The sequence below is a fragment of the Camelus bactrianus genome, chromosome 7, assembly GCF_048773025.1.
Source record: "Camelus bactrianus isolate YW-2024 breed Bactrian camel chromosome 7, ASM4877302v1, whole genome shotgun sequence".
Classification (NCBI taxonomy): domain Eukaryota; kingdom Metazoa; phylum Chordata; class Mammalia; order Artiodactyla; family Camelidae; genus Camelus; species Camelus bactrianus.
Window position 1 is genome coordinate 34862802 of NC_133545.1, and position 72089 is coordinate 34934890.

The 72089-nt window shown below is 34.9% G+C and overlaps 1 pseudogene; it reads left to right on the top strand.

Moving 5' to 3' along the window:
- Window positions 1-2022: 2022 nt before the first annotated feature.
- On the top strand, window positions 2023-31315 carry LOC105063231 (nucleolar complex protein 2 homolog pseudogene; annotated as a pseudogene).
- Window positions 31316-72089: the final 40774 nt, after the last annotated feature.

Sequence of the window (72089 nt, forward strand, 5' to 3'; positions counted from 1 at the left end):
AGAAAGCAGAAAAATACATAATCCTCATTTAGCATGTTTTTCTTTTCATATTATATTTCACCTTTTTTTCAAATAACTTATGGATAGTATTAATTGACCTTTTGAATCTCAGTATTTTTGTTTTTTACTAAATATCTGAAGGAAGAATAATTCTTTCCTGTTAATATCTTGGTTAAATCAGGGAGTAGGGAGAAAAAAAAGAGAGAGAGATGAATTTTGTTTGTTTCCAGTATAAAACTGAAGTAAGCAGTTACTGTCATAATACAGTATTTTCTCAAAGGTTTCCTTGTATACAATATCTTTTTTTAAAGGACCCACGTGAATTATTCTACTAGAGTTATTCCTTTAGAATAAGTAATTATTTTCAAGAGACTCTTGTGTATGCAAATGGCTTACCTCTTTAGCTTGTAAGTTGTCATGAATAATTTTGTGTCAGTTAATAGAGAATTTTGGGAAAAAAAAAAGCCAGAAGGGAACATAGAATATGACATATGTTTAGAGGAGAGGCCAGGAAAAGCAGATTCTTGCTCTGATGTCCTTCTTGGAGAGAAGCCTGTAGAGTTAGGCAGTTAACTGGTGAAGCCAAGACCGCCAGAAGCAGTGTGGTCTGGGAAACAAAGCAGTGCAGCTGTTCTAAAACCTAACGGCTTTTCTTCAGAATTCTGATTTTATCACTTGCTATGTGAACTTGGACAAGTAACTTAACCTTCCTGTGCCTAATCCATGAAACAGATACAATAATGGTATCTACCTCTCAGGACTATTAGAAGAATGAAAGGAAATTGGGATATAGAGTATTTTAAAAAAATCTCAGTAAATGATGACTGTTGTATTAGAGAAGCTGAAAAAAAGTTCAAAACAAAATGGAAACATATTGAAAAAATCACAATATAAGTTAAATTAAAATATTGAGAGATTATAAAGTGAGTGATTGAAAACATAAGTCAGAGAGACTAACAAATAATACATATCAAGGAATAGAACTTCCAGTGCCCCCTTATACACACTAAGCGACTAGTGCTAACAGGTGAGGGGTTAAAAGGGTAACATTTTTATGCCTGATATACTTTAAAAGTAATGTAGTAAAATAAAGACATAAAAAATTAAAAAGAAACATAATCAGTAAATCAGGAAAAAAGACAGATTTTTTTAAAAAAATTACATTTACTGTTTTATGAGACCCATTGACAAAGAAAACTACATGCATCTACTCTTAAACTACCAACTAGGTGAGATGATATTATCATTGAAATACTTAAGAGCTGTGGCAGTCTCTAGGAGTGTGACACAGCACCTTTTAAAGCTATCTTTGCATATAATTTAATCATATCTAGTAATACTTCTGAGGTTTCTCACATGGCATTGCCAGTGTTGGTCATCTGTGTTTAAAATGTGAATTTAGACGTTAGTGCTGTCTCCATAATGATCTGTTCTTCAGTAAAAGAGCTGGGAAAACTTCAAAAAAGGTTGTCAAGTTCTTCATATTAACTTATACCAAAAAAAGCAAGTATTTTAATGTCAGCAAACCAAAAACCGAATACAGTTTCAATCCTTGACTTTCAGTACAAATGGCATTCTGTCTAAACCAATTTTAGTTAAGGAGGGCTGTTAAGGACATCCTGAGTTTTACCTATGTGCACATGTTTGTATTTAAATTTATTACTACTCTGTAGTATGATATAAAAAAATCTGAAATTAGAATACATTTGAAATCCTCTTTGAGACAAATCACTCCCACAGACCTTGAGGCAGTTATTCATGAACTGCAATAAACTGATGATTCTGCCCCACCATCGCTAACGTAAGATGACATAAGCCAGATTATGTTTAATTTGATTTTGTAGTCTTCATACAACCTTCTAATTAACAATCAAAAAGTCAAGATTCAGGTCTCCTCAGGCAAAGCTACAAAATCTTTAAAGGAAGAGGAAGTTGTTAGCTGTCACTGAATTTTGCTTCTGGTTTTTTTTTCCCCCAGTGCTCTGTCAAATGTCAGAGTGATAAATCAGGAATTTGAAAAGCATGTCGAAGAAGGGCAAGCACATGTTACGGCAGGCTCGTGCCGTCACCACATCAAGATTCACACCAGCACAAAGCCTCCTCGACCGAGGTGCTGTGCAACCTTCCATTGAGATGCAAGGTACTGACTTGCTCTTTCTGTCATTTCTAGTCACTCATTCAGGTTCAGCAGGGACCCATCAGATATAAAGATCAAATGACAAAATAAGCGTCCAATCATGAGTGGCTACAGCACAGGCACATCAGTATGTCCACTGTATGTCATTTTGACAGGTCTTGTCACACAAGGGTAAAGACTGATATTAACAGACATTTCAATGAGTGACTTTTTAAAAAATGGTTCTTCACTCTCTCCTTTCATGGGAGAGTATCAAGGACAAGCAAAGGTAAATCTTTTAAACTGATACTAGGTGGGGGAAAAGATTGCGTTGAAAACAAAAGTATTTTGTTAAAAATACCTGTGAAAGTGATATCCACCCTCTCACTCCAGTCCTTGAAAACTCCTCATCGGTAAAAGCAAATGCAACGTTTTAGGTGTATTTTGTTGGCAGGGCCCTCCCTGAACTGAAGTCGCACAGGCTTGTTTGTATCTCTGTCTTGTGTGTCGTCTGTCACTTAACTGTGTGTTCTGTGTTGTTTCCTTTTCCCATCCTGGGTGTCTGTTAAGCTTCAAAGGGATAAAGGAAAACAAAACTGAATATCAAGTTGAGTGTCAGCTCCTCTTCAAGCAGTGTAAGAGGCATAGCAATCCGAGCTAAGGGAGGAAACGGCTGGATCTACATGGGATTTGACTCTCCTGCGAACGAGTCTTCCTGAAAACTCCTTGAAAAGTAGCACATTGCCATTGGCCCGTCTCAGCACTGTCTCACACTTACCACCATTTATATCTGCAAGACCATGATGGAGCCTCAGCGGGTTCTGATCAGCCAGAACTTTTTTGGAACATGCTGTCATGCTGTAAGTCCTGTAATACATGACAGAACAGCAAAAAATAATCACAGTCAAGAATAGAAAAAATTCAGTCACTAAAAATGACTTAAGCTTCAATAACATGACTCTCTAAAACAGCAGATATGATCATTTTAATGTAATTCCTGTTGCTACAGAAAAAAAAAAATCCTGTAAGTAAAAAAAGTATTATAAACTTAAAGCAGTGCGACTAACTACACAATGATAAAAAGGTAAAACCACACAAAATTTAGGTTGTACTATATGAAATTGCTAATATCCAACTAGTTTTTGCCTAAAAAGATGCCAATTTCATATGGTTTGATCTAGTGTTAAAATTTTATCTGTATGAATAATATCTTTAAAGATCATGTATGCATCCATCGTTTATGCTGCAAATAAATTATTTTCATCATGAAGCATCTAGATAATCATCATATTTCAAAATTCTTCCAAAGTAGGCACCATTATAAAATTATTTATAAAGCTACCTCACTTTGTTTTATTTGTTTTGCTCTTCTTTTTCACCTGTGTGTCTGCAGAAAAGCTTGATGGCATTTAGAAATTCATATAGTATGTCATTTGTAGAAAAGAAAAATCTATTTTGTACAACTTGAGAAATATACCTCAGTTTGGTTGGGAATTCAGACATTGTTAGTGGAGGTTTATTGACCAGACAGCAGGTAAACTTTCCTCAGAAGTTAAATCTTGAGCCAATTATGCTGAAGACACAACCCTCTGACCAGAGCAGATACTGTGGGGAGATAATTAGGACTCTGGTCTCTGACATCCAGCTCACTAGTTAGAAGCAGGACCTTGCAAAGATGCCCTTCTAACACCCAAATCCTTTATTGCTTAATGAATAAATGTTAGCCCCCTGACAAGAGTGCCAGGTGGGTGATATCTTCTATTTAATGTGGTCACTGATAACTAACAGGAATAAAATGTCCCCTTGTTTCATGTCACACTAATTCAATTAGCATGTTACCACACACACAAAAATGTGAAATTACACAATGGATGTGTGAAATACAGTTCACAAACAATTTGATACTCCAGTCTCATGATATAACAAGCAATGTGAAGAATAAGTTACATGTGTATGCTTCTTTATAGACAAATGTCGTATTATCAGAAGTGTTTAGGTACTTGTAAGATAGAAATTAGTTAAAGATATGCCCCTTGTTCTTGATATATTTTCAATTTCTTATGAAATTGCATCTGACTTTGGTAACTTTTTACAATATAGACTTGTGAATTACCCATCTACATATTTATTGTTAAGAATAATATCCTTAAGTTTTTAATTTTCATATTTATGAGATAATAACATGGACTTCTACTCAGCAAGGCTCATCAATCTATAGCTACCACCAAATGTTCCATCTACCAAAGCAAAGATAAACACTGAGTCTCCAATATGGCACCCTTACTGGGATGATCAACCAGCTACCTGGCGTCAGATTGATTACATTGGACCACTTCCATCATAGGAAGTGTTTTGTTCTTACTGGAATAGGCATTTACTCTGGATAGGGATTTGCTTTCTCTGCATGCAGTGCATCTGGTAAAACTACCATCTGTATCGACCATCGTGATAATCAGTTATGTGTCATAATTTCTGCTTCCTTATATGTGTGATAATTTTTTACAGGATGCTGAACACTGTTTTATGTCTTGATTTCATTATCTTTCTTTAAAGGATGTTGAACGTTTGTTTGCTTGCTTGCTTTTCCTTGTAGATATTAAATTGTTTTGGTTTACAGTTTGATTTTTCAATTATTTTACTTCTGTGTCATCTTGATGATGATGATGATGATGATAATGATGATGATTAGATGATGATGATGATGATGATGATGATGATGAGATGATGATAATGACAACTTTACCCTAAAGTAGCTTTTCTCCAGGAAGAGTTTAATCCTCCTCTTAAAGAAAAGGAGGGCCTTTTGAGATTCTCTACTAAATGTCTCAAATGTTTAACTAGGTCTCTCTCCTCTGTTTTGTCAGGTCTCTAACACCTCTCAATCCTGTGCAAGCTATAGGAAATGTTCCACTTATAAATTATTGGTCATTGTTTTTCCCCTGGTCATTTTTCTTTTTATGGCCACGTAAAGTCTTGCCTTGAGATACCCACATCAGGATTCTGCAGCAATTCAAAGGAATACCTATGCAGATTTGGTGGGTACTTCTCTGTGCATCTTCTGCTTGATAAATGGTTTGCTCTGCATTCCAGATGCTTTAGTTCGCTTGAACTCTGTCTGTTCAGCTTAACAAGACCACTGTGTTCTGCGTGAGTTCCCCTTCCTGTCTGTGCTTTGGTAAAACCCTCTCATCAAAAAGTTAGACAGTTCAGGGCTTACTTCACTTGTTCTCTACTCTGAGGGTTCATAGTCTTATGTTACCTTTGTCCAATGCTGGAAAACAGGATTTATTTTTCACTTACTTTGTTCAGTTTTATGGTTGTTGATGGGAAAGGGTTAGTTCAGTTCCTGTAGTTAATCTTTGTGGCCAAAAGAGGAAGTCCCAGAGAATAATTTTTTAAGTGACAGATTTGATCTAGATAGAGCTTTATGAAGAAGTATGATTTAAAAGAAATTTTAGGGAGCAAAAATAAGAGAGAAAGTGTGCTGGATGGAATTTGAAAAATATAAATGACTGGCAATGAGATTAAAAGTGACAGAAGACATTCATTAATTCTTTATTTGGCTTGACTAATTTAACACACCTTAAGTGTTTGGTTCTTTCCTTTTTCTATGTGCTAGCTCTGATTTATTCTTTCTTAAAAGTATTAAGAGATAATTTAATGAAGCAATTAGATAGTATAGCTAGTTTACTCAGCATTAATAGCAGCAGAGATATTGCCCACTATGTGATTGGTGTTTTGCTCCTGAAAACAAGTGGCAAATTAAGAACCATTAATAATAATCCTTCAAGTATTAGCAATTGCATTAATAATGATATGATTAGGAAAATAAGTTTTACTCCTCAAAGATTTTATATATGATATTTTAATAGTTTTCTTGGGCTGCCACAACAAAAAATACCACAGACTGGGTGGCTTAAACAAAAGAAACTTACTTTCTCACAGTTCTGAGAAAGTTCAAGGTCATGGCGCTAGCAGAGTTGATTGGTGAGACTGCTCTTCCTGGCTTGTAGATTCCCACGTTTCAGGTGTTCTCACATAACCTTTCCTCTGTGCACATATGAAAAGAAAGAGCTCTCTCTGGTGCTCTTCCTATTCTTATGAGGACATCAGTCCTATCAGATTAGGGCCAAACCTTTACCCTCATTTATCCTTAATTACTTTCTTAAACACCCTATCTCCAGATACTGTCACACCAGGGGCGGGAGCTTCAACACATGAATTTTGAGGGGACACAATTGTCCATACTAACACCTTATTTAAGGATCACACTTTATTTCTTTAAGTTATGGGTCTATATTTTGTATAGTTGCATAAGTTTTGTTACCAAGCAAATATAAATAATCCATTTTCAGAAATGTTACATTGATTGCACAGCTATTTCTTATTTTCAAACTTTTTAATAATGAAATATACAGAAAAAGTGTATGAAGACTGTATGTATTGTTTAAAGAAAATTGCTAATGTGAACACTGCTGTTACCCTGCTGATCAAGGAACAGAACTTTCATGTTCCTTTGATACCACATCATCCAAATTCAAGCCGCTATATTCTCCCTCCACCCTATCACATCTCCTTCCTTCCTAAAGAAAACGTCTTTCCTAAATTTTATGATAATTTCCTTGCTTTCTATAGATTTGCTACATAAATATATAGATATAAACAATATAGTATTTAATGTTGCTTATACCTAATTTCTGTAAATGGAATAATACTGTGTGTCTTTTTCTGAGGCTTTCCTTTTTGGTCAATGTATTTTTGAAATTCGTTCTTTCTATCTGATGTAGCTGTAGTCAGTTCCAATACTACATAACATTCTATTGCTTGTGTTCATCATCATTTATTATGTATAATACTGATGAAGATTTGGGATGTTTTTGCTACTGCTTTTTGAATAAGTATGTTCCTGTAAGTACCTTGATGCATTTGAAAAAATTCCTCTATGATCATTTCATACCTAGAAGTTGGATTGCTGAAAACAAGTGATACACATGTGTAAACATATAGTGAAATCTCAAATTGTTTCCATTGTGGTTACCAATATGCACATTCACCAACAGCATGTGAAATCCAATATATGAAATTAAGTTTTTCTGAAACTCCAATCACATCTATGTTGAAACTTCTCTTTTTATGTTGATGAGGACTTTCATGTGTTCCAAGACTGGCTTCAGAATGGATCAGTTATTCATATCTATCTATGAATAAATTTATACTTTCTTTTCTTGAGCTTAATATGCTGAGTAAATCTATCCATTGAATTTCTGTTACAAATTATATCCATATACAAATATATTCACTCTTGAAGTTCTATTAGATTTACTTGGTTCTGTTTGAAATCTGCCTCCTCTTTCACTTTTCACTACCACTGTACTTCAGTTTCATTATCAAGGGCCTTCTCCTGACTCTTACGTTCCTTAATTGGCTCTTGTTTTGCTCTAAATTGATTCTCAATTTCAAATAATTTGCCTCTTTTTCTCATTTTTGTCTTTTTAGTTTTTAATATGATCACATAAAAGTAATTTTGCACTTTTTTCCTATGCTAATTGTCTTCCTTAATTGCCTCAAAATATTTTGTCAAGTGCCTCTGTTCCTACATTTTCTCATTAGAATTTCCTATTTTTATTACTTAGTATTCTATAAAATATTGTTCATTACATTGCTCTGAAATTAAAAAAAAAACTTAAAAGTCTTCATTCCCTTTCAGCTATCACCTTCATTTTTGTTAGTAGAAAAATAATCAGGTATCTGTCTATCTATTGATATATGTAATTTTTAAATTTAGAATGGTAACCATTTTCTTCTTTCCTAATGTGGTTTATAGGCATTTTTGTGAAAAAAAAAATTGTCTTCCAAAATGTGTCATTTCCTTTCACATGGTTCGTCTAGAAACGATGCTACACTTTCCTAACAGTGTCCAAAATTGGTAAAGATTTGAAAGATTTGTCATATAACATTAAATAAATCTGACTATTGTTAGGCAGCCATATGCCCTGAATATAACATTATTCTAAGTAACCAAATATGATGTGATGTGATACTCAGTTATGTATGCTCCTTTTCTGACATAAGAAAAATACTGCCAATGAAGGTAACTATAATGTGTATGTTTCATCTGTGCTGTATATTTAATAGAAGACTAAACATCAGTAGATTGGAGAGGAAAATTAGACACTCAAAATGACAGATTTCTAGGGTTAATAACATAGTCATCTGTTTTTGTTCCTTGGAAATAGTGAAACCTAATGTATCACTTCACCTTACATTGTTTTTCATTCAATATAGTTCACAATTTTGAAACCTAAATATTATTATGATAGGTTAATCAATACAAGTTGCATTAAAATGAACTTCAAAATGCATAACTCAGCAGCTAATGTGTCAGCATGTTGTTAATGCCAAAATTTACTGATTTGAGAAAAACTTTCATATGAAATTGGACAACAGGCATTAGTTATGTAAAGTAATACCATTTTTGGTGAGGATGATTTGAATCTATGCTTAGTAGGAATCACTGTGTCCAAGGGTGATTATAGTAGACATCAAAGCTGTAAAAGTAACCAGAAGTTCAAAATGTTGTAATTTCATCAAGTTGTAAACTTATCTGTTTGGTAGTTTGTTTCTGTATCCATTCATTCATTATGTTTCCCTTCTATAAAGTAGCGTACCTCGATTAGGCAGAATCCTGGCATATATATATATTCCAGCCTTCGTAGGATCCTATGCTATTGAGTCTGTTTGTTAAAGACTCTTATAGGGTATTTTTCCTTCCATACTTTCACTACATTTTCTTTGATTGATGGGATCATTTACTATGACAAGTAATTTATAATATCAGTTACGCTCAATACATAACTTAGTATCTTCCTGCACATATTATAGTTGAATATAGTGAGGTGAAAATGACATACTTTTTTCTTAAACTAAAAACTTTATTGTGAGGGGAGGGCATAGCTCAGTGGTAGAGCATATGCTTAGTATGCATGAGGTCCTGAGTTCAATCCCCAGTACCTCCATATAAATAAATACGTACATAAAATCTAATTACCTTCGCAGAGATTTTTTTTAAATTTAAATTTAAAAAAATAAAATAAAAATAAAACTTTATTAAAATTGTACACAATTATATTACTTTCTCTAAGCAAAGGCAGTAAGAAGCAGTCACTCTTCTCTGGCATGATACGTCAGATTACTACTGAAGTTGTTCTACTATACAGTGAGGCAAGCAAGTTATCAAAATACATAAAATTACTCTTTGTGATTCTCAAATGCACATTCATTGCAAACATTAATATTTCTGTCAGGAAAGTTACCATGTTTTGCCCTTTGACCAAATTACTTCTGACAATATAAGGGAGTTACTCATTAAAGCTCAAAGCTTTTCAATAAAAATTCGTAAAATTGAATTTAGATAACATACATTCTAAGATGATCATAAAATACTATTTAAGTAAATATCTTACACATGGTAACCAGCTGGTTTAATAAAATTCTGAGAACTAAAATTATTATGAGGATGTTATATTTACATATTTAAACAAAATATTGGGCTCTTTTTATGGAAAAAATCTATATTAGTAAATATATTTAGAGTTTGTATTTGCACATGTAGATTCATATTTTAGAATTGTCCGTTATGTGTGGATGAGTTAGTGTGAGATTGAACTGCCAATCCCCATTGAGACGTCAGGGGCTGAAATAGGAGACATTTTGTACGTCAGTATCATGACCATGGACATGTTTGTATATTGCCAGCCCATGCTATCTATTCTTGGCACCATTGAATACAATAAATCTTCACCTCAGAGACTCTAAAATGCGTTATATAGCTTCTCTTTAAAAAATACTACCATAGCTTCCTATAAAATAGGCCTGCTTGTAAAACCTAAATGTTGCAGCAACAATAGACTTCCTGCCAAATAACGTGTGACCAAGAAAAGAGTAATTGACTTTACTGGCAATGCAATGAGCTTTAGATGAACTGTATTTGTATAAAAACATGAACATCTTCTTAAAAACACATTTTATCAGGTAAAATTTGTTGAAGAAATGCTTTCATTCTGATAACTTGGAAAGGACTATTTAGATTTTCAGATAGAGTTATACAATATTTAGAAAGTGAATTTTACTCTATTCTGAACTTCTAAAAATGCCTCCATTTTGGCACCCTCTGACTGCATGACTGTGTAAAGGTGTGACTGGGTCTCTTATGCAGTCCTGCTCCTCTAAGGCTTAGAAATGTCATGAGTATTACTCTGATTAATAAGTAGAGAAAAACCCTACTCCAGAAAAACTTATTCTGGAGAATACTTTTCTCCCCACTCAGTTATGTAATCCATGTATGTCACCAGGTTCACTAAGAAAGGGCAAGCTTTTATCTATGTGTTCTTTTCTTTAGTTCTTACTCTTTTTTTTTTTTTTTGAATAAATATGTGCTATCATTATTATTGTCCAAACCCTTTAGGGATAACATGTAACTGGCTTAATAACAAATGTATAACTTAAAAAAAATTCTTTGGCATCTACAGCCAGTACAATGTTTTGTATTTAAAAGAGGAACGAAATGAAAAATGCAGCCTTCAAAATCCTAAGCTTCCATCACTAATCATCTGTGATATTAAATGTAGATAATGTATCATTTACATTTGAGCCTCGTTATGATGCTGTTCTTCAGGTTTGAGTGAAGGTTGCTTATCACAGATAAAATTATTTAGTATTGGGGAAATTAAAAGATGTTTTAAAAATACTATTCTTTGACAAATGGATACATGGCAAATTTGAAAAAAAGCCTACCTTTCTGATATGGCAAGATAGAATAAATTTTCTTGAGACATTTTCTGATTATATGGCATCATGTGCCATATATGTAAATATTGGAAATAGATGGAAGTGAATTGAAGAACTGTTTCCCCCCTTAAGGGCTGAACTATAACCGTCTTGTGACTTGAAGACATTTTAGGTACTCAGAAGGGACATAGATTTGAGGTATTGCAACTAATGTGTTAGATTACATTATATCAGTGAGTTCATATAATGTAACAGAGTAGGTTATATTTCTTTCCCCCCAAAATGCTAGGTGAATAGTTGATAATACCCTTTTAATAGATATTTGGGGGCAAAATGTTGGCTGATGGCTGACACTTGCAACACTCAAGATTTTCTTTTCAAGTCAGAATGATTGACAAAGTTTTTGGTTCCAAATGTTGATTTAAGCTTTGCGACTGCCAAGTTATTAAGATGAAGAATGAGTCTAACACCTTTTAGTAGAGGGAAATGGGAGAGCAGGACAGTTGCAATGTAACAAATATTCTTGGCAGCCCAGACACTCATTTTCTACTGTTACTCATTTTCTACTATTACAGCCAACTGCAATATTTTAGTCAAATAAAAAATATTTTATCACTTTCTCAGTTGAACTAATTTAGAGTTCTTTTTTTTTTATAAAGGTGATTATAAGTGTTAATCTCCCTGATGAATTCAGAGATAATTTGCTACTAAGAATAGTCAGTCACAAGTGATAATTTAACTTCATTGGATTTGATGACATTGAATCCACTGGTGCTTCACTAATAGTATTTTAACAAAAGATGGAAGAGTGACCTAAAGTAATTACAGAAGAAGAACTGTTCAAGATGGAAATGTATTAGTGTTCTAGGAAGGAAACATATGATATTACAATATAGTAATTGTTAAAGAATCATAAACCGGTACAATTTTGATGAGACCCAAACATAGAGATCTTCTACAAAGTTCTTCAGACCCAGTATGACATAGATGCACATCTGTAGATGAACAAAATGTAGATGTATGAAATGCAGCTGTATAGATGAACAGAAAGAAACTTGTACATCACTGTCATGGCCAATCACTTTTTATGCTTAGGTAGAAGTAGGTGGAAAGAACAAACATAGGAATCATTGGATCAGATTTTTGTCTTGGCTTTCACATTATTTTCACTTTGAGCAAGTGACTTACCTATGTTATCCCAGTGGCTGGTTTTCTCATGTGTAAATAACAGATAATAATGCCTACTTTCATTATTATGTGAACATTTCAATTCAATATATTTCAGACATGTTTTTTAAACTACTTTATTATCATTATTTTAATCATTACTATTATTATAAGAGTTGTCAATTTTGTACTTTATTCAATAATGGAACACAGGTGTGCACATAATATTGTTACTCCAAAGTGAATAACTAAAAACCATTCTACTCCTCAAAAATTTTAAAGTGACATCTAAATGCTTCATCTTAAGTACAGGTTGTTGAAATTATGATATTATTTAAGTATTGACACCAATGGGACATAAATACCATAATAAATTGATATCATCATGATTCATTTAAAAATACACAAAAAGTTATTATTTAATAGTAAGGAATTTTATACCATTAATTTTGTCTCCTTAACTTTATTCCCACTCTAATTTTGCAACACTAATTTATCCTAATATAATATAATTTTAAACTTGAAGTTCTTCTGTTGAACATCTTATCATACTTCTCTACAGATATTTATTTTTAAAATTTAATTTCCTATAGCCATAAGGCTGTATGTATTTTTAGACTGACTTTTCATTATAGTTATTATTTGTACCTAATTTATTTAAAACAGTATAATATATTATGAATTTTAATAAATACTATTTTTAAAGTAAAATTCATTTTAAAAAATTTATGAGATGATTGTGGATGACTCATTTGAAGCAATTGTGGAAATACTCCCTTATTTGCCATTCTGGAGATTTTTTCACATCAAACCAAGCACTGACCTGAGTTTTGAGATTGCCATGTGCCTTTTTTTTTTTTTTTCAAGGATCATTGTTAAAGGGGACATGGAAAGGAGAACCTGCAGGGCAAACAACGTTTCAGCCTGATCAATTTTATAATAGACAGCAAATAAAATTTAAAAATATAATCTCTGTCTTCTTTAAAACTATTAATGCTTTAATAGCCCCTTTGGTAAAACTTCGGGAACTGTCAAGGGTATGAATTAGAAAACCATTTTCCTAACATTCGATTGCTCCCTCAGAATATAAAACCTCTCACGCTCTTTATTGATTCTGAATAGTCAATCATCTTTCCAGTCTGTTTTCATCAGTGACTGAAACTGTCTCAGCTGTAATTGAAATGGAATAAAATAACTCAAAAGAGGTCAAGTGGACCTAAATTAGTCTAACCTAAGTAGAACCTAGTCAGATCAATCATGGAGAGAATATTTGTGTGTTTCCAAGCCTTGGCCATTCTCTCCAATTCTGTAATTCAGAAGATTTAAAGGCTCTGAAATACAGGGATACAAAGAGCCACTGTTATAATTAACAGAAAATAGTAATTATTGAACGACTTACACCATAGGTGGCTTGGCAAGAGGCTCTAAATACCCTCAAGTTTTAAATCAATATAGAGTGGTAAAGAACTAGGTTTACGGCATTGAACTCAAAGAGCAGCCCGAGGCAAAGAAATCTCCAACAACATTGTCGTGGGGGCCTTAGCAATAAGTTTATAATGTGATAATGAAGAAACTGAATTTAGAATCACATACCCATTAAAGAATAGTTTAGTTCTGTTTGTTCACTTGTTTGCTTGTCTGTATAACTCAAGCAGAGACATTTGAGCTCAAGTTTAGTCACCTTTGCAGAGGAGGCAAGGGTGAAGGGCAGAGCTCCTATGTAATTTAAAAAGTGTTTTCAGAGCTCTGTCTTCTGTAAGACCTTTGAATCACCCTAATTAAAAGGGATTGTATGCTATTTTGTGGTTCTTGATTTATATTCATAGATTTGGGGGTTAAACATAAGGAAATGAGCAATCACCTAGGCCAGCACTCTCATTTGAAAAAGAAAAAACAGTGATGCCATTTCCAGGAGCACACAGATAAAGCAGAATTAAGTTTAAAACATGATCTCAGTTCAGTGTTTTTCCCCTCTGTCTTAGTTCTCAAAGTGTGGTCTCTGGACCAGCAACATCAAAATCAACTGGGAACTTGTTAGAAATGCACATTTTCTAGCCCCACCTCTGACTTGTTGGATCCCAAACTCTGAGTCCGGGACCCAGCAATCTTTGTTTTAAAAAGCCTTCTAAGTGATTCTCATACAACAGAACATTTGAGGACCACTGTTTAGAAAACAGAGATCAAGATTTTAAAACAATTCTAACAGTGATGTCTTACATGGCCTTGGTTTTGGTACACTGAGGTGACATCTATGTTGCCTCTGGAAGGCCACTGGGCACCATCTTGTCACAAAATAGAAGTTGTACTGTAAAGTGTTAAAATTTTGACCTATAAATATCAGTTTCTAAGTCCACCTCTCATTCATTTCAATTTCTATATTATCTTGGTAAAAAAAGATTACAGACTGTAATTTTAACAATGCTTTTTATATTTATTAAAATTCTAAATGGGGAGGAAATAATGGGAACAAACAACAGCCAGAAGGCAAGAAACATTTACCTCAACTCTTAACACATAGATATAACAGATTATTTTTCATATGTGATGGAACCAGAGATCACCTCTACTGTCAACCTTATGCTCACAGTGAGCTATCTGAAGGGAAAAATCTGATAATGTATATTTTCAAATAGGTCAAATTTACATTTTTTAGAAGTTTAATTATTTTGAAAAGAAGACAGTTATAGTAACTCTTCAAAAGGAAAAAAAAGTGTGAATAATTTTGAAGTTCTACAGAGGGATCCTGACTTTAGAATTAAATTTTTATTTTTTTAGAAAATTTGACAAGAGTAAGTTTGATTATGGAAAGGCTGATTTCCTCATCAAATCCAAGGAATAGATATGTACACTATTGAGAGAACAGAATGAAATATTTTAAGGTATGGACAGCTGTGTATATAAAGTGCAATAATCTCTGATAATCAACTACTATAACTATAATCATGTTTATAATCAAATAGAAAATTTAAATTCTTGTTTTCAAATCTTTAATTTATTAAATTGCTCCTGTCACTCAAGATACTTTAGTATACCATCATTTTATAAAATAAACATAAAATTAGTATACAATACAGATTATCATACATTAGAAATGATATTTTAAAAATGTTAACATATGACATTTTAATGTTTTCTTTATAGCCAAAAATTTTTAATCATGAAATGGGTTGTAATAGAATGAGTAAATTACCTAAAAATGCCTTTAAGAATTATAATTTTTATCCTGAAGAATGAACACTTCCATACACCTTTCTCATTCATATTTACTTTTATTATTCAATAAATTTAGAGACACATAAAGAAAAAGAGAATACAGGCTCTTTAGACATCTTTCCCATATGCTTCCAATATACAATTTGGAAGGCAGAAGGGTGGTTGGTTGCTAAATTACTGAATATATTTCCTTGGAGTAAAAAGAAAAGTGCCTTTGTAGAAGTGCTGTGGAATTTTCCTTTTAAACATGGTGGAATAATTTCTTACCATCTGTAGCATTCATTTTAAAAATGTAAACAGTGGTATATTTGCCATCTGCTTGAGAGACTTTTTATCATAGTTTTGAATCTGCCATTCAATGATATCACCAATTTCATCATCTAAGGATGATGCTTAAAACTATGATCAATGACATTTTTGGTAGCTAAGCTTGCATGCTGTGGAAGTGAAGCAGCAAAGGGCTATAAAGATGGCTAGTAACAGCCGTAATAGTTCTGTTAACACCAATAAAACAGTATAGAATAGCTACTTAAAAGCATTTAACATCTTGCTGAAGGTGAAGAGAAGAGTATCTGCAGAGTGAGTGCTGCATATCAGCTCATTCCAGGTAGCTGTTAAACAGGTAAATCACACCCCAAGCCCTTCCCACACCCTTGGAAACATGTTGAAAACTGATACTGTGCACAGAAATTTTCATCAGTTTTTCTACACAGCCTAATGTTTCAAGATAATTAGTGAGTTTCTCTACATATTTGAAGAAGCTAAATATAGACTAACTAAAAATTTACTGAGTAGATAAAATCAAAGTATATAAATAAAGACATTTATCTTCAAGAAAATGCCAATGGACCCATTAGGATTTCCTGTTGTAAGGTGGCATAAACACTCAGATATCCGTAGACTAAATTTTCAAGGATAAGTTAATAGTTCTCATGGAATTCAGAGACCTACAAGGTTATGAAATTGGCATATTTAGACAAGAGCAAAACAAAATCACTCTCATGATAACACATTATTTACAAAGAAAAAAATTATTTTAAGATGTATTTCCTTCAAGTTACAAAAAAATCAAGTCATTCTTGGGTAATGCTTCACTACTTACTATTTTTGTCCTGGCACAGAGTAGTGAGGCAAACCTGGAATAAAGTCAGTAGAATAAGAACAGAACAGAGAGGAGAGAAGGTCATATCCTTAGTGAACCTCACTGAATGGTAAATGGACGTTCAGCCTATACTGATAGATCTTCAAGTTAATACTGTGGCTGAGTATTGTCAACTGAAAGAAAAATGCACAACATAAGAGCTGTGAGTTGAGTTTTGTTCAGGTCTTACTGAGGACTATAGCCCGGGGAACAGCCTCTCAGTGAAGTAACTCAGAACTGCTCCCGAGAGGTAGGGGGAGGAGTCAGTATATATACATTACAATATAGATACAGTATGATTTTGGCTAGGGAACACATGCAGTCAAGCATAAATGTCTGCAAAAGGTTACTGCTAGTCACGAGGAACAGCTATCTCAGTTAATGATTTTAATGCTTTTTCTGTGTATGGGAAGATTCAAGAATCCGGGTTCATTAAAATTCTTCCTGAGATATATCTAACTATCCAAGGGACCTGTTTTCAAAAGCACAGAGTGCCTCATGCTGTTTTTCCTCCTGAATTCCTTTCAGGGTGTACTGTAAGTCAGCAACTGCAGTGACTCATGACTTAATCCTTGTAGAACCAAATGATGAGAAACAGTCTTTGTTTTACAGTATTATTTGTATTAGTAAAAGTACATATTTAAATAACCATTTACATCCCTTCTTATGGACATGGGTTTTGTAGTAGTTGTAATTTTCCGAAACCCAGACAGAGAGCACATTTTCCAGTAAAGTGTCACTAATGTAAATTTGTCATCCCAGAGGAGAATGTGGTTAGGAAAGTTTATCTATCATAATTTGCTGATAAATTTATTTGAATATAGTAGTTTATTTGGGAAAAGACACATGGGGGATTTTCAGACAATATCATTTTGTTCCTAAAATATCAAGAAAACTATTATATAATATTTGTAGCACAAAAGGCTACAGTAAAATAGCTTGGCATGAGATAAATGCACAAAAATCAATGACTTCCCTATATAACAGACAGCAGAAATTATAAGAAAAATGTGAATCTATTCAAAATGACAACAAAGTATATATAATAACTAGGAATAGGAGTGACAGGAAAAGATGAAAACTTTACCAAGAAACAAAAAGACTGAATAAAAGGCAAGACACATCATAGGCTTGAATGAGTGATAACATATAATAGGTTAAGCATGTTTTAAAGCCTCTTTGGGAAAAACAAGAAAGATGATTCTAAAACCATTTGGAAGAACACTCAGAATATCATAGTTCAGGCTTATTGAATACAATAAGTACAGTACTGTGAGTTATAAGAAATATATACATTCAAGTGGCCAAAATATGTATTTCATCTTCATCCAGAGTTCCCAGCTCACAGCTCCTAAAACCTTCGCAATTTTCTAAGTGATGAGAGTGACAAATATCTCTTGTTATGTTAATTAAGTGACTTTTAGACCCACCAAAGGGTGGGGGTTGTTGCCAGGAGAACCAACCATGTGATTAGTGGGTTGGAACTTTCAATTCTACCCCTTGATCTCCAGTGAGGAAAAGGGGCTGAAGGTTAAATCAACTGCCAGTGGCCAATGATTAATCAATCATGACTATGTAATGAAGCCTACATAAAAACCCAAAAGGATGGGATTTGGAGAACCTCTGTAAGTGCATAGAGTTTGGGGAGAGTGGTGCTCCTGGAGAGGGCATGGAAGCTCCTCACTCTTTCCTCACAGCTTGTCCTGTGCATCTCTTCAATCTGGCTGTTCCTGAGTTACATACTTTTATAATAAACTGGTATATAGTAAGTGAAATGTTTCTCTTGAGTTCTGGGAGCCATTCTAGCAAATTAATTGAACCCAAGAAAGGAGAGTCTTGGGAACCTCTGACTTATAGCAGAGAGTCAGCAGCACAGGTAACAACCTGAGCCTATGACTGGTATCTGAAGGGAGGGGTGAAGGAAAGTCCTGTAGGACTGAATCCTTAACCTGTGGAATCTGATGCTATCTTCAGGTAGATAGTGTCAGAACTGAGTTGAACTGAGCTAAATTCTTGGGCACCCTGTTGGTGCTGTCCCTGCCGCCCATCCACCACATCAGAATTTGGTCCAGAACCCTTTAAAGTGAGGCATAAAAGGAATTTACTTGGTCTATTGGCTATTTAGACATACAATAATTAAAACACTGTGGTACTGGTGTAGACCTGAGGAGTGAACAGAATGAAAGAAACTGCCTCCAAATGAATATTAATATATATAATTACTTAATATTTAAATAAAGCAAATAAGTTCAACTAATAATATTGGGGAAATTGAGCTCTATTTAGAAAAGAAATTATTAAAATCTTCCCCAGAAACCACAAAATAAATAAATCTTTGATGGATGTATTAAAGAGCTAAATATGAAAGATGAAACCATAAAAGCCCTAGAAGAAAGTTTTAGATAAACAGTTAAATTACCATTGAGATAGAATTTTCTAAATATGACAAAAATTATTCAATAATATTAAAACTGTATTAAATTATGGTACATTAAAAATATATTATAAAAGCTAAAAGGAAAAGTGGTAATCATATTTGCAATAAGTATGACAAGTTTAAACAGCTTTTTAAAAATCATCAGGAAAGCACTATAAGAAATAGTGTCAGTTAACATGGAAAAACAATTCACAGAAAAAAATGGGAGCTAAACAAGAAAAAAATGTGCAATTGTATTGGTAATTAAGGAAACAGAGATTATAACAATGAGAGAGGGCTTTTTTCTTGTCATATTATAAAGGTTTAAGAATTTTACATGTTACCATCTAGTAATTTCACTTTTAGCAATCTTCTTTAATAAGCTTAGGATCCAAAACATATTACAGTACAACAGAGAAAAATTCAAGACTCTTCAGACATCCAAGGCCAGAAGAATGACTTTAAAAATCATGGCACAAACACAAAAAAGAATGCAGTCATTAAAAATTATAAGTGTGAATTAGAGTTTCCTCCGGATATAACTGGATTTCTATGCTGCACACCAGAAATTAACACAACATTGTAAACTGACTATACTTCAATTGTATATATATATAAAATTTTGATTCTTCTTCTTCCTCTTCTTTTCCATTCCTGGACAATTTGGACTCAAAATCATTAGATAGGACAGAGAAAGTTAGATATTTTTAATATCTATATATTGAAAACCACAATTTATTCCAATACATTCAATTCTAATCCAATACCACATAGTTTATTTTACTTCTCTCCCTTTCCAAATTTTTTAATCCCTTTTTCTTCATTGAAAAGCCAATTTTCACTACCCTTCACAAATCTACTTTCTGTATTTAAAACATGTCCTCTGGGGCAGAATTGCAGATGCTCTGAGTGGGATAATGGTGACTAAGTAGGGTAGGGAGGGCATCTGCGTTGGATGTCAGAGCCTGGGCAGGGTAAGGAGAGTGTCCCCTACAGAGGATAGTAGGGTATAGAGCTGGAGCAGGGTGAGGAGAGCATCCGTGCATCGGGTCAGGGTGGCCGTGTGTGAAGTGTCTGAGTCAAAGTGGCATGAAAAGGGAACCCAGCACAGTGCGCTGGAGCCTGAAGCAGGGTGAGCAAGGCATCCATGTAGGGAATGTAGATGGGGCACAACAGAATGTGTAGCTGTGAGAAATAGTGAAAGCTGGTTTCTCACTGAAGGAGAAGGGATTACCACATTTGGAAAGGGAGAAAAGCGGAATAAACGATGTGGTATTGATATGAACTTGTGATTTTCAATATGTAGATACAGATAAATGTAGAAATAATTGTGTGTGTGTGTGTGTATGGAGGAGAGAAAGAAAGAGGGATGGTTTACATTGCACTTATGTGGAAGAACACTCTTGTTAGTAGAAAGTACATAAAGAAATTAGGAGATGACAGGGTACCAGGTCAACAACGTACTTTTAAAAAATACATTAAAATATTTTAAAACATTTATCATGAAAGAAGATTGAATATTATCAATAGATTTTTCTGAATTTATTGATAGGAACATGTGGATTTTCTCCATTTAACTAATGGATTATTAGTGCAGTACATCGATAGGCTTCTGTGGAGAAATATATGTGTGTGTGTGTGTGTGTGTGTGTGTGTGTGTGTGTGTGTACATAGACATATGTATGTATATATTTCCCCCAGTATTTTTCTTTTTTTATATTTAAAACATTAGATAACATGCTTACATAAAAATGAATATGTAGGTATGGTGCAAAATAATATTTATAAAACTAACACCTATTTGTTTTATCCACCTCAAGAGATAGAAAATTGTCAATAACCCAAAGGCTACCCATAAATAAATAACAGCCAAGATTTTGTAAAAAAAGCAACTGTGTGATGCATACAAAAGTGGGGATCATGATCATCACAGAGAGGAGGAGAAATGGACCAGGGTGAGAGAGAAGTACACAGAGTGTTTCTCTACCATTGCTAATTTAATTATGTGAATTATTTTATTATCTGTGTCTTACAAAGTTATTAAAACATTCCCATGTATTATGAAATGTTTCACAATAAATTCTAAGAGAGAGAATGAATTGCTGCCCAGAAGCCCCAAATAGGTTAGGAGACAATAGTCTCAGGTCACTTTAAATCAATTCCACTTTCTTGGATCTGATAAATCCAGCTGTCTTTAAGCATGATTTAAAATCCAGGCAGCTCTGTCCCTGACATGGCACAGAAACACTCATATATCTTTTGCTCCACAACTGTTAGACTTATAAGACTGTTGAAGTATAATCTTCAAGTAACTTTGACCCCCTTTGTCTCTTTAAAATTAATTCAGTTGATTGAGATTTGCTTCAATAAATCCAAATGTGGCAGTGTAGAAGGAACAAGCTGGGCATGAACTGATGACTGTTCTCCTTGGTGACAGATGCATGCAAACTCATTTTACGATGAACTCTATGCTTCTATATATTTGAAATTTTCTGTAATGAACAGTTTAAAAACTGAATCCAGTGGCCCAAATTTTTCCTTGCGTGTGCATGAAAACTGTCAGTCCCCTAACTTTTCTGGCTACTCATAGGCAATAAAAATCATAGTGTTGCTTTAAGTCAGGAAATTATGTCTCAATTCAGAAATTATAATTGCAAGACCCTGTATAATGATAAACCTCTTATATTATAAAATTAAATCTTTCCCTCCCTAGTTATGACATTCTGTGGGGAAGAGGCCAGCAGATAGGGTAGGGTGGCACTGTGGTTCATTTTTCTTTTCTTATTCACTTGTCCTTTTGCAAAAAGAGGATTCTGATCTCTCTCAGGTTTGCGTTTAGAGAGGAGAGTAAGGGGGAACAGGAGAATTCTTACATGACTAGTGCCGTAGCTAGATGGCTTTGCAGGCTCCGGGCATTGCTGGTGTTGAAAGCCTATTCTTACAGGGCTCCTTTTTTAGGGATTTTTCAGAGGTCCCACTGGGAATATCTACTGCGCTGCCCGTGAAGCATTTTCCTCTCACTTTCACTCTTCTCATCTTGTTTTTTTGCTGATCCACTCTACTCTAAAGAGACCCTTCAGAATAAAATATTACCAGGCCAGCCCTCACCCTCTTGTAGCCCACCATCCATTCTGGGAACCATTCACCTATTTTTTGCTCCAATGAACTCTGGAAGTGCGGACACCTCTTGTTCAACTCATCTGTCAGCTGCTGGCTAGATCATCTATAACTCTTGTATTTTTCAGGTGAAAAGCCGGACAGCAACCCACCATTCAGTACTGTAGGTCACATTATTAAACTTTCTCAGCAGTTTTCTTGAAAAGTCTCCTCACCAGGCTTGAACAATTTCTACCCTTACTGTACAAGTTTCAATGGCTGTCTCCAAAGAAATCCTCTTTGTAAATCCACCCTTCTTCATCTCAATAATATGAATGAAGACCTTTGGTTTGCAAAACCCAGTTTTGATTCTTTATTTTGAAAATTTCCATCTTGGGGAGACCCCACGCTGATATCTGATCTCTTTCAATTTACTCTTCTATAATAAAGAGACATGCTGAAGCAATCTCGGTGCTGAGTTGGATGATCCCTGAAAGATGACAGTGAATGGAAATATAGTCAAAAGAATTAAGGTTAGTAAATACCATGATTTTTTTTAAAGTGAGCCTTCTGAAACCAGAGCTAAATGGTAAGAGGTTTTTTTTTTTTTTTGGAATTGCTAGAATGAATTAGCAAGCATATTTTGACTAATATTTCAGTAATAATATGATGAGAATGAGGATCCAAAGTGGGCTATTATTAATAAAAACAGATGTGTCGTCAGCACATATGGATCTAAATAGAGATCACTGTCAATAAAAGCAATTATGTTAATCTTGAGATTAGTAAGGCATTTAGCAGTTTCTTTGGTACCCTCAATTTTCAGATTAGGCTTAATATGTGCTGAAAGACAGTGGTATGACATATTTTGTTGACTATTGTTATAAAAGATATCAATCATAATTGTGTCAGTATAGAAGGAAGTCACCCATGGAATACTTATTACTCACTCTTACTCAACATTTTAATTGATGATTTAAGAAAAAGTATGTCTAATGTGCAGATAATACATTAATATATTTTTACTTTTTTGTAGTGTCTAACTTGCTTTCTGACTAAATTACCAGTTAAATATAATTTTTCATTTATTGTTTTGTCCTCAACCTTTGAAACTTACAATTTTAAATAGCAAATTACCTTAAATGGCAACTGTTGACTAATTAAACTAATTAGTTTCACACATTATTGTTTAATTAGTCTATACTATCCATAGACAGCTTGTATTTCTCAAACATTCTGGAAATCAAAGTTTTAGCTCAGTTATACAAAAACAAATCCAAATGTGTGGTGAGATTGCAGTCAAGGTTAATAAAAATGAGGACTTTGAAAATGAGCCAAGTTTTCTAATGAAACGTGTTTCTTCTGGAATTTGGGGCATGTGGTACACTTGAATGCCATGTGATAGAGGTTCTATCTAGGATAATGCAACAGTAATAGATAACACCACTTCCTTTTTGTCAGTAAGGAGGTTTTTCAAAGGTGATTGTACTCTAGTAAGTTGAAGACCATATGGCATTTAGACCACGAAAGCTAGTTAATGTATCTCTATTGCTCTTCTGTGAGCCAGACTAAGCACTTCCTCTGACTCTTTTCCAAACAGATGTTCAGACAAACCTTAGGCGTTTTTAAAAACCAAGGTAACAGAACTCTACATTGAGCAGATTTTTAGGTTGACAAAAAAGGCCCACCCTTGTTTCCTCTTATATAATCAGTATTGTTCCACAAGCCCATCTATATCTTTTAATTTTATAGCATTTAAGAAAATAGGTAAAAATAGAAAAAAAGAAGCAAGAAGACAAAAGTAATAGAAAAATAATTTTAAAAAGCAGAAGTGGCAGCACGAAGGAGAAACAAGCTTAGAAAGAAAAACAGGGAAAGAAAAATACTCAATTTGTTAATACAAATCTTTAGAAGTACCAGGGGGAAACAAGCAAAACAGAAGTGTGTCTTTGCTCTCCCTCTCTCCTCACACTGCTCCCAACTCCCAGGCCTGAGACACTGCTTCTGGATGAACAGTATCACGAGGCACTCACGTGTCAGATTTCCTGGTGATTGATGCGGTTCTCTTCAAGAGTGGTAATTGTGCAGTTGTGCTTTTTAAGGCAGTGGACTGTATATTCATTTATATTCTAATCCAAAATGCAGTGTCCAAAAACACCTTACATTGCAGACTTTTTGAAAATGGAAGCTTATTATACAGTGAGATCACAGTCTAACTAACATTGAAAAGTGACATCATTTTAATCAACATTTTCCATCTGTCTGTCAAAGAGACTGGCTCTGTGTGTGTGTGTGTGTGTGTGTATGTGTATACATTTGTGTGGTTGGCATCAACTCATTGCACTGATAAAATAGTAAACAAAGGCTAAGTCATATACATTTCAAAAGTACCCTTAGCTCAAGAACAAAAAGTAATTAATTTAAGTACTTCTTATTATGTCAGAAAGTTGGGATATCTCTTAGAAATCCTAGTCTTGTTACCATAATTCATAAGTAACTATGGGGATAAGGAAAGAATTAGATAATTAGATAAAAGCCAGTACACTCTAATGCGTAGGAACAACATGTGATGCTATAATCAGGGTCAGCGTTGGGAGGAGGAGTCAGCAGTAAGAGTCATGAAGTAAAACAAGTTCTGCATATATTTCTAGGCTGATCAAAATAAAATAGTTTTGTATTGATTGCATTCTGCTTGATAATAAAGTGTATTACATAAATTTTACCACTATCTCAGTAAACTGAATAATAGTAAGAACCTCTGCTGGATAGACAAAGGAGGTTATTTTGAATTTCTGTTTTTGTCGTTTCTGAAAGTTCCAAAAATCTATCCCAAAGTGTTCAAAACAATGGATGAGAATGAAGTATCAGGTAAGATGCTATGAGAAAGATTAATATAATGACTGAGAGAGTCAAGTATTTATACCATCAGTTTGTTCTGCAGTCAAAATCTATGTTGGGAGTGGAGCACAGGGTCTAACTGTCAAGGTTAAACTAAATAAAATAACTTAAGTAATACAGTCCAGATGAACCAAATGGCTTGGAAAGCAGGGAGAGTGTTAATAAATGGACTTTAAATTTCCCATTCCTTAAACTCCCTGGAATAAAAGAAAAGGGAGACAGTAAGAGCTTGAGTGAGACCATTCAAATTCATTTCTGCACTTAATCTGGTGATGAGCTCGGGGGGAAAAAATCTATGAATCTAGGTTCTTTAAGTTGAGCTATAATTTAATGTAACCTGTTCAATAACTCTGAGGTTTCTGGCTTTCAAACTTTCAAACTTTTGGACCACAAACCAAAATAATATGTTTTTCAGAATCTGGTCCGTCTGCATGCGCACATGATGTGATGCTATTGTGATAAAGACTCAGCGTTTGGCATTTATCTGCTGACAACATTCATGCCCCATCATTCTCCCTTTATCTCTTAGCCCACATCTGGGCCAACTAACAGGAAAATTCCTTGCTTTTGAGCCAAGAGAATTGTGGGATTTCAAACTGCTCAAGGCCCAGTCTGCTCATGGGAATTTTTACCACATCTCCACTCCTTAACAATCATGAAAACCCCAAGCCGCTCTCCTTTTGTGACTTTCTCATTTTTCAACCTGCTTGGGAGCTGCTCTGCTCTCCCCAGAAAGCCTATTATGTGGGTAATAAATTTTTTCATACTTTCCTGTCGCATGTGTGGCATCATCAATCACCACATTTGAACCAAACTTGGGGGCCATTTCACCACTTCAGAGTGACCACAGCACTTACCTCACTACGTGTAGTGAATTTTCATATCTCCTTTTCCCTTCCATACTATTTCACTTAAAATAATACTGATCATAGCCTTCTACACTGATTTTAGAAGCTATTACTTGTAGATTTCAGTTGAAAATTCTAGTTCAAGGTAAGGAAAGCATACAAATTCTGACTGTAAATGATTTTTAGGTCTTTTGATTTTTAATATATTATACACTTGGATAACAATAATAATAAAACCTGGCATTCCAAACATATTCCAAGCATGACATGTCTAAGCATAGCAAGACTCCAGCTTTTGCTACCTTACTTCTATGACTCCAGCCAAACCATACCTATCATGAGTGTGACACAGAGCAGTGGTTCTCAGAAGTTCACAATATACCAATCACCCGATGGTCTTATTAAAATGCAGATTTTCAAACAGTAGGTCTTGGGTAGGGCCAGAAGTTCTGCATGCCAAACAGTTGTCCAGCTAGTGTCAGTATTGCTTGCTCATGGAGCATACTTTGAGCAGCAAGGTCAGGGAGGATAGGCATAGAAATGTCCCCAGACTGTGTATGTCCCCATGTTTGTGCCTCCTCAGTGCCCTGGTGCTGAGTAGCTTTGTCCCGAACCATTTGTTTCTGATACGTAGACATTTATATTTTCATTCTCCTTCCTTCTCTGTCCACACATCCATTATAGTATCTGAATCATTTGACAGTAAGTCACAGACGTGTTGCCCTTTTACCCCTGAACACGTCAGTGTATAGTTCCTAAGAGTCACAAAATTATCACACGTAACCATAATACTATAATCAAATTCAGGAAATTGACATTAAAACAGCACTATTATCTAAGTTACATTCTGTTTTTTCAAATTCCAGTAGTCCCACAAATATTCTTTAGAGCAAAAGAAACAAATTTCTGGTCCAGGGTCCAAGCCAGGATCACACATTGCATTTGGTTGTCATTCCTCATTAGTCTTTTTTAATTTGGAACAGTTCTTTAGTCTTTCTTTTTCTATCATGTCCTTGACATTTTTGAAGAGTGCAGGCAGGCTCTTTATTTATAGAATAAATTTAAGTTTGTCTGATTTATCCTCATAATTCAAGTTATATGTTTTTGGCAGAAACACCAGAAAAGAGATGTTGTACTTTTGGTTAATCATTCATCAGGAGGCACATGATATGTATTTATTCCATTACTGGTAAAGTTACTTGTGATCATCTGATTATGGTAGTATATGTCAGGTTTCTATACTGCAGAGATGCTGTTTTTGCACTTGTAATTAATAAGTATCTAAAGGGGAGCTGTTGAGGATAATCCTGTTTCTTATAATCCTCCCAATTTAGTAACTGTTGATGACTCTTGTCTAAACAATTGGTACTGTGGTGGTTGCGAAATGGTTATTTTCTAATTTCATGTTTCCTTCTGCCTAGGTTGGTATTTTACTGTTAATAGCATTTCAAGATGACAGTGCAAGATGTTTGAAATTGTCTTGAATTCTTTACTATCTCTGATCAGTTATCATACAGCTAATCATTAGTAAGTACTTGAAAAATAAATAACATATAAAGAAGGTCAGTTACTACCATTACTATGAAATCAGTGTCATAGAAAATTTTAAATGTCTTTTGTGAAGTCGCAGGGCGAAAGTATTTAAAAAGAACAACAATAAGAAAAAGTAAACAAACTAAAAAAAAAAACAAGATATGCATGGAGTGATTTCACACCATCAGCCACCTAACTGAGAAAAGCTGACACTTTCTTGAAGAAACAGCTAGAGACTTAGGATCTGTGAAACAGGTCATAATCAGGGAGTTCAAGAGTCTGAATCCTTTGATCCAATTATATTTTGCACATAGAGTAGTCACCCTTGTCTACAGTGGGAAGGTCATTAGATGTACCCAGAACAATACTTTCCCTCTTAACACTAAACTAAGTGAGAATGGATTTTACCAAATATGTGTGATTATTTGTGAAATGCTCAAACCTTCATATCCCTGCCCCTGGAGTTTTTCAAAGAATAAAAATCATACCCAGCTCATTGTTGGATGAGAAAGAATCATCTTTGGTTTTAACTTAGAAGAAAGAAAATCTCCCTAAGAGATACTCCAAAACAGCCATTGCCAAAGGAAGCATCATTTAAAAGTTACTGGAATCGATATTCTCTCCTTATCATAACTGTCATATGTTTTGTTGATTTAAAAAGAATCCTCAGTCTTTCCTCCAGCAGCTCATATAGAACAGCCACAGAGCTGTAACATCTGCTTGGCAGTATTAGCACAATACATTTGAAAATCAAGTTATCAGAGGCATTTCAGTCTACAGTTGCATTGTTTTTCTTGTTAATGTCCTATAGCTAATGTAATATTTCATCTCTAAAAAGCAAAGCTCAGGTTATCTGATTAAGTTTGGCACCAAGAAGAATAATGACCTGCATAATCTGAAGATGTAAGTGATGCATTTGTGCATAGACAGAAACCACTCACCCATTATGTACTTATTAAGCCAGGCAGTACTAGGTAAGAAGCTCTATTTTTCCTGTATATAAAAAGATTTTAGAGATTGGGAATATCAGTTTATGGATAATGATCCCAGAGCCCTACTAGCCAGAGCACCAGAAATGAGTACTATTTTAATGTATGTTGGAGTGAACAAAATGATATATTTCAGAAGAAATCGATGGGAAGATATAGATATTTCAGTGTTAAAACTCAAACACATCCACATAAACATCCTTGGAAACAGATTGCCCCCTTGTGCAAAAGGTGAGCAAGTCTACACATCTCAATAACTACTGAGGGCATTGCTGCAGGGTAGTAATTCATTCATGGCGATGATACAGACTTCGCAACAAAAGGTAAAACAACAATTTCTATTTTCTGTTCAAGAAGATAAAGGGGTTTATGGTATATTTAGAAGGATCTCCTTCAAACATTTTTTAAAAATTAAAAGAGAATTTGCTGCTCAGAAAGTAAGCCTCTAGAAACTGAAAACAATCATGTCCAAAAAAGAGGACGGCTAATTACATCATTTTTCTAAAAAGGAGTGAAAAGAATTACATCAGGATATCAAAAAAGTTGCTTATGACTCTTCTGTGTCTTTCATTCCTTTTAATTTTTCTATATTTTCTCAATTTTTGTATCACCTGACTAGAAACAGTGTCCATAATTCCTACGTTTGATAATTTGGGAAGTTGATTTATCAGAAATGGGATATGACGTAGTAGGAAAAAAAAAGTCACTCTACCTTAACTGCCAGAAAACTCTTCAGTGAAGAAAGCTGGAATACTGCTCTGTGGAACTGCAGTATGTTGCTTTGCTGAAATAATAAAATATTATAAAATAACTGTGAGTAGGTACAGCATTTTAAAATCCACATAGTATTTATGTATTAAGCATTAATTAAACATATACCTGATCATATACTGTTCACTATGAAAACTATTTTTTTTAAATATGCAATTATGTTCCATTTACTATGAAAACTGTGCTGGGAATTGAGGTAAAGCTGAAGTCTGTAATTCTGATTTTTTTACATCTCCTTACACCAACTACTGCCAACAGAAAAACACAAATGGGCCAAAAGCCTTCATTGTTTAATCACTAATAAATAAGTAAGCAATAGATAAGTAAACAACAACAAAAGAACAAACAAATTGATAATGAAACTAGAGACAGAAAAAGCACAGAGCTGCAGGGAAGCGTGTTAGCCAGACGGGAGCCCCCAGGCAGCTGGCGTCAAGGCCATGCCTCTGAGCACAAGGACCAGCTCTCCCGGCTGAAGGACAAAGAACTTAAGTTCTACAAGGTCCTGCAGGAGAACCACCAAAGCCTCCTGAACTTTAGCCACTCGGACAGCTCTGAGGGTGAAGAGGATCAGTGCCACTCCTTGCCAAACATGTGGGAAGAGGCAAGTGAGGAAGAGGAAGATGAGGAGGACGAGGACAAGGTCCCCAGAGTGAAGAAGAGGGGTGCTGCCTCTGTGACCCTCACTGTGGTCAAGAGATGGAAGGAGGCAGCAGTCAAAGCAGCACCTTACTCCAGAGTTGTGCCACAGGTTTGTGCAGGTGTTCCAAGCCATCCGTGCCACCACCCAGGGAGACCAGGAGGGTGCTGAGGCCAGCAAATTCCAGGTCACGGGCAGTGTTGTGTTCATTGCTCCAGTCACCTATTGCATCAGAGACCTCTTCAGCTGCCCCCAGAAGGTGCCGTTTGGAGAAGCCTCCAAGGACAGCAGCCAGGTGCTGCAGCTGTCCATCCAGCAGTCAGTGTTGGGGGCTAGGTAGCTCCCTCTGGACCTCCAGGCTTACCTGAGCTCAGCCATTCAGTCGGTGGCCACAGTGCTGCATGCTGCCCAAGGGGACAGTTGTCCTGCAGAGCAGGGGTGAAGGGAGACTGCGAGTGCTGGCCCTCCGGGTCCTCATAAGAGTCTGTGGCACCAGAAGGATGCCTGGTCCTCTAGCCAACATACATCACGTACACGAGGAACTCTAAGTTCACCTCTCCCAGCGCCCTGCTCCTCCTCAGCTTCATGCAGAAGACCCTGACCAAGCTGCTCGCCCTGGGCACAGCATGACTTCCTCTACATCCACCAGCTTGCCATCCACTTGTGCCACGCTGTGACCATGCAGGCGACACACCAGGCAGTGTCCACTGGCACGTGGTGCACCTCTGCTGCCGTGCCCTCAGCACTGCCTCCCCCATGAAGCTCTCCATCCCTTGATTTACCCACTCTCTAAGAGTTTCTTCAAACTCTTGGTTTTTATTTACTCTCAGCATCAATGTCAGTTGTATTATTTATTAGTGTGCTTTTCAAAAAATAAAGTATTTTAAAATTTGTTTTGTTTTGAAATCACTATCTAAGCATTGTAGCTCATGAAATAATGCATATGGAACAAAAAAGACATGTGACATTTTGGTTGCCAGGCAGGCAGCTAGCTAGATTTACTCACTAGCTAAATGTGCCTCTCACAAATTATGGGGAAAAATGTTAAATCTACAAATGTGCAAAGGCAGAACAATTAGTACTAAGATCAGTGAGGTAATTGTTTTTATTTCTTTTCACTGGATAATGAATTGGCTCTGGACTATTATATTTCTAAGTACACTGCCTTCTTTTTGAGTCCTGGCCTACTTTTATGACATCTGGTCCATGTACATCCGTATTTCCCAACCTTTTGCATCTAGTAAATATTCTGAATCAGACCGTCAGTTCTCTTATTCTTATCGTACACGTCTAACTTTCTTGAGAAAGCAGTTTACCTTTCCTTAAACGGGTTATCTTTATTTTGAACAAGGTCTTACTTATTTAAACGATTATTGTTGATAAAATTTCATATGGAATCCAAAAAGCTTACTCCAATATAATTATTTTGCATTAATAACATTTTAATCCGACTCTACCCAGACTAGTCAAGATGCTGCCTTTTTTTTTCGTTCTTCAAAAAACATCTGAAAAGCAATTAACTACAAATGTTGCCCTTGACAATTTGCTTGGGGTCTTTAAAATGTAAATATTGAAACTTCAACCAAATTATCTCTTAAAAAAGGATTAGTTGTAAGTCCCATTTTACAAATTAGGGAATGAGGAGAGGAAAGCATAGATAATTTGCCAAGCCTGTATCTATTCCCTTGCCTTCCAGTCAGCCTTGCAGGAGACTGTTGACCATAGATTTTTAATTTTTAAAGTTAAATTTTGTTTCAAATTCTGCTTTATTTACAAACTGCACTACAAAAGCAACAAGTGAATAGGGAAAATTATCAGATGCAAACTGCCACTTAGACAATGTCTCAGAATAAAGGAAAAGAAAAAAAAATAAGAAGCACATTTAACTTTCATGTTATTTAAATGACGGTGCTAAGTATTCATTCTGCATTAATTGCCCTACCTATTAGGAGATGTTTGAAAACTATTAACATTAAAAGCCCAAGCTATTTAAAATCTTCAGTAAAATGTATTATTACATTCAATTTAGATATTTAAATGCTCATGCATTAGTGATCTTTTGAACCTTAAATATCAATCACACCTTTAAAAAACCTGATTTCATGGCATGAATCTAAATGTTCAAATTCCTATACTTAATTCCATTTATCCTTTCAAAGACAATGTGAGGTGTTGGGGAGGAAAGAACACTGGCTAGAAGTCAGGACACTTGACTTTTTGTTTTGAATCTGCCTCTAACTCCAGTGTGAAAAAGGTCATAGAATCTCTAATGGTATTCTTCTTATTCTCACATGTAAACAAGTAAATGAGTGCTAGAGTATTTCTAAGATCTTTTTTTGCTAATACATAATGTAAAATTATTGTGGATAAGTAAAGCATATCTTTTTTTTTTTCATAAACCAGCACACTACACTAAAATTTTTTAATGTATTTTAAAAAATAGAAGCCAATTTCCTTTTTCACTTTACAAAGGGATAAACTACAGCGTTCCTTCTTATGTGTACCTCTAGTAGGGGTCTTACTTATAATCTTTGTGATTTAGACCCAACTTCTTTAATATGATAGCTATCCATCAAAATGCATTTGTTGTAATTACAATGATAATTCTGCCTGTTTTCTTTTGATAAAGAAGCTACATGATATGATTGCTAACACAGCTTGGAAGGAAATAGAATAAGAATCTCATGTCTTCTTACTATTATTCATGACCTGCTTCATGCATTAAAAGAAGTCACTTATGACATTTTGCTGAAGACTACACTTCCTGCACCATTTCCTCCACTTGGAATATGCTCCATTTCTCCAAAATGATATACAGTAACAATCCTGTGAAGGCAAGGAACAGTGGCTAAAGATAATGAAGCCAAAAGCAAGACATGTGAGAATGTATCTGGGAATAGTTCTCCTTTGATGTTGAAGATGGACATTTCTTCACTGGTCTGCAATTACAACGATAGAATCTATTTAGCTTTCAGTGAGCAGAGAGGGAAGTATTAGGTGAACATCAGAAAAAGGTTTAAGGAGTAGAAAGTGCTGTTACTCAGAATGGCAGAGCACCAATGTTGACCTGAATATTTTCATGTAGGGAGACTCACTTTGTGATCACCACTTGCAAGCTATATTAGCCACAAAACTGGTTAGAATCGCTGTAGGACATTTAATACTGATGGCTGCCAATCTCCACTCTCCAGACCAAATAAATCAGGAGCACTGGGCTTCAAGCACAGTAGAAATATGTTTGAAGATGTCCTCAAGTGATTCTAATATGCAAGTAGGGTTAAGAATGAATGACCTAGAAAGGTGGCTTCCAGACATGGTTGTGCCTTAGACATTCCTGGGAAAACAGAAGCAATGCCAAATCCATCCAGTGATCCTGGCGTGTTGGATATGGCCAAGTAATCTGAAATTTTGACACGTATACCAGGTATTTCTAATGCAGGTGGTTCATGGACCTCAATGGACAACATTTCCCTGAACATTAGTCTCTAATGCATACACACTGTGAGGTGAATTTCTAGTAAGAGAATAAAAGATGGTGTTCATTGGTTAGTCTATTCAGCTAATTCCTAGATAGGCATCATTACAGAGTTGAATAATACCAGATGTAGTGAACTTATCTGTAAATGAACAAAGAGCAGTCCATTGTTAAAAATGCAGATTTCTGGAAAAATCAACCTTTGAGGGTTTGGAGCCTTGGAATCTGCATTTTATGTTTCTTATGTCCTGAAAATATGCTCTGATCTTGCAGGAATCTCTAGTGCTTCCTGAGACTCTTAAATATTTTTTTGAGTAGTTGTAAGGAAGCAACCAAGGTGGCTGGTCTTCCTGTATAAGAATATAAAACAAAACCAAACAAAAAAACCCAACAGGCAATAGGACCAGGTGTAAGTCTTATTTGAGATCCTTGTTTTCATAAAGACCTAAATCCTTAAACTGACTTACTTATCTCGATATACTGGTCACTAGTTACAGGGGTTCATAAATGGGTCTGTGCTTGGGGAAATTTATGAATAGGAAGTTCTAAGGATAGGAGAAGGGAGAATAAAATACTAAAACAGTACCAAGCCTAAATGGACCAGTACTCCTACAGGTATTTGGTTCCTATTCATTTCAGCAGGCATCTTGTTAACTTGCAGATTCTGATTCCGTATATCTGGGATGGGGCCCAAGAGTCTGCATTTCTGACAAGCTCCCAATTATTGCTGATGCTACTGATTCATGGATTGTTCTTTGAGTTGCAAGGATCTAGGCAATTTCTGTGGTTCTGACACTAGCCTACATTCTTAACCCTTCTCATTTTCTGATTAATCAGATTATTGATCTGATCTAAAACAGACAGACTGCCAGTTATTTCTCCAGCAAAGATGGGTTTATTCTAGATCATTAGAGAATTGCACTGAGGAGGTTGGCTACCATGGTGAGCCACTCGAAAGTCCTTGCACAGTAAAACAAGGAAAGTGCTTTTATGGAGGGGCTGTAGTAAACAGAGTCCATGACTTTTCGTAGGGAACAAAAGGACTCTTTCTTCTTCCAGGTGGGTTCTGATGTCATTGCAGGGCACGAGAGCTCCCCATTCTGGTCTCCTGACTTTATTTAATAAAGGCTTCTGTTCATTAATTTTTATAGACCATAGATTGAATTCCTCTGAGAGTATATAGATGCATCCCTGATGACTCATCTCTTAATTCTCTCTTGGGTTGGACTTTCATATTCCTCACCTCTGAGAGCCCTTAGGTGTTTTAACATCGTAATAGCCACTCAAAGTAATTTTTCTTTTTTATAAATGCTGCCGTGTTTGTGATTTACAGAAACCATGTGAAGTTAATGTTAAAATTTATCAACTTTACAAAAGAAAAATCAAGGTTCCAAGTAGGTTTCAAAACTTGCTCAAGTAGTTTCCATGGCTTAAATCATAAAATCATGAGGATTCAATTCCAAGACTTCCAACTTCAGGTTCAAAAATATTTTCCCTAAAACCACAGTGTCCTGTGTGAAATATAATGTCCTAATCTTCTTTAACTACTTGGACAACATATCAGCAACATAAACAAACAAGACTCCCATGCATGACTTTATAGCCCTGGATAGAAAACTCTACATAAATTTTAACTAAACCTCACAACATCCATATGAAGTACCATTATCCTCACATTAGTATAAGAGAGGAATAAAACAGAAATTGAAATCACCTAGTTTGCCTGAGGCCAACTGAATGTGGAATACAATTTATGATAAATTCAACTCAGTCATCAAGTTCCATAGTCACATATTTTATAATAGAGAAGGTATAATTGGTTCACAGAGGGATACCTATAAAGCTCATTCTGTGGGTTACACAGAATGTTAACTTACCTAATGAGCCCCTTTCAGAGGGAGCTGGTTATCACACTCAGTGAGTAATAGTGTCTGTTTCAATTTACTATCTAACACAAAAATTAAAACAAAACTTAACATTTTTATAAAATGTAATACCTGTGATACAATGTAATATAATTCCTAGTGGCCTCAGAGGAAAATATGTTTAAAAAATATCAATATACATTTAAAAGAGAAATCGTCTTCCACATTTTAATTATTGCTGCATTTCTAAAATCAGTGGAATTCCTATCACCCTATAAAGTCTTCCCTCTGTAATCCCTGTGACCTGTGTCAGAGTCTCCTCTTCTCCACTGGAGGAGAAAGCACACAGAAAGAGAGGCAATTGAAGGCAGAGGGCTAGACTGTACCAGTAACTCTGGACCAAATTATTATGGAGAAATGAGGCCTCAATGAAACCTTTCCACCAGATGATGAAGGTCTTTTCAATGTATCATCAAGCCAGTGCTTCGAAGCACAGTTGATGATGAATATGTTTCATTGATGGTTATTTTTACCAACTCTTACATTGTCACTTCAGTGGCTCTAAGTGGGTGAGAGTTCATACACTGTCTATAGAAAACCTTAATGACCAACTTTCTCAAACATTGTTCACATTATTTGAAGTTTACTGGCAAGGACTTCATCCTCTCAAGGCAGTGGGGAATTTGCCATGTTCCATGCCATGGTGCAATAACCTCCAAGTACTTTCTTCCATATGTAGTGTTAATATGACTGTATTTAGTTATTTTGTTTTTCCTTTAGAGTAGACTTACTAAATTTGAAAACTGGGAAACATGAAAAATTACCTGGGACAACAAAACAAAGGATACATTACATAATGTTAGTGGCAGTTTTGACTATAAAAAAGATTGGAATGATGTACCTTCTCAAAAAGGTGAAAAGGGAAAATACGTATGTGTGATAATCTGGAAAACATTCTGTGCTGTATCTGGTATTAATATCCTTTTTTTTCCTTCTTCCTTTATTATTTTTACTTTCATTTTGCTCATTTTACTTTTGTTTTATACTAAGAGTAATTCTTCTATCATGGGAAAAACTTTTAGTTGAAATTTTAAAAATATATATATCATCCTAATTATTACATTGTATAATTCAAACAAACTGCTTAATCAAGTTCAAGCTGCTTTATTTCCTGAATCATTTAGTCAAGCATAAGGAAGTCAACCCAGCAGAATTATACTTTACTTATGGTTTAAACACGATTGAGACACATTAACATTATCAAGCCTGTGGAAAGAATAATGAATTTTGCTTTGTTATGATGCATTTCACTTCCAAATTCCAAGGACAATTACTGTGCACTTTTGTTTATGATGTAGAGTATTGTCTGTGACACTTGGCCATTTAGAACACTACATTAAATTGACTATTGTAAATTATTTCCTTTTATTTAGCGGAAAGAAAGAGACATTGAAAATAAAATGTAGAGCTTTCTAAATAAAATGGGACTTTATGAGTTTGTTTCTTGTGTTCCAAATTTCTACACTTTTCTGTTATTTCATTTTAAAAGAACTCTTCATTTAAGAGAGTCAATTCCATTTTGACAATGGGTCTCTGGACCCATAAAAAGCGAAAAAAAAAAAAATCTTCATTACCTCAACACTGGCCAAAAGTGAAATAGCTGTAAAGTATAATTATATGAATGTACTATAAAACATATTTCTAGATTGATACTAGTTTAGGGTAAAATAAAATTCACAAGACATATTTGCTTCTGTATTTCATGGACTTCTTTATATGCTCTCCACAAATTTTCTATGAAGGATGTTTGTTAGTTTGAATTTAATGCATATAAACTTAATTCCCAATACCTATAAATTATATATCAATATGTACTAATACTAAGAGAATTCAGAAACTTGACGTGGCATAAGAAATAAGTAAATGCCACATTACTGGATTTCTACAAAAGGCCACCTTTCTCCTAACACAGTGATGGATGTACTACAGATAAAAATTATAGTTTATGCTAAGATAGTTGTCTAATGACTTTCTGAAAATCTGCGATGACCTCAATATGGATTATGCTTCCAACAGAAGGGAGTTTGCTTCCAAATTCCTGGTTGCAATTGCATGAAGCATAAAAAAAAAAAAAAAGTATTATACAGCAAAGGAAGATGGAGGCCTTCCTAGTTTCTTTGAACAATGTAAGCAGCCAACTTTATCATGCCAGTTCCCAGAGCTATTTGGGGGAAATTTTTCTTTTTCTATAAAATTCCATATGTGTTTTTTTTTTTCCTGTGAATACCAGCCAGGTCTAGAAATGCAACTGCTAAACTGATTGTAGTGACAAGCTTCTCTTTTTCTTACAGGTGACACCAATTTCAGTTTTCTGGGGCAAGGAGACATAGACTAGATGCAGCCTCTCTCAACTTGCTAAAATATTATAAAATAAATATCATAAAAATCCAGTATGAAAAGATAGATACTGTCTTCGATAGTGGAGGACTTTGCATTAAGGTATATGGACCTAGAATGAGAAAATAATCTTCAAAGTACAACCATAATTTTTTCCTTGATGTACCCCATTTGCAGATTAAAAAAAAAGTTTTCAGGGAAAAAAAATCTAAGTGAACACTCTCCTTCTCTTTCTTTTTCTTTCTTCTCTGACTCACAGAACAAAGATATCTAACAGCAAGACTAACAGGGCAACTCTTACAACAATGTGTGAAAGCTGCTTTTTGAGGCAGGTGGAGCATATGTCCCAAGGAGATTTTTATCATCCAAGGTTAAGCATATGAAATTGCTGATATGTGAATGTTTTTTGCCAAACTGGCAAAATTTATTCACTTTAATCTAATATGTCCTTTCATAGGCACCAACTCCCAAAAACCTTAGAATGTGAAAGAAGAGTAAATGCTTATGAGTGTTTCATCCAGAGTGAGGTAATACCCTTGAGTTTTGTTGGCAGTAGTTTCTTTTCTTCAGAAATTTTTATCTTTCTAGAAGAAAGTAGGAATTCATAAAGTAGGAAATATAAACAAATAAGTATAATAAATAACTGAACATCTTTATTTATTTTTAGAAAAAATATAAAATAGGCAAGCCATGTATCTAACTAAATCAATTAAAAAAGTGAGAAGTCAAAAATATACATGGTTGACATAATTTTGAAAACACAAGAAATTAAATAAATTATGACACTACTTTGCAGATCTGTCTGCAGTGAAATTGAAAATTATAGATAAAATGGATAATTTCAAAGGAAGATATGCTGTTAGTCAAAATCCACCCCATTAGAGATAGAAGGTTCAAACAGACCAATTTCCACTGAAGAAAATTTTATTAAAGAGCTACCTACAAAAAAATCATCAGGCCCAAGTAGATTCAGAGGGTGATTCTGCTACTTCACTGAAACCAGATGATTGCAACACTACACAAGTAGTTCCAGAGAACAGAAAATGAAGGGAAATTTAGAAACTCTTTTTTTGAGTAAAATAAAATGAGATCATGCTAGCACACATACAAAAAAATTAATAAGCCAACATCATTCATAAATACTGATTTTAAAAATTATATATATTATCACAGCAAGAAAAAAATACATTATGACAATGTTAAATTTATTTTAGGAATTAAAGGCCTGTTTTTAATGGGAAATCTACTACTTTGCACCAGAAATAAAATATAAACAAACAGCAACAATAAAATATGTGTGTGTATATATGTACATATGCATAGATAGATAGATAGATAGATAGATAGATAGATAGATAGATAGATAGATAGTTATAGCAAAGGTATCACTTATAATATCACCAAAAAGGATAAAATAGTTTGGAACAACTTTAATAAGAAGTCATCAAAATCTATAAGGAAAAATTTAAAGCACTTATGAAAGGCATAAAAGTAGACTTGAACACATGGAAAAATATCCCTTCGTTGTTGGATAATACGACTCTATGTCATAAAGAGATCAGTTCTCCCCAATTTAACTTACGCATTTTATACAATCTCAATAGAAATAGCACTTTTTAAAGAAATTGAAGGTGAAGATTACATGGAAAGAAAAAACACATAAGAATATCTAGAAAACAATGGGAAAAAAGTGATGCGGAAGGGCAGAGGAAGACTAGACTTGCTAGATATTAAAGCGTTTAAAACCTCTATAAATAATACAGTGTGGTACTGATACATGAATAGACAGACCAGTGAAATCAATAGAGAGTCCATAGTGTCCCAAATGCATGTATATATATATATATATATATATATGCAAATTTAGTAAATGATAAAGAAGACATTTCTGGTCATAAAGAAAAAGATAGATGTTTTAATAAGTGGTACTAAGACAACAGAATAGCCACTTGGAAAAAGAGCAGGTTAAATTCCCTATCACAACATATCCCATAATATCCTCTAAATAGGTCACAGATCTAAATGTAACCATGTACGTCCTGTAGAAAATGTAGGTGAATTCCTCTAAGCCTGGAACTGGGAAAGGCTTCTAACTATGACCTAAAATCCAGATGGACAAACAAAAAATCAAAATATTTGACTAAATTAAGATAATTTTAAAATCTTTGCATTGGAAACAAAAATAATCACATGCCTAGAGATAAACTTGAAAAGGTACAACTTTGCAAAACATATTTACAACAGATATCATAGAAATAGGTTAGTATCCATAATACACAATTTTAATATAACAGAAAAGTACGAAAATCCTATAGGAAAAAAATGAGCAAAATAAATTAACACAATATTAAGAAAAAGATATTAACATTATCCTTAAGCATATGGAAATATATTTACCTTCACTTACAAATAGTATTATGTTTTATGTGTATGTGTATATGTGCATATTGTAATGAAAATAATAGGATTGAGGTTGGTGGTCTAGGGGATATATGCTTTATCTGTAGCATTTTATTTTTATAGCAGTAATTATTCACATATTACTTACATATGAAGGACAGAGTATACAAAATAGAAATATGCATATTTTTAATCATATGTAATATATACTGTCATTCATATTGAAAAAGGCAAGTAATATCAATCACATCCTGTTTATTTTCATAAGATTACAAACATTAATTATACATTGGGAAAAGTTCTCTTAAGAGGCACTCTCAAACCTTCTTTGTAGGAGTACATATTGCTGCATCTTCTTTGGAATATAGCCTTCCAGGTAACTTTCTTTGCACTGTAAACACACTTATAGTCTGAGACTTTTTGTTTTTTTCTTTTTACTAAATGTATGTGTCAATGATAACAGAAAATATTGAATGATAATTAACTATTAATTTAAATAATTAAAAATTAATATTTAAATAGACCAAGAATAACCATGTATTGCATAGGTCAAGATAATACTCTTAATCTGAAGATAATACAAATAAATCTTAAAGACTCAAAGAATCTATTAGTATTGGGAACGATTAAGGATATATCTAGAGTGATATGGTGACAAAGATTCTTTGCTTGACCAAACTTTAGTCAAGCTCCTGAAACTTCCCCTAGGCTCATCGGTGCACTTCCTTACAAAATCCATGCTTAGTAAGAACCCTGCTAAGTCAGTTTAACCAGAACCCTCTACCCTCGATAGCTGATCAAACCCAGTATCTGATCAAATTCTTCATTCTCCAGCATCCCCCAGGTGATGTCTGATCACCCTGGGCTGGTAGGTAGGTTTAGCCAGAGTCCCTCCTTACCCCTCAGGTTTCCTCTTGGTAGTTTTTCATTCACTCACCTCCTCCCTGCTCCTTGGCTATAAACTCCCACTTGCTCATTGCTCATGCTGTGTTCATATTTGAGCCCAGTTCTATACTAAGGTCTCTTTCCCCCTATTGCAATAGCCCTGAATAAAATCTGTTTTTACAACTTTGCTGCCCAGATCTCCTTTTTCTTTTACAATTGGATACACACACACACACACACACACACACACACACACACTGACACACTCACACTCAGGTAAGAAAATATAAAAGAGAATCATCTCTTTGAAAATGGAAACAGGAAGGTATTTAGGGACCATTTTAATTTATAAAGATGTGTGGAACAAACAGGAAGAAAGCTTTAAAAGCTGACTAAAAGGAAGACATATTATGTCATCACATACCAGTACAGGTTGCCCAAAGTTGGTTTATAGCCAGAATCTATTCCTACCAGTTGTTGGTTCCATTCTGAGTAGTCAGTATCTATGCTGTACTCTGTTAAACATATTGCAATATTTATTATTCTGACTTAGAAATAAATGAGAAGGTATATGTAGATGGAGAGAGAGAATGTGAAGTAGTTTCATGTATATGATTTCTGAGTTTATTCAATAACTGATGATGGAGGGGGTAAGAAGTTGGACTTTGGGAGTAAAACCATAAATCCTCTCCTCAAAGTGGACCTTACTATACATTTGTATTTCATTTTAGAGTTAAATCTTTTTAAACATTTAGGGTGAAAATTTACCATTTTAGGAGTTGGACATGGAATTTGTCTTATGGGGAAAGAACTGTCGTTTTTCAAAGGAAAATGTCTTGATAAATCACTTGGAAGAAGGTGGCTTGGTTGTTTGGCAGCCAAAGTGAAAATGGCAATAGGCAAACAGTGCTGCTTAGTGAGGAGCCAGCGTTTAGGAAAGATAGAGGAAAGAAAGGAGAGAAGAGAAGAGAAAGCCCAAGAGAGGAGGAGGCAAGATGGCCTGAGGCTAGAAATCTGTGGTGGTTGAGGGCTAGAGAGGCTGAACACTGCTGCCCCAGGAAGGGCCCAGAGAGGGTCAGGACTGACCCAAATGTAGTATGGGAACAGCAAAGGTCCAGAGGTGCCAGGAATTATGATGGAAGAATGTATCCAAAATACCATTTAGAATTCTGAACTTTCCGAGGTCTACTAGAGGGACCACAAAGAAGACCTTCAGGCTTTGGAGAGAACGAGATGGGAAGTTTCAGATCCCACTACTTGTGTGATCTTATTCTCAGCCACAAGTTCCCAGGTACTTTGATTTCAAGAAGCCTCTGTAAGTTGATGGTATTATTAATGATGATACCAGCTTATTTCATTAATTACCAAAAAGTAAAAGATAGATGAGCTAAAAGCTAAACAAAGGTGACAATTTTAACATCCTGCAATTCTCTGGATAGTGAACAAAGTCTACATCCACTCAGATTGCACAGAGGAAAGTTAATCACCAGAAAATTGAAGTCAAGCCTACTCATCTGCTCTGTTTTTGCCCGTGCTGCACAAATGTCAACATTATGGCAAGGAGGAGATGTAACAATCGATACAAAAAGTAAACAAGTAAGTTTGAGTGGAATCAAAGAAAATCATAAGCACCTATCCTCTCTGGATAACAGTAAATCAGTGAGACAGTGAAGTGTGTGTTTGTGTGTGTGTGAGTGTATTCAAACATGCATGTATTCATGCACATGCATGTATATGAGTGCAGAACAGGCTGGGGAAAATTCATACTTTAAGAGCCATGAAGGGACAAAGTTTTACTGATTGTCAAGACTTATTTTTAAAAGTCACATATTCTCTATTAGATGCAGGACATTTTTCTTTCTTCATTTAGTCCTGTGTTCTTTCTTCCTTTATTATGTGCTGTTTCTAAATAATAATAACAACAACAACATGAAACTAACTAACCCAATCAGAGTGCCCGGGCAATGTTCCTGCCCTTGTGGGCCTGACCAGCGTGTTCAGTGCCTCAAAGAAACATATCTAGGGTGTCCTGGGGATATGGGAGAATGACCTCTGTTCTCACAGAGCCACACATTCATAACTACACACATTGTGGCTTTGTGGTTATATAAACACAAACACACTTTTTCAAGATGAGTTAAAATGATGTAGACCTCTTTTGACATTAAGAATATACAAGCAAAAATAGCCATCTGTGACGTTTTTAAGGAAAGCCCCCTAGCAAGCTGCGTTTGATATTAATTTCCTTGCTAAGTTTTTCTTTATAGATACTCTAAAGGAAACTCTGTAGAACCTCTTTCAAAATTATTTACAAAATACAAACCATTGAAATGGAAAACAATGAGCTTTCACTATATTACATGTTGATTCAGAATAAAAAGCTACACTGCTAGAATAAGCAGATAATTTAGTAAAATTAGTAAGACTGGGTCTTTCCGCGCATGAGCCATGCTAAAAAACAAACAAACAAACAAACAAAAAATGCCAGAAACCATTTCCATCTCCATTGTCTGAGCCATCACTCTTGCACTGGCATCTGCCAGTGAACTCTAGTGGCTGGATCAGTGAGTTGAGATGTGCATGACGGCATCTGAGTTCTTAGTAAAACACAGTGTCTATTTATGTCACTTCAACTGTACTTGCTGATTTTGTGAGCTCCTTGGCCCATAACTATGCTCAGAGGGTTAATTAGACATTTTTTTCTGTGAGGATTTTATACTTCCTCACAAAAGGCTACTGCAAAATTTAGTGATATCACTTTACATAATTTCACCCATTACCTATTTTTCTTTTCTCTAACACTCTGTGGAGGGGGAAAAAAAAGAGTAAGATTTCCAGCCAGACAGTTACCAAAGCAAAGAAAATGATTTATGGCGTCTGCTTCGATGACAGTACCATGCTGCCTCTCTTCTCTTTTTCCACTTGCCTGTGTGCCTGCTCCTTACGAGTTTTGTTTTCAGAGAGACCTCAGATCCAGATTTTCCACTGTAAAGTGCCTCTTCTTTGTAGCTATTGGGCATGCACAGCACCAAAGGTCATTCTGAGTTTCTCCTGTAGTCTTAAAAATTTAATAAAATATTCCAGATAACAGATTTTTCTCTTCATTTGCACATCTTCCCTTTTTTTCCCCTCAATGATTTCTACTGGGAAATAGACATGAAACATTTTTTCAAGAACATCACATTTTTTCCTACTTCTAGTAAGAATTTTCTTTCCCATCAGTCAAGTAAAAATTAAGATCCTTCCCCTGTGTAGAATTAAAATATCAGCCAAAGCAATGACTGAGAGAAAAGGAAAAAAAAAAAAAAAAAAAAAAAAGAGAGAGAGCGAGAGAGAGAAGGCTGCAGCTAAAGTAAAAACCAAGGGCTTGATTTCATGAATCTAAGTGAATAGTGAATAGCATAATAGTGAAGTCTGATTCACTTCCTCATGAAAAACTATTAGCTTAGAACCCTAACTATAACTTTAACAATTGTCTGGTAAACTAGATTTCCTACCAAGATGTCATGTGCGTCAAAAGTCACATGTGAAAACATATGCATATTACATTGATCAAATAATTTTCTTAAAATTTTTTAATGAGTCAACTTTTTTCTAAAGAAAGGTAACTCAAACAAGAGTTCACAGATAATTTACTTCCTTAATTTCAATATAAGGATCTTAATTTTTATAACATGACTTTAAACAATGAGATTGTTCTCACATTAGAAAATCAGTTTAGAGAATCAGGTTCTTGAACACATATCTCTAAAAAAATCTTAACAAAGATGATAATTTTCTAAATACTTGTGCAATAAAATTTTTTAAATTCTAGCAGTTTATACTTATTGGGTGAGAGAGAAGCAGATAAATAATGAGGAAGGACAGAGAACTGAATTGGAGAGTAGAAAAAGCATGTGCTCTGGAAACAGAGGGATATGCAGAAATTTGGATTTAACTTGTGTCTCTGCCACATGTGAGTTGAAGGGACACGGGCATCCGAACCTCAACTTCGCAATCTTGTAAACAGGGTAGCCACTCCAGCTCATGACATTGCTTCCTTTGTTTTTTTAAATATACTGACTTATTGTCATTTCAATGTGCCTGTATCTCACAATTTTAAGCTGTAGGTAGTAGTGTAGAGAAAAAAGAAGGATCTTCTATTATGATGCATTTAAGAGACAACATGGGGCTGTTACAGCAATTTCTTCAGGAGGAGAGGAAAGCCGATTTTGGCAGTGGGTATAGCAAGGGGAAAGTAATTAGATGGATTCGAATCATCTTTAGATGCCAAACTCACTTTTTCTGTGACGTTTCCTCATATCTCGTTGGTTCAGTTTATTTGGTGCAAAGTAAATAACGTTTGTTAAATTGAATTGAAATGACATTTGAAATTGTTCCACTGACACTTTAAATTGTTCCACCCATCAGAATGCAAGTCCAGATCTAAACTCATAATTCTCATTAATATCCCCCTCTGATTTCTCTCCAGACTTTCTTGGTGAATGTTTGTCACTAAAGTCTCAAACTGTATATGCAGGCATATCTTCATGTGGATCAGTGGGACTTCAGGTGTCCAGTGGGCTCTGCTCTGATGTCATTTTCAAAATTTAAGTGAAGGCATGTGAGAAAGAGCATGGACATCCCTGGAGAGATGAGCATCATTGAACTGCAGTTCTGTTTCACTCCCAAGGGGTGGAAACTATTAATTACTGTTATGGTACGGATTTTCCAGATTATAAACCCTCATCTGCTTTCGTTAGAGGTTTATTTACTGTGAAGTTAATAAAGCTTAAGCTTTGGGGCTCCTTAGTTAGCATGGCCTCTTCTAAGGCCCTGTACCTAATTTTGTTTTTTGTAATTGTGAATTTTTTTAAAGAAAAACCTACAATTGTATAAGATTCAAGTCCTATAAAACCTGGATCTGCCCCAAATACCAGATAAATGGTGCTTTTCCTGAAAAAGATTTCAGAAGCTGCTTTGCTGAAAATGACAATGATAATTGTTTGGAATCATAATTTTATTATTATTTATAATTATTTACTAATCACTATAGATGTTTATAAACATTATGCCTAACCCTCAGAATAACTGTGCAGTGTAGGAAGCCAAAGGAGATGTACAGAGACAGACAGGGGCTGGCAGTGATTGAATCTATGGTCTCCTTTACTCTAAAATATTTTCTAAATTATTCACACCACATCATTCCTCGGTGTGGTAGAAGTGGCTACTTAAAAAAAAAAAATCCTTTTACCTGTCACTGAGCACTAACTAAAAATCAACAAAATAGCACAGTGAGTTGGCATATGGCTTTTAAATTGTTTATTTAGTTATAGGTCATGCTATGTCAGATCCCTTTTGACTTTAAAACACCAAATAATCCATTTACAAGTCGGGTATTAGTCTGTCAAGCCTGCATGCTGGAAACATTAGTGGAAGATGAATTAACCAATCAACAAGGTAGTTAAATGCTAGTAGCTACAAGATCTGAAAGGGTGAGTGTTAATTCAAATAATGTTAAATGGTATTCATGGGATAAGTGAACTATGCCTAACACTTTAAAAATAACTCAGGTGTGGAATGGTTCAAAAATGCTTCCTTGAGGATATTTATAGAGATACTACAGTTTTATTTCTCAGTTGAGATGGCTTTCCCTTCAAGACATTACACTTAATGTATATGTGAACATTTCGTCAATCTGACCAATGGAAAGGATTTTCCATAAATTTCTGAGTGATAAAAACCCCTGAGTGTACACTAATCTCAGTCTTTCAGGCTCAGAGATCTCCAAATGGCCCCATATATCTGTGATAAATTCACATTTTCTAAGCTAAGGACACTGATATATAAAACTAGAATGCAAATTAATTATGTTGCAATGAGCAACTAAATGCCAAGATGGCTCCTGCAAACTCATGTCCTTTGGATAGCCGATTTTTTTCCAGTAGGAAAGCTTTACAAAATCTAAATTATGAACAAAAAAGAGAGTTACTTAGTATGGTATCCAAAAATGGGTAGCATTTGTTGATTCTTAAATCTAGACTTAAACTTCCTGGCACTTAGTTGGTGCTTAAAAAACTCTTTTGCAATTGAGTAAAAGAATGAAAGACATGAAGATAATCTTTTTTCTGTTGCTGTTTGTTTTTAATTGTTTTGCTTTGCCCAGTAGATTTCCCCACCAATCTGGTTATGACCAGAGAATAAGACTCCTTACCTCGGATAGTAATTGCAAAGTCATTGTATCATTTTCACTTTTGTACCCTCAGTGCTCTGAACAGTGCTGAACACATAAAAGTTGCTTAATAAAGTTTGCTGATTGAATAAATTAAATTGAGTGGCTGACTAAATGAATGGATGAGTTAATTCAAAAGCAATATGATAAAATTTGCTGGTTTTGGAGCCAGTTCATTGGCAATCTTTTTTCATAACTTTGAATTGTTCTGGCAATTTTGATTATGAGCAGATTTTATAATTTAACCCTCACATGAAATCTGTACTTCTTGATACTCAGGTTTGTTGGTGAAATATCACTTTAGCCCTGTGTACTAAACATGGTCCCATTAAGTACAATTGAGGACTGTATACAAGCAAAATAAGAATACAAGCATAAACACTCATATTCTGCAGTACATAACAAACAAGCATCATGGGGCCTGAAGAGAGTCAAAGTTAGAGACTCAAGTAACCACCTTGGTTGGAGGCAGAAAGTGAAATGGGAATCAGAGAAGTGGCTGGAAAGGCAAAGTGACCTGCACATGGATTCTAAGGTACAATAGATTCCACTGAGTATACTCAATGCTACAATACCATCGGGAAGTGGTACCCAGATTCCATACTCTAAGAATCTTGCCAGGTATATTAGAGAATGAAAGCACAGCATCCCTAACTTTCAGGGGTGTCTCCATCAAGGATAGCAACAGAGCACCGGATGTAAGTATTCGTTCTAGCATTTAACATCTGATGTACTTCTTACTGATGACAGAAGTGAAATAGATTATTTCCTCATTCAAAAGCATGCTGCTTTATCAACACATCTTATTATCAAAACATTCCTGTTATAAATATATTGCACCTATTAGAAATTTGAAGTGAGAATAAAAGCTTAGGTGAGAATAACACTCACTTAAATAATTTGAACTTGATTATTAACCCAATAAATAAAAGGCTGATTCATGTATAAAGTACTGATTTTTCTGACTCCTTTCCAAGTATTACACTGTTAGGTAGTTAGATAATTGGGGCACCAGGCAGATAGGTGGAAGGGAGGGAGGATGGTCTGGAAGGTAGCATTATGCCCACCTCCAGCATAAACTGCCTTTACTTTTTGTAAATGAGCGCCAGCAAGAAACCGGTTCGAACCCGACAACCACGACTGCGCAGTAGCAGAAAGGGCTTAACCGGACACAACCCAGTGTTCGTTGTATTGTAATTAATATTGTGGTTTAGGGTCCCCCTCTCCATAAGGGTTTTTCTGTATACACCGCGGGCAAGGACATGCGCAAAGGAGCCACACATGACTAAGCACTCTAGGGACAAGAGCCGTCAATCAATCAAGAGACCGCCTCTAAGAGAAAGGGGAGACAAAAACCTCCTCCTTTCCTCCCTTGGATCAGCCCGCCTCCCGTTCTTGGAGGTGTGCTTGTCCTTTTCTAAATAAATAGTTTAAAATCTTTTGCTACACAATGCACTGTCTCCGGAATATAAACCTGTCTTTTGGGTATGAGCAGAACTGGGGTCTTTACCTTTTAGGGTAACAATACCAAGGGCTACAGACTGTATTAATTTCTCAAAAGGCCTACTGCTTTACTAGTCATCTTTGGAGTGAACTGGTATCGACAGCAGGTAGCGCCATGAATAGAAAGAAGGCTGATCACTAAGCACGTTGGGTCTCAGCTGTGGTTTTATTATTGATCACCCAGAGATAATTTTTCTATAGAGAACTATTCAGTAAAAATGGAAGGTGCAGGTCAACTTAGTCAACATCTAACACAATTAAATATGATTAATAATTAATATAAATAGCCTTGACATTTCCTGGATTATTAAACGAGGAAAAAAGTGTGATTATTACTTGAAATGGTGTCATTGAGTGCTTAGATGTGCTTTAGCCAAAAGCAGCAGACATATCACCCCTCTGGCTTCTTGTTTTTAATTTTATTTGATTTTAAAAAAATTTTTATTTTGGAAGGTCTGCAGAAATTAGAACTCTTACCATGATTTGAACTAAAGAGGGGAAATGGGGAAGGAAGAGGGGTGGGTTTGTCCAGCATGCCTGTATGTTTATTTCAGAACCTTTTTTAAATGTAAAAGCTGTACCTTCCTGGGTAGTTCTGAATTTCTTTTGTTTCCTTTTTTTCCTCCAAGCATTTTACAGTGAGCTTTTTATAAATAGCAAACAATTTGAAAGCATACAAAAATATGTGAAGTTCATTTTAAAAAACTACAGTATAGCACTGGTATAGTGCACTGAAAGACTTTGATAAAAAGAAAAAAATACTAAAAGTTCTCCATTTTAAATGTCATTCATATATACCTTGTGAATGAGAGCTATATACTTTTACACACTGTTTTAGAGGAATAAATTATTGAATTACTAAAAAAAAATTGTTTAGATAATCCCTTCAAATACTATGAAACAAAACAAAACAAAACCTAAGCATGTTTTCTTCTGAGAGAGTTCAAGAATTGACTGGGATTGATTGTACCTTTCATTTTATGTAAATTTTTCCTAAAAAGAAGATACGGTTTCTATTTAAAGCTATGCACGATGAAGAACTTTAAGGTAGCATAGTGATGTCAGCAGCTTTCCTTGGATGCATCAAAAAAGCAAGATGGATAGAGAGATATGCAGATGGCTAGATACGTGATAAAGCAACTATAGTAAAATTTTAAATTATGGAATCTGTGTAGTGATTATGTAAGTGTCCACGGTAAAGGTTTTTCAAAGTCTTTGTATGTTTGAAAATTTTCATAATAAAATGTTGAAAAAGTGAAAAATGGCATTATAGTTACTCTTAGAAAGGGCACAACTAGAAGGGATACATGGGGGTTTGGGAGATGTTAAGAGTATTCTGTTTCTTGATATGGTTGCGGGTTACTGGCAGTGTTTACCTAGTAAAAACCTAACAAATTGAATATTTATGATGTTTGTTTCTGTATATATGTTCTATACTTCAATTAAAAGTTTAGAAATAAAACAAAAAATCATAACCAGTATCATTCTAAACCCTTTGATAGCAAGTGACAGAAATCCAGTCCTAAATAACTTAAGAAAAAAATTCACTCTCATGGTTGGGAATTCCTAGGGCACAGCTGGGTTTAGAGAGATCTGGGCCATATGGCTTTGTACAGACTTTGAAGCTCTAAATTTATTGATCTTTTTTTGTTTACTGTGTCCAGGGTCTCAAATGTTGTCAGGGCTCAATGGTGTCAAATGGTGTCCAGGGCTCACTTGCCTGCTCTCTCTCTCTCTCACTCGCTCGCTCTACATCTCTATCTCTCAGACAGTCTGTCTTCTCTTAGCCGACCAGATGGCTGTCAGTGGTCTCATATTTATATCACACGAACTTAAATACTTTGGGCTAGAGAGGTTGTGTATTCTGATTTTTAACTGATAAATCATAGCAAAGACTGATTGAATCAGTGAGGATGATGAGGTTCTTTTATTCATTTATCAGGGATCATATGCCTGCATTTGTAGCCAGGGACCTGGAGACAGGCCTGGTAAACTGACGTCACAGTGGGTTTACCATAGGAAACAATCAAATTAGTATCAGATATAAAGAAGAACAAGAAAACATAGACACACAGTGATATGTAACAATATTCATCAATCATTGTGATATTGAGATAAAAATCTACAAGCAGTGGTGAGCTGAGACAGGAAGGATAGAGAGAAGAAAGATATATTTTTGGGAACTTCAAACCCAGCCTATAATATTATCCCCATGGTGAAATAGAAACTAAAATGAAGCAAAACTGAACTAAACCTAATCACGATTGCTCTCTCTCGCTCTCTCTCTATATATCTAAAAAATATAATTATATATTTATATGTACATATATAATATCAAAATTATATAATAATATTGTTATATATATGTATGTGTGTACGTGCATGTGTGTATGCACACATGCACATATATAAAAATGCACTACTATTATATTTCCTATATTATCAGAAACATTCTCCCTATGGTTGTGCAGATAATATTGGAAGTTGTAACGTGAGAGAGAAAGATTTATGCTCTCTTTCAACTACACCTTCTGAGAGTTGTGGTGGAAGGGAGAATAAAGGCCCTTGAAAGCAAGTTCAAATCTAGAAAGGCAGTTCAAGCTATAGAAAGATTTATAAACCCCCAAATGAATAATAGATTGGACTTGAAAATACTCTACCTTGAGAAAAAAACGACATAAAATTAATGTCTGTAGAAAATAATAATGTGACTTCTTCAAAAGGATAACACCACATCCTGAGAGTTACCTATTAGACAAGTTTCAGCTAATTGAAGAAAAAAAAAATGCTGTTGCCAAATCAATGTTCTATTGACTCTAATGACTTACTCTTTCATGGCACAAAGAAAGCCAGGTAATATTATCACTATCAGAAAAAGATTTATACAAACCAGAGAAACTCCTATACTGTAGAATCTATTTTTTCTTTTTCTTTTTTACTATCGAATTGTTCTGACCTGCTGCAGGTATACAAAAAGACATAGAGAAGAATGTAACAATTACCTGGGTATCCATCATCCATGTAAAGAATTTATTAAAGCAGCTATGTCCCCCAATTATACCATGTTATATTTAATTGCCCTTGTCTGTCCTTGTTTTATTAATATTAATATTATTAATTAAAATTATTAATTAATATTAATTATTAATATTAAAATTGTTAATATTTAAGATGACTTAAAATTAGCATTTGATATTAATAGAATTATACAAGTTTTATTTTGGTTACTATATACCTGGTATGTATTTTTTCCATACTTTCAACCTGTATTTCCCACTGTGTTTTCCACGTGTATCTATAAACAGCATGTCCATGGAAGATATTTTTCACAGATACATTCTGACAACTTCTGTCATTTAACAGGTGACTTAAATTTATTTAATTTTATTGTGAGCACCAAATATCTGGGTTTGTTTCTACATTTGTGATTTTTATTTATAATTTTTTATTTGTCTTTTTTCACCTTTTTGTGTATTGCTTTAGATTGATAGAGGGTTTTTTTTTCTCTTTCTGATTTGGAAATGATACATAGTGACCCTTTAGTCTTTTAGTAATTTATCCTGATTACTACCTACCCATATTATATGTAATTTAAAATGTCCTCCTTCTTCAGAGATATCTGTGGAGGGTCCTTCATCTGGTAATATTAGCAATGATCTCTCTGAATTTTGATTATATGAAAATGTCTATATTTCTACACCTTCCCTTGAATAATATTACCTTGATAGAAAAATCATGAATTTTCAGTTACTCTTCTCAGCTCTTTTAGAATATTTCCGTTTTGTTTAAATTCTATCTTCAGTCTAAGTACACTCTTTGTGATGGCTTTCTCTTTTTTTTTTTTTTTCCTTGTTTCTTTTAAGATCTTTGCTTTGTCTTCAGTGTTCTGCAGGATCAGAACACTGTGGTGCTAAGTTCATTTGTTAGAATCAAGCTTGGGATGTTGTATGCTTTTTAAATCTGATGCTTCATTTGCTTTATTTTATAAATGTCTTGTCATCTGCATTGCTCTCTTTAGTTTATGCTGACAATCCCCAAAATATTTCCTCATATTTTGTAATTTTGTATTTTGAATTGATTACTAAAGCTTAGTGGACCTTCATATATCACAGTATCATAATGCAAAAATTGAAGGTAAGATTCTCAAGATAAGATTTTTTTTTTCCTGCCAGGTAGCACAGGAAAGTTGCTGTAAGAGATCCAGTTGTTAGCTTCACTTACCAGCTTGTGGTTTCCATAATAATATAAGTAGTATAAATTTAAACATCTAACTGTATGTGAGGGCAAGCCTGCGGTTATAATTTTTAAGAGACATTATCTTTTCCCAGCCAGAGCTCAGTTTGAGAAAGAAAAAAAAAAAAAAAAGAAAGAAAACAACACTTATCTTTGTATATCTTTTTTTTCCTACTCTAGCCTCTCATTATTTGACAGCAGTTATTTCAACTGTAAGCAGTTATTTCAGATTCAGTTCTCTAGTTCATGCTGCCCAAGGTTTTTACCGCTGTCCTTGTACTAGTAACTAACACTTAATAATTGAATGTGAATACTGAATCTTCATTATGAGCAAGATTGGAAGATTCATTCAGCATAGTTAACAAAGCATCTTGATTTTAAGAAACTTTTTTTCAATCCCTGGAGTATTCCCTATTCAATACAAGATTAACAATGTATTTAAAAGAACCTTTGTTTTATTTTATCCAGAACTCCTAGGGTTTTTTTTTTTTTTCTGAATATCTAGCATGCCACTGCCAGAAACTAAATTGTTTTTACTTTTTTTTAATGCTTGTGACACAAGAGGATTTCAGATTCTCTTCATGAAAATGAATCAGTTGGATTTCTTAAATTATGGAGACATGGAAATAATCTTAAAATGAACTTTTATATTTATAAAATATTTAAGGCTCTGTGGATTCATGAAACTAATTGTAAAATCAAAATCAAAATACAATATCAAAAAAGTCTAGCTTTTGGGTCATTGGATTCCTAAAAGGAGAGAAAAAAATTTAAAAATATTTTAAAATATTATGAATTAAGCCTTTCAAGTTTGTCATCTCATGGGTCCCTGAGTTATATTTTGTTCAATATTTTTTTCTTTTTTCTACAAATGTATAATTTCTGTTTATGTCTTCAAGTTCTTTGAATCTTTCCTCTGCCATCTCCATTCTGCTATAGTGTCTGTCTAGTGATTTTTCTTAATATTCCAGATGTTTACCTTTTTCATTTCTAGTATTTTTGTAATTTCTAACACTAATATTAATTTTTTATTAATTTCAAAGGAATTTAGCATTACTTCCTGGAACATGGAGTTGCTTTAAAATCTGATAATCCCAACATATAGGTCATGTTGCAGTTTTTATTTGTTGACTTTTTTTTCCTTTAAGAATTGTTCATATTTTCCTGGTCCTCTTGTTGAATACTTTTAGACTGTACCATACCCACTTTGTGTGTTATTTCATGAAACTCTTGAGTCCTGTTAAAATCTTTTGGAGAAAGCACAATTTGTTTTATTGTGTTTTAGCCATCAGTCTAGTTAGTTTCAGACCACAGGTTCTGTTTCAACTTCTTCAAGCTGTATTTCTAATGTAAGTTCAATTTTTAAAGTGTTTGCTCTGCTGCCTTGGGTCTATCTCATACACACACTTCTGAGGGGTCATTGTGAGACTAGGGTTTCAGTGTATATTAGAGTTAAGTTCTCACAGCCTCTGATACTATGCTTTGGGTCTGTTCCATGAATGTGCATTTCAAGGATGAATCTGGAACTTGTGTCACTTCATACACAGAGTCAGGGAACCCTCTTTCCCGGCTATCTTCTCTACAGGATTTCTCATGTACTCAACCGTTTCCAGGGACCCCTTTTACCTATCCACTGAATAGAAAGACAGAGCTCAGAGTTTTAACTACCTGCTCTATTGCTTATTTCTGTGTGAACGATCTTGCTGGGGCAAAACAGTGACAGAAAAAAGAAAAAACTGAGGTCCCTGTCCTGAACACCATACCTTTGGATGTCATGGTACCATTTTCTCAGTTTTTCTGGTCAGAGAGAGGGGAAAGGGGGGTTTCTCTTGAGGTTGTAGGGCCTGCTACCACTACCACTTCGCAGATCCGTGGCTGGGATCTCCTTGAGGCAGGGCCAGAAGAGGAAAACAAGAAAAAGTGCTGATCTTCCCCTCTACCCCTGGTGACAGCTGACAGAAGGTCCTCATCCCCTCTTCTGGCCAGAAAGACAGTGGTTACCTTAGAATTTTTCTTCCCATACTTGCTGTGCAGTTCCATATTTGAGGATACCCTCAGATCAGGCTAGGAAATAAAAGAGGAAAGAAAAGAAAAGGAAAAAAAAAAACCTCAATCAGGTTGCAGTTATTCTTCAAATTGTGGTTCCTCTTGCCAATCTGCCTTCTATTGTTAACTGTTCAGAGTCCTTGAGAAGTAGCTGTTGTATTTTGTTCAGAGTTTTAGCTATAAACAGTGGAAGAACTAGGCTATTGGGTTTATTTTTTTTTTGGCACCAGAAATTCCTTAGCTGGCAGTGTAAATTCCTGCTGCAAAAGCAGATTATCACATGCACTGATTGCCCAAACCTTAAAAACACATTTAATATTAACTTTCGGTGACCAGTGACTACTGATGCAGGCTGGATATGCATCTCCCTTAAAATCAGTTGATTTCTATGTGATACTTCCTTATGCTGGTTTGGATTTACAAACCAATTAGATACCAGAATTTCTGTAATTCTAATGTTCTAATTATTCATCAGAATTTTTTTCCTAAATATAAATTCCTCCTGTTGAATATCTCTGTTATTGGGAAAGAGTCCTTCTCAGCAACTTGTGAACACAGTGGAATTGATTATAAAACACAGACCTCCTTTTAAACATTGATGATGATGATTCTTTAGTAACCATTTCCTCTAAACTAAGAGAAACTATTTTAAAAAGCAGAAAGTAGCATTTTCACATTTTGCATTTCTCTCACTCTATTCTGGTGGAATTGAACTAAACCCATTCATTCCAAGTCACTATCATGCCTAGAGTTCAATACGCTCCTGTGTAGCTTGATGAAGAGGCTGTAAAGCTTTCACCTGTTCCTTTTATTTTCAGCAACTTAAAAAAAAGCTAGTGGTATCTGCTTTGTGTTGTTTTCCTTGATTTTTTTTAATGTTCACCAAGGAGATTGTCTCTTTACATCTTTCTAAGAGATTTATAAATGAGCATAGAATAGAAAGGAAATAATTAAAGCTAGCCAGAATACTAAAATCAATGTGTACGATCCTAAGGTTGGAAATCCCTATTCATCATTTGGGCAGCTTTTCTCCAGAGGCCTCCTTGAGAATCCATTGAGTTAAAAGTGACAAAAATAATCAGTTACTCCGATATTAACTTTGTTGCCCCAAGAGATATGGTACCTAGAGAATTAAGCAACCAAATCAATCACTTCCCTTCCCTTCTCTGAAGCAATTATTATTCTACCCTGAATATTTCAGATATGAAATAGAGGGACAAATTCTGATTTTCAAGTTATGCTTTTTCTTAACATCAAAAAATGAGTCATTGGGAAAGGTTAACTCAACCTGGTTTCTATGCATATTTTCACATCTCCCTTGTGCTGCTGTGTACTTATTCAGGGTCAAGAGAAATTAGTCAAAATCGTAATTGTCATCAATCTATATCATACATAGAAATTCACCATTAACTCCCAAAGAAATAATTTTTGGAATTTAAGAATAAATTTGGGGTTTAAGAAATAGACTTCTAAAGTAATCAGGGTTGTAAAACGTATCTTCTACACCTAGGAACTGAGGAGCTCTTTAGGGAGATCCTCTTAGGCTAAAAGTGTAAATAGCAAATAACAAAATAGGAAACTGTTTGAAAGTGGCTCTGCCTTTTTTTGCATTTCCACCACTAGTGTGTGAGAGCAGCAATTGTTTTGGGTCTTTGCCAGGAATTGGTGTTACAAGAATTTTAGCTATTTTTAATTTCAATTTTAATTTTTCCATTCTAGTATGTAGTGGTATCTTATTATGGTTCTGATTTGAATTTTCATAATGGTTAATGATATTGAATGTATTTTCATGTGCTTATTTTTGATCCACATATTCTCTTTTTTAAAATATCTGTTCAAATACTTTGCCTAATTTTTAACTGGACTGTTAGCTTTCTCATTCCAATTGGACCATTCAGTTTTGAGAGTTTTTAAACATATGTATATATATTCTGGATACAAGTCCTTTGTAAGACATGTAGATTGTATATGTATTGTCAAAAGCCTGTCTTTTCACTCCCTGTCTATCAGAGTCTGTATGTTGATTAGGGCCAAGACCCTTCTAAAATATTAAAAGTTTTGTTTTAAATATTCTGACTATTCTTGACTTGTAACTGAGATAGACAGCCTTTAAAAATTTATTATTTCCTGTGGAATATATCTATTAACAAAGGAGGCTATGTTATACATGCTTGGTTTTTAGGGAGTTTTTTTTTTTAATCTGTTAGTGTATGTTTGTAATAGGAAACTGTTTAAATATTTTTGGAAAAACATGATCACTTTAAATCACAAAATTATGTGGTCACATAAAGCTGATATTCACCTACTAATCCTATGATGATTAACTAGTATCTCACTGTCTTGATCCTGGAACCCCAGCATTACAGTAGTGGTTTGATGTGTTTGTGAGTCTGTGTGGCAGTCATTTACTACTGAGTGCTCGTCGGTGTGCTTTCCAACCTATCTCAGCCCCATTTGAAGTAAGGCAGAGCACTGTCACCGGTTCTGGTCAGTGTCCCAGAGGGAGTGAAGTGTATCACTTCCAGGTTGAAGCTTTAAGAGGAGGTTACATATTCCAGATGGTACAACTGTGAAAATGTGACTCTTTGTCATCTGTGATCCTTGAGGGACTTTATGGAGCAGAGGTCTTCACTAATTTTAATTATGCATGTAACCTAAGTGAGAACTAAGCTTCTATTTATTTGTTAATTCACTGAAGTCTTGGGAATATTTTCTCATTACAGCCTGAGATAATCTAATAGAACCAAGAAAGTCTGAAAAAATTAGTATCCATTGCTTTAGTATTCCCCAATAGTCATGTTTGTCACAAACCAAGTGATTCTACTTGAATCATTTCTAAAAGGATGCACAGATGTAAATCTCCCATGTCATCATGTATGTGTCACACACCCACACGTACACACCTTCAGAAATGCATAGTGGAGTTTTAGCAGTGTGGTTAGTCTTGAGCAGTAGGGTAGGGTAGAATAAGTGGAAGGGATAGAACCAGGGTATTTTCCCTTTTTTATAATTCAATCTTTTCTATATAATTTTTCACTTTTAAAGCCAGGACCATGTATGACTTTATGATAAACAACAAATTAAAAATAAGTAAGAAAGTATATTCCTTAAAGTTTGTGTATCATTAGCTCAAACTTTCTGTCTTTTTTTGCTTCAAAGAATTACTTGATTTCTTTTCATCTGCCTGGCAGTAAAATATGTTTCTGTTTTTAAGCCAAAAATTAAAGACAGTACTCTTTGACCCAATCTCCTTTTCAGCAATCTCTTCTTTCTTTTGTATGTTTAATTTCTCTATCATACTCTATTACTCTTACTCTCAATTTTTCAATCCCTCTACCAATTACTCCTTTTTTCTCCTTCAACATATTCAAATCCATCTTATTCTCTTGCCACTCCTATCCCCACTGACAACAAAACATAGTGAGCATTCTCATCTCCAATTTTTGTGAAATTTCCACTGCGTAATTTCCAAAAAGGATATATATTTTCTTCTGGCTCAGTTTTATCCCCTGTCCACATTCATTGTTCCTTCTTAGTGAATAATTCTACTTTATGAGTCTTAACTTCAATTTCCCTTGTTTTAAATGAACTCACCTCCTTTCCCACACACTCACTCTTCCTCCCACATTTCTCTTCAAGTTACCACTAATCTTGTCTCTCTGACTTGAATACTCAGGGTTAACCTTACATTTTCCTTCTTTATCAACCTTCACACATCCTTGGATCTCTACTGGGCATTTGTCCTGCTTTGAACACCCTTCCTGTATTTAGGAATTTCTACTCTATGAAACCCACTTCAGGGTAGGAACCAGAAACTTTTATCCCAGACTTTCAAAGGCCTGTGACCCAAACTCTGACCAGTGGACATAGAGACTTTGGTTTCGAAGAGAATAAAATGAAAAAAGGCATGATATAGAGAATTTACTCTGGTAAGGGTAGCAGAGGAATTGAGTTCTCAGAAGCCGTCATGGTAGAGGTTGACTGATGCTTCCGTCCCCATAATTGTCTTAGTGACTGGCGATGTTTCCTTCCAAACATGGCAGCGGGAGCATCCGCATATGTTAAGGGATGCAGCTTCCCTAGGGTTGAACAAGAGTCAAAAGTCCTCGTGGTGCTCTACGAGGCCCTGCACGGCATGGCCACCCTTTATTCCTCCAGTGTCTTAACAGCAGGCCTGTCTTGCTTACTGTCTCTCAACCCCATTGGCTTCCTTGCTGTTCCTTGAACCTGCCAGGCATGTTTTTCATCAGGCCGTTTATAGTTCCCATGGTCTGGAAGGGATCTTCCCAGTTTTCCAAGTCTGATCCTCCCACCTATTCTTCCTAGAGATTCTTTGAGTTACCTATCTTATAATAAGGTTTCTGTTTTGTTTTTCTATCAAGGGTGGAATTGATACTTTCAAAGAAGGTCCTTTGTTAATGCACATCCTTTTAATAGGCCCAGTAGATATCCACACCAAAGTGTCCCACACTGTACCATGTTGCCTCGTTTCCATTTATCCTCATGTGAGTCTAAATTAGGCCCTTTTACCTCTAGCCTGAACTATAGCAACACTCTAAAACTAATCTTCTTTCTACAGTATTATCCTACCCTAATTTATCCTCTGATTAATCTTCCTAAAACTCTAAATAAAGTGTTTCTAATGCCAAAACAACTTGTCAATAGAATGGATGGGCAGTAGGAAATTAAAGTACCTCTTGGTACTGAACACGTTTAAAAATACTAATTATTTAATTTGTTTATATTTCAACTGGCTGCATCTGAATCAGTTAAAGACAACCAAAAGATATTTAAGTAAATGTCAGAAATGTGTTTTTTTGTGTTGGAAAAATAGTATAATAGTAGAATAATTTCACAAGAACATCCTTAGTTCCCATTTCTAGATGTGCACTTAAAACTTCATTGCTTATTCTTTGTTATGGCTTGTCCCTCCCTCAAAAAAAAAAAAAAAAAAAAGGAAAAAAAAAAGATAATGTTGAATTCCTACCTCTCAGTACCTCAGAGTGTAGAAGTGATTAGTTAAGATGAGATCATACTGGAATAGAGTGGGCCTCTAATCCAGTATGACTGGTGTCCTTATATAAAGACAGGCACACAGAGGGAATGGCATGTGATGACGAAGGCAGAGATCAGAAGCTACAATCCAAGGGATGCCAAAGATTTACCTGGAAACCACCAGAAGCTGGGAAGAGGCAAGGAAGGGTTCCCCTACAAGTTTCAGAGGGAGGACAACTCTGAAGACACCTTGATTTGGGACTTTCAGCCTGCAGGACCATAAGAGTAGAAAATTATGTTGTTTTCAGCTACTCAGTTTGTAGTTCTCTGTTGCAGCAGCCCTAACGAACTAAAACCCTCTTCATGTGGGTGGAAAGGGTTTCTTTGTAGGGTGTTTTTCAAATGATTTGAGTGAAAAAAGTCTAGCCCATTTTATTTGCAGTGCAGTCACATATAGTAAAATATAGTAAACAAGAGCCTAATATTTAAACATTTCTTAGGAAATTGCCTCTACCATTGAATGCAGTTTTGACATTGAAGTTCATAAACAAATCCCACAGAGTGATTCTACACTAGCATGTAGAAGCATACATTACTGATGCCAATTGCCATTTATTTGCTTGTGTTTACAGGAAAAAAATTCTAAAGCAATTTATTTCCATGACATTTGTTCACATAAGTTGGCATTAAGAGTAGATTAAATTTCTTTGGACCTGTGAGCAGGAGTTATTAATTCTAGCCTTTCTATTTCTAGATGAACATTATTCTTCTATTAGCAAAAAAAAAAAAAAAAAAAAAAAAGACTTCTAGGTGTAAGAAAAACTGATTTCACAGCTCTGTCTGCAGCTTGTGCTAATCTAAGCTGGCTCAGGTAAATATTTAACACCAGGTCGTGTTCTTACTAATACTAATGATAAATTCTTCATCTTGCACTTTAAGCCTATTTCTTGTTCTGTCCTTGATTATAGAGAATATCCAATCATCCCAGAGCAGGCTTTGAACATAGTAGTCAAATAGTAAATATTTAGTAAATTGAAAACAGTACATCTCATGTTTGAGTATCATAAATACCTACTTCAGTGTGTCGACATAGTTCCAAATGTTACACATCCTTTTAAAATAAAATACAGCAAAGCAACATTATATAACAAAATAGAGAAATTTGTAACTATAATACTAGTGATTTATATTTTTCCTCTCACTTTTACAAAGAAAATGGTTACTCTTTATGCTGATTATATTCAATTTGGCACCAGAGATCTGCTCTCTACCTTTTTCTTCCCAGCTCTGGGTCCAGGTGGCTGACCGATCCCCCAGTTGCATCACCTGGACCCCTTAGTGACTGGTTTGCCATGTGATTTGGTCAATGGGAAGCATCACAGGACATCAGAGACAAGAGGAACAGGAGATTCCATGCTCTGCTTCCTCCCTGCTTGGTGCCTTCCTTTGGTAGCTGCTGAATTCCTAAATGACTACAAATGTCAAATCCCTATGTCGTGCACCTAGAACTAATATAATGTTAATAAAAAATTGAATGAGACACTATTTCTGGTTCTGGAGTTCAAAATTTATTTGAAGGAGATACTTTATATTCCTACATATTCAGCATTCATTTTTTTAAAAAAAATCTATTTTTCTACCTAATATTTACCTTTGTCTTCTGTGGAAAGGGTCTAGTCGGAGGGTTTCATAGGATAAAAGTCCTTGAACTAATTGTATAATTATTATCTGTATTATTTTGCAAGAACAAATCTTGATTTGATATTTAATTGGCAGATATTTTTAATTGAATTAAATTGAAAATAAAATGCTTCTTCCATCTTCTAATACATCAGGTGTTTCTCCTATCTGAAATATTTTTGCCTTTTAATTCAGAGGGCTTTTGTTTAGATCACATTTTACAAAAGGGTATCACAATAGTTTCTGCTTAACAATGAGACATATTTAAAATAGGTATTACTTAGTTAATCCATCAGGCTGTCAACCAGGACAGTGGTTGCCAAAGATGGGGTAAGCTAGGGAGACGGAAAAGGGTATAAGGGAACTTTCTAGAGTGATAAAGTGTTTTATATTTTAATTGAAACATTAGTTACAAGGTTTATGCATTTGTCAGCAATATACATTTGATATTTGCATACTTCACTATAAGTAATTTCACTGCAATAAAATAACCAAAACAAATCATTTCTTATTTTCTACACATAGGTAAATACCGTGTTTTTAAATAATGAAAATAATACCATCATTATTGCCAATATTGTGGGCACTGGAGGATTTGCTTTACATACAATCTCTAATTTAATTATTCATTATTATACGTTTCTGCATCTTGTTTTTCTTAATAAAATAAGTTAAAAAACAGAATGCCAGTATTTGAATACATATACCAAGTCGGGCATAAGGCAAAAAAATGTGTCTTTAACCAACCACAATTAAGAAAGAATTTCTACCCGTCTGTTTAAGTAGTCAGTGTAAAGTAGCTACCTGGTCTGTCAGACCTTTTAGATTTCTCATTTTGTATATAACAGTTTCATAACCAGCCTGAGTAAGAAAACCAAGGACATTTTGAAGTTGAAAACTTTTATTCTGCTTCCATAGACTCTCTTTGCTAATATGCTTGTCTGGCGGGTCACAGTCTATTTTTCTAGTGATGTAAAATGTTTAAAATTTACTGCCTAGTTTTATTTTTTTTTAACTGTGGGATGTTAAATTGTCCTTGTTTATGGATTTTAAATCTAGAATATTCTTTCCCTTATTGAGTTAGCATGCATTTATTGGCTCATCAGATCCAAATATTTTATTTTTAGACCATCATAAGATGAAGATTAAGCCATTCCTTCATTTTAGTCCATTGCCACTTAAGAAGTTAAAAATAAAAAATCAAGCAGCCAAGCAGAACATGCCTCTTAACTATTACAAAAGTCTATGTAATACTTATACAAAAGTGCTTTGTTTTATGAGTACCAACATTTCATAAACATAAAGAAAATATAGTAAAGTAATATAAATAGCATTAAATATGTTATTTCTAGCACTTTACTTTTTAAGGCTCTCAAGAACTTAAAATGCATTCATTTCAGGAAGCAACTTTAGGTAATTAGATATAATTATTTTTAATGTAAGTTCCTTGAAGGCAATAGTTATTTCTCATTCATTTTACTTCTTCCCTCTTCATAATACAGTGTCTTGTAAAGAGTAGGCAATTGTCAGTTAAATGAAATAAAATTAAACATAATTGTTATTGTTGGCACTCATTATTTATAAACATTTCACATTTATGGTCACTTATTTTAAAGCAGTTTTGCATTTCGTATCTCATATGATGCATCCATGGATTAATTCATTCAAGAAATAATTATAGAATTTCAATTACACACATAGTTAAAAACAGCTTAGAGTACAGAGACGAAAATGGACACAGATATTATTATAATACTGCACGGTATAGGATGGAGTATATGGCAAGGAGATAAAATCAAGCCTTAGGATAAAGGAAATCTTCCTGAATGAAGAGATACCTAAAGGATGAGTAGGAGTTAGCTTGAGAAACAGGAATAGGAAAGCGGAGGTTCCACAAACAAGAAGTAACATATGCGAGGGCCTTTAACAAGATAAACTATTCTAGGGGCTGCAGTAGGCTTTCTGTACTTCAATGCCTTTTTTGTAAAATGGAAACAATAGCAGTACTTTCTAAATACAGTAGAAGTAAAGATTAAAAGAGTTTATATATGGAACATGGCTTCATTTAAGTGTTTGCTAAAAATCAATCAATAAACCAATCGATCAATGTATGCTTGGATTTTAGGATATGAGAGGAGATAGTTACAAGATAATCAGTTGCCAGATAATAACAGAGTAATCCAGTAGAGCTATTGTTGGTTAGAACTATGAGCGAGGAAATGGGATAGAAAGACATCGATACATTTGATAGGTATTCAGGAGATACAGGTGATGGAATTTGTTAATAGAATGCTTACATAGAGGGAGGGTTAGGGAGAAGCGAGAATGACTTGCAAATTTTGACTGAGGTAACACAAAAGAAAATGGTAATCACAAAGCCATTCATGACCATTTCCTATTCACCTCTCCAGATTTTTTTGTATGCTAGTCTTTCTCTGGCTTCTGTCATATCAACTGCAATGGCCAACTACAATATCAATTCCTGGAGAAGCTCGTGTTTTTTTTCTCCCTCCTTTGAGCTTTTACATATGTGATTTCCCATCCTTATAGACTCTTTTGTTCTTTATTTTTTTATCTAATTTCAGTTTACCTTTCACATCTCAACCTATTTATTTCTTCCTCAAAGAGATCTGCCAAATTCATCTTTCTTTCAGTTACAGTCTCTTTTACAGGACATTGGATAACTACAATTATTTATATAGTGTTTATTATACTGAGAGTTGCGGTCCCTTCTAGATTGAAAATTACATAAGGGCAGGGAACATGTTGTTGAAATACAGCCATCACTGTTATCATTGGTGTCTAGCACAGTGCCTTGTAATAACATGTGCTAATAAATATGTTTACTGGCTGATTACTTGTGATAGAGAATATGGCAAGAGGAGCGTGTGCATGGAGACTGAAAAATTCAGATTTAGATCTACACATATTTAGAAGCCCTTGTGAAAGCCAGTGGAAATAATTGGTAGAAAATAATGTATTCAAGTCCAGAGCTCTGCATAAAGATGGGGTATATGATTAACATAGGCAATCCTCACTTTGTATGATATTGTGTTAACTAAAATTTATGCATCTAGGAAACATGTCCTTGTTTTGCATGGTTCCATGGTAACTATGCAAAGTGCAGACATGGTTCTAATACGTACATGTTTCAGTTAATATGGTACCATGAAAAGCAAAGAGTACCTGTAATTTATTTTGTAGTAAAAGGCATGGGTATGGATATTATTGTCTGAGGGTAATGTGCAAAGTGAAATCTAACTACCTACCTATTTATCTATCTATCACTTATTCAATAAAAAGATCAAAGAAGAAGGAGATACTTCAGAGAGAACTGGAAGGATAGAAGGATCAGGATTCTGTTTTCATGAAAGTCATGGAAAAAAAGGTTTATTAGGTAACCTCAGTTTGGAAAGAAACTGGATATAAATGAGGGAAAGTTTGATTTCAGTGTGTGGCGGGGGAGTAAATTGAAAGAGAGAAAATAAGGAGTGACTAAATAACTCAAGAAGCTAGGTTATTAGGACAAAGAGAAGAGAGGGTGATCTCGCAAAGACAAAATTTTCGTAAGGATGTTTTGTCTGTTGCTTTGTTTATGTTCAAGATTGATGAAATTTGAAAGAACTTAGATGAGAATTCACTTCCCTAGGACAAAAGGAGATAGTAAAATTAAGAGGCTTCTCCTAAGAAGAAATGAGTTTTCAAGCCATGGAAAGACATGAAAGAAACTTAAATGCATATTATTAGGTGAAAGAAGTCAATCTAGAAAGGCTGCCTACTGTAAGTTTCCAACTATATGGCATTCTGCAAAAGGCAAAATAATAGAGACAGTAAAGAGATTGGTCATTGCCAGGGGCTGGGGGAAGGGAGGCATGAACAAGCACAGTACAGAGGATTTTTAGGCCAGTGGAAATATTCTATATAATATTATAATAGCAGATACATGTGCAAATTCTTCAGTAGTTGAATATAATGTGTGGATTACCAAGAGAGGAATACGGTTTGACAGTATGCAATATTTCCAATACTTACTTTCCCATGTAATAGTTTTCCTCAAGGAACATCTCAGGGGATAAGGTCTCTGAGGAATATATTGTGAAAAATGTTGCCAGCATATTCATTTTTTCCTTTCTTTGATAGAAAACTCTTCCGTGCTTCCTGTTCAAATAAAGCTAAATTGGACCTAGTAGGAACATGAAACTGTACATGCCTTTAGAGTCAGCATAATCATAAATTTTGGGCAGTGTACAGAGAACTAGCAGCAGCAGAAATTCAGGCCCTAAGGGATCCTTTCCAGTATTCTAGCCAAGTCCTGTTCCTCCCATCACTGGTCTGTAGAGTCCTCCCTTGTTGTTCTATTGCTGTCTCTTAATCCCTTTCTTCGGACTCCATTGAAAAATTGTCACCTCTTTTCCATTCCAGTTTCATTTCCCACAATTCTTTCTATGTCCCTTACATTCTAAAAGCACTGGTGATGGTAGTGATAGAGGTAGAAGTAGCAGCTTAAGATCTCTCTAAGGCCACAACAGGCTTTACAAAGTGGCATTTAAACTGAGTCCTTAAGGCAGAAAACTAGAAGGTAGTTCCAAAAACAGAAAGAACAAGCATCAGAAGCAGAAGTCTGAATGCATTCAGACCACAAATATGGTCAGTATGATAGCTTAGAGGACTGGGCTTTCAGAGACAGATGGGGGAAACTGACAAGAGATGAGCTTGGAACTGTATGTGGAGATCAGCTGATGAAGAGCCCTGTACCCCAACTCAAGGCTTTGACATTTATTCTGTGAGCAACTGAGAGCCAGTGGAGAGGAAAGGATCACTGTAGAATTAAGGAAGTGCATAAATACAGGATACCTCGGAGATGTTGCAGGTTCAGTTCCAGACCACCACAGTAAAGCAAACGTTGGAATAAAGTCAGTCACATACATTTTTTGGTTTCCCAGTGCATGTAAAAGTTATGTTTACACTATTCTGTAGTCCATTAAGTGTGCAATAGCATTATGTCTAAGAAACCAGTATACCTACCTTAATCAAAACTACTTTATTATTAAAAAATGCTAGCCATAATCTGAGCCTACAGGGAATAGCCGTAGTAGCACAAAAGATCACCGATCACAGATCACCATAACGAGTAAAATAATAATCAAAAAGTTTGACATCGTTTAAGAATTACCAAAACGTGACACAGAGACACAAAATGAGCAAATGCTGTTGGAAAAATGGTGCAGATAGACTTGCTTGACACAAGCCTTCAATTTGTAAAGAATGCAGTATCTGCAAAGTGCAATAAAGTGAAGCACAAAAAATGCCTGCCTTTTAAAGAATTATATATAAATGGGTCTGTATAGTGGTGACAGTAAAATTAGAATATTCCTATTTCTTTGACATCTTCAACTTGATGATTTCGTGAATTAGCCAAAAGTTTTATTGAAATATTTCCCAGAACTCTTTCTTTAGCAGCCATGTAGTTGTTTTGTTTATATCATCTGGCCACATCAACTTGATTTACATGTACTCCTTATAGAGTATATTCCCAAATCTTCCTCATTATACTGGAAAACTGTATCTTTGTTTCTTTGCCACTAAGGTAAACACAATGTCATGATCTTTTAAGAACTCAAGCTCAAATAGTTTTCAGGAGGGTATGCATTACTTTACACACGTCTAGGTCTTATGAAATGAGGAGCCCTATGATTCTAAAATCTAAATATTCTTGAAGAAGTGCAGTGATATTTCCCAATTTCATATCAAATAATTGACTTTTCTGAAATTGTCTACTATGTTTTAGTAATCTGCTTCAGTCATCTTGCTATTATTATCTAAAAACCTACTTAAACTCTAGCTGAGATAATGTGAGATAATTTCTAGCCTTTTGGCTTGAGTTTTCTGCAAAACTTGCTGCATGTTAAATGCTGCTAATTGAAAGCAGCATGCACATTTACATTTGAGTTATTTATTTTTTAATGTCATTGCTCACTGGAGAATATCCCAGTTGGTTATCATTCACAAACCCATACCCAAAGTCAGGATAAAATGGTTTGTGAATCATTTTCTTTCTGTGTGACATCCTTCAGGTCAATGGAGTGTTTAAAATATCAAACTGCATATATCCTTGGGAGTGTTCACAATATGCAGAGAACTGATTTCAATTCAGTGAAACTTAAGCTTATTTTTTTGCTAAAGAAGAGTAAGGACCTCTGAGAATCCAATCCTCCATAAAATCAATGATGTTTGGCAAAAATGGTCCAAGTCAACGTTTTCAAAACTCTAGATATTGACTAAAAAATTACAACAATTTGAGGAGTGTTTAGTCAAGAAAAACAGCTGAATCTTGGTATGAGGAATAAGCATGTGGCATTTCAGTTTGCTGTTGTTGGACTCTGGGTTTCTGAATCAAGATTCCAGTGATAAGGGCTCAGGGCAGGGGGTTGCTGTACCGGGTCGTTCTTCTCTTTCTGTCTTTCTTATCTCTCTTCCATAAAGTAAAGCCAGGCATGCCTGTAACAGGAGTTTGTCATACACCTCCCCAGTCATTCCCTCCGAAAATGTCTTTTACATCTTATTATGTCTTATTATCAGAAAGTTCCACTCATTTCCTAGCACTTGGGTGTAATTTTGTCTGTCTCAATTTGTGACCTTTTAAAATCTTGTTCTGTAACTTATTTTAGTGAGAATCTGGACAGTCTCCTTAAATGATGCCATTTTGATCTCATAGACTTTCCTGAGTTATATTAAAAAATGTGTAGTGTGCAGTGAAGGGCATTCTAAGAGAGGTACAAGTAAAAAGTTTTGTAGCATTAGAGACCATGGTATGTCCAGGTAACTCTGTGAAATAGGATTTGACTGATTTTATCATGTTGATGTCAGTAAATAGGAGAAGATGTGACTTGGAGATAGGCAGGCCATCTGCTGATTCTTTACAAATCTGTGAAAGTATATTTTCCCCTTGCAAACAGAACATCAACTAGGTAGAAGTGCCAATCTTGTGCTTTTGGAAAACCACACAGATTATTCCATAATTTCAGACACAATAGTACTAGGGTAGAGCTACCTAGTTAAGCTGAGACTATGTGTTCTGGTTTGGGTAGCTTAGAACTAACATTGTTCTACCTGAATAGTTTCTGAAATGTAGGATCCTCCTAGATTCTACTCATTTGAACTGGTTTGTAAATTTCTCTATCTCAACTAAGTTGCTGAAGGAGCAGTTCATAAAATACTGTATTGCACTCTGAAGTTTGCTTGTTAAGAGCCTAATGCTGAACCGTGGAACTCTGTGAGAAATAGTCATGGCTACAGCCTCACAAGCACTGAGCTATTTCACTTTAGAACACACTAGACAAAGTGCAGAGACTCCTAAGAAGATCACCCATTGCCACTGCCACTTGCTTTCGTCTGATTTCTTGGGGCATGAGAGGAACTGATTTCTCAAATTCTTCATTGTATCGCTACCTATTCTATTACCGTGATACAGTGATTATACTTTCCCCAATTCATTCCTTATCCAAAGCATCATTCTATAACAGTTTCTGAATCCTTACCATGTGTTGGGCATTGTGTATAATGACCCTCAAAGAATAGCTAGTTTGAAAATACAATCCCTCTGCTTAACGGGAACTAAACTTAAGCCAAGTAAGCCTAGTTATTAAATGACTCAGACTCATGCTTCAGTAAATATCAGTGGAATTGGAATGAAAAGAAGCCCTCGCTACAGTAGCATTTTCAAGATCATAGATCTCTCATCAGCCTGTCTAAAGAAACTTGAATAAGTAAATCGTTTGACAGCAAAGACTGTGCCAGCTCTTTTTCTAATTGATGTCTTAAGGAAGCTCTTCCACTCCTAAGTAAACAACACATTAAATAAACAGATCTGATGTATTTTTGTCATCATAAGAGTTGCTTCAGAGGAGGACCATTATATAATAACATATATATTCCCTTAATCTATAGGTTCTTTAAAGACTTTTTTTCAAACATTAATTCATAAATCCTCTAAATATGACCTGAAATATCATAGCCTCAGGATTATCTATCAAATAATTTGTTCAAAAGTTTATATAACAGGGCAAAACTGAAGCTACTGTAAACTTGAATTCACTACATTATACTATAAAACTTAATTATGATTTCCTTCATGACTGAACTGTTAACATCTATCTCACTTACAGGCTTTTCGTTTTACCTTTATGTATTTCAAATGCACTAATATGTTTTTTAAATAAAGCCTCTTGATACTAGTAATGTTACCACGGAAAAAATAATTTAGAAACCTTGATGCCTGGACAAAAGTCATCTGGAGGTTATGCAGCATGCAGTTTGTAAAAAGAACTTAGAACATTTTAAAGTATTGTCTTGGATGCATACTACTCGGGTATCCCTAGTGGAATGGGTTTCTGTAACATGATGTCAGAGTCTACATAGCACCCTCACCTACTGTTTCATTCTGTGGCCCTTAGTAATTCAGCCAGTTTGTGCCAGTTGTTAGTGCCTTGAAGCGCCCATTTCCCTGTTAAATAACACACAGATGAAGTAGTACAATCTCAGGTCTAGGGTATGATTGAAAAAAAAAACATAAATCATCTGAGCACTTATCAGACTTCCTGGCACGTAGTGTTTAATGTTAGCTATTAAAGTGGCAGAGGCATCTGATAAATAACAAATAGGAATTTAATCATGTACCTTTGGTAATGTGGCTCCTTAAAGCACTGGCTTGGACTTAACATTGTCCACATAATAAACCTCTAAACACGGACTACTGAAAACTGCTGTAGCGAATTCTGTCACTAAGCAGGGATGCATTCCCACAGGAGCTGAAAATGGTTTTATCTTGAGAGGAGAAAACATGAAATTTGCAATCCATCTTGTAACTTAGTCTTCTTTACCTTAGTTCAATTTAGTTCAATTCAACAAACATTCCCCAAGCTTCTAAGATACAAAGTTGGTGTTTTATAGACACACAAAGGTAGATAAAACCTGTCCCTGTCCTTAAAGAACTTTACAATCCAGTGCCATAGAAACATGTATGGATAAATCAAGAATTGGCTTTATGATAATTTATACAGTGGAAGTGTAAACAATGGGATCCAGGAGCAAAGGATGGGTTATTCATTCAGATGGGGAAAAGGGGAATATTCCTGGAACAGATGGTGTTAGAGCTAGGTCACCCCATGAATAGGTGAGAACACAGAAAAATGAGAGAGGGGGACCTGCCTTTCCCATTGGGGAAACATAGGCTCAAAGGCAGAGAGACAAGCAGAAGTGCTCCAGGATGCTAACACATTGCAGCAATGTATAGTGCATGTAATAGTAACGTGTACTTTGAAAACACAGGATTTAATGTCAATGTTTTACCTTCAGGAGAGATACCCATACACTGAGGCATATTTTCTTCATCAAGTTCCTCCTTTTGCTTAACAAAAGGAGTTCAAATTGTTATATGCTGTTTTGCTACAGCTCCTCTGCTTTTCAAAATTATTTACTACTTGAAAATTATTTATAAAGGACTTGTCAGCCCTTTTAAATATAATTATTTGGACACAATTAAGATGTCTCAAATCCAGAAGCATCAAAGTACATAATACCTTATTTTCCTTTTAATTTCAAGTTCCCAGTAGGAATTGTAGCTGTTTCTTATTTTGTGGCTTAGTGCCAAAAATAATTCTATTTGTCAAATGAAATTAACACATTTTCATTTTTAACTAAGGGCGATTTACTTCCTGCTGTTCACTTACAGTTTCCTCTCTTAATGAATGATTTAGTAAAATCTAAAGATTGCCCAAGGCTGCTACTCAGCAGGTCATTAACAAGTTGTAAATGAGAGGGACATTTAGACCATCAGTTTAATCATGTGTGTGTGTCTATATGTATTTTTAAAAAACACTAAATTATATTAGATCATGAGAACTCTAATCTAAAATACCTATTTGATTCTCAGTGTCCAGGTAACCTAAAGGATATTTTCGTAAGGAATACGGCTTTAGATTGTGTATTTTTTGTTTTGCTTTGCTTTAGTCCTTTGTTTATCGCAAAATGAATCCCGTGTCATTTTTACCCATATCAAGAGAACAAATAGTAAATGACACCCTCAAAAACCCATTCTTCATCTTGTCCTGTCTAAACCACTTAACTCTCCCTTCCCCTCCTAAGGTAACCACTATCCTGACTTTTACAGAAGTGCTTCCTGACTTCTCTTCATAACATAAATTGGTTTGTTAGATACCAACTAAGTATGTGGCTAACCACTTAAAAAACAAAATTTAACAGCCTAAATGTGAAGATCCAATTAGTTTTATTTAATGATTCATGAATTGGGCAGCATCCCATCTTAGCAAATAGAAAGGAGCTCCAAGGAGCTGCACAAAATGAAAAGCTTTAATTGACAGAAGGGGGTGGGAAAAGGAAACTTCTAGCAAAGAGTGGATTATTTCAGGCAAATTCACCTTCCTTTGGGAGATAACAAGGGCCTATAAGGCACATTACCTCACTAGTGCTGATCAGGTAATTCCAGACAGACTGGTTAAGATTACATTCCTAGGAGAGGCTGAAACTGCAATTATGTTAGGTAGTGAGTCTCCATTAGGTGACATGGGCTTAGCCCAGGTGACTCCATTTTCAGCCCTTTTGTCTCTTTTTTAACAGTGTAGTTGAATTTCTCCTTATTCTGAATGTTAAATATGTAGAATCACATAGTATTTACATTTTTTGTCTGGCTTCTTCTGTTCAACATTTGTTTTATGAGATTTAACTATATTAATGTATGTTTGTTCATTTTCTTTGCTGAATATTAT